The sequence below is a fragment of the Callospermophilus lateralis genome, chromosome 4 (genome assembly GCF_048772815.1).
Source record: "Callospermophilus lateralis isolate mCalLat2 chromosome 4, mCalLat2.hap1, whole genome shotgun sequence".
Lineage (NCBI taxonomy): Eukaryota > Metazoa > Chordata > Mammalia > Rodentia > Sciuridae > Callospermophilus > Callospermophilus lateralis.
Genome location: NC_135308.1, coordinates 35,436,514 through 35,497,461, shown reverse-complemented (window position 1 = coordinate 35,497,461; position 60,948 = coordinate 35,436,514). Strand labels below are relative to the sequence as shown.

At 36.6% G+C, this 60,948-nt stretch overlaps 2 protein-coding genes across 2 annotated transcripts; one reads left to right on the top strand and one right to left on the bottom strand.

Annotated features, from left to right (window-relative positions):
• Positions 1-936: 936 nt before the first annotated feature.
• On the top strand, positions 937-29,275 carry Cfap97 (cilia and flagella associated protein 97). Its single transcript, XM_076852401.1, has 5 exons — positions 937-1,040; positions 9,399-10,450; positions 17,117-17,385; positions 23,756-23,906; positions 26,044-29,275. The coding sequence occupies exons 2-5, from the start codon at positions 9,415-9,417 to the stop codon at positions 26,169-26,171; spliced, it is 1,584 nt and encodes a 527-aa protein (XP_076708516.1). The 5' UTR covers positions 937-1,040; positions 9,399-9,414; the 3' UTR covers positions 26,172-29,275.
• Positions 29,276-37,730: 8,455 nt separating this feature from the next.
• Positions 37,731-42,355, bottom strand: Slc25a4 (solute carrier family 25 member 4). The gene is made up of 4 exons (XM_076853699.1): positions 42,110-42,355; positions 40,295-40,781; positions 39,637-39,777; positions 37,731-38,200 (listed from the first exon to the last, which is right to left on the bottom strand). Exons 1-4 carry the CDS (start codon positions 42,218-42,220, stop codon positions 38,043-38,045), a joined length of 897 nt encoding a protein of 298 aa, XP_076709814.1. The 5' UTR covers positions 42,221-42,355; the 3' UTR covers positions 37,731-38,042.
• Between the last annotated feature and the right edge of the window lie 18,593 nt (positions 42,356-60,948).

Genomic DNA, 60,948 nt, shown 5'->3' with positions numbered 1-60,948 from the left:
ATGGTTAAATACGTATTTCCTTCCATTGAACTTCCATGTAAATATTTTTAAAATATCTACTGTTTAGAGTCTTCTTGTTGTAACAAATTACCCCAAACTTAGAGTAAAACAACACAAATTTATTGGATTATGGTTCTGGAAGTCAGAAGTTAAAATCAAGGTATCAGCAGGTATGCATTCCTTCTTCAGGTGGGCATCCATTTCCTCCCTTTTTTTCAGTTGGTCTGCATTCTTCAGCTCAAGGTCTCTTCCACAGCTCCTGCTGAACTTCCTGCCTCCCCTCTTGTGAGGGTCCTTGGATTTACTCTGGGCCCATTAGATAGCTAATCCAGGTTTGTAGTTCCATTTTGATCCTTAATCACATCAGCAAAATCCCCATTTACTTACAGGTTCTAGGCATTAGGAGGAGGGCATTATTCCACCATACCTATCATGTGCCTTAGAGTTCTGGCATTTCATATATTTTGCAGAGACGACTTTTCTTTTCAGATTGTTTTAACTTCCTTTACCAGGAGGAAGTGGGCTGTGTGTTACCAGCCATTGGTGCACAGAACCATTTACTGTTATACCTCAGAGAAACCGTGGTCCTCCGTTTTTATTCTGGTCTTTTTGGTACAGAATTACAAGATAACCAAAACAGCTTTTGCTGTTAATTTATCCCGGATAACCTGACCTACCCGCTCTGCATTAAAAGGTGGGTGGAGGAAGTAACACATCCAGGATCCCCTGGGCAGCAGAGGCCTGGAAGGATTTCTTTTCCCCTCGCGAGACCCGGGCGCACCGCGGACCCTCCGCCGCGTTCTGTGACGCCTCCGCGAGGTGCCGCGCGGGACAGCGCGTCGGGCTCCGCTACCTTCCGCAGAGCCGCGTCTCCCTCCCGGTCCCCCTTTCTCCTTCCGCTCCCTCCCGTTCCGGAAGCGCGCGCCGCAGGGGCCGCGGGAGCGCGCTAGCGCCTGCGTGCATGCATAAGTTCCAGTGAGCGAGTGGGGCCGCGAGCGCCCCGGCGCCGCGTGAGAGACTGTAATAGCGGCGGCTCCCAGGTGAGCATAGCGCGAGCTCCCCTTTTGTCGCTCCCCGGGGCGCGCCCGCCACCTTCCCCGCGGTTCGGGATCCGTTTCCCGTCTCCAGCGCCCAGGCGGCGGCGAGCACTCGGGTGGGTGCCTGCAAGCCTAGGCGGGAGGTTGGAAGGCGGGCCCGCCGGAGCCCCCAGGCCCTCTGCTCCGCAACCTTGGCTTGGCCAGCCCCCGCGGCGGGTGTAATCACAAAGGCTCCCAAGCCTGTGTCGGTGGGACCGTCCGCACCCCTACCCGCCCCGGTGGGAACGGCGGTCCTACCCTCAAGATGCGTTCGAGGTGGCTCGGGTCAGGGTCGTCTCTGAATTGGAATGTGGTTGCGACCGGTACTTGGGCTCTGACCGCTGCTGCCCATCTCCACGTACTTGAATCTGAACACTAAGACCTGAGACTGTCTTCGGCCACCTCTTTGACAAGGGGTCGTGACGGGGTGGTGAATGGAGCTTCAAGTACCTGGGAAACGTTTACTTTGGGCTCAGATTTTTGTGTATTGGGTATGTTCTTGGGGCCCTGTTACATAGCTACAAGAATGTAATGTCACATGAACAAAATGACATCTAAATAATACCATATTTGTGTGTGTATTTCCTGATGTGTTGTCAAAGCACCAGTATTTCTGTTGGTAGCTCCGCATGAGCTTTGCAAATTGTGAGGGTCCCAGTGACTCCCAGGCAGCTTTGGCAAAATCCTGTCTTGAGTAACAAAGGGTTATTATTATTTTGTGATAAACTATTACATAATTTTACCCTTTTCCCGATATCTTATAAAGAGAATCTAAACTACTTTATGAAGGCACCATTTGGTGCTGTACTGCAGAACTACATCCCCACCCCTTTTATTTTATTTTATCTTGAGGCAAGGCTGAGTTGCTTAGAGCTTCGCTAGGTTGCTGAGGCATTCGCTGAGTTGCTGAGGCCCCCAACTTGGCAGTCCTCCTGCCTCAGCCTCCTTATTATAGGCATGCACTACCTGCCTGACTGTGGATCCTGTTAACTGAGAAGTAAACATTAGCAAAAGAATCACTTCGTGGATCAGATTGTTGGATAAATTTTCCTATAAAGTAAGTTAAATGATGAGTGTTTAAATTCTTCCTAAAACCCTGTTAGATATTATGGATCTGAATGTAAACCAAAAAAAAAAAAAAAAAAAAATTCCCTCATGAACTGTGACCATTTAGGAAAGCAGATGACTTATAAAACTGTTGGGGACTGTGTTACTGGAAATGCAGATGGGATAGTTCTGATTTATGTATCTGGAGGGAGTGAAGGAAAGTGCAGGAAGCTAGGTTGAAAACTATTTTCTGCCTGCTATGGCTGCAAAGAGCAGAAGAATCACAGCTCAATCTTAAGTATCTTAACTCCAAACTCCTTCATGGACAAACTTTCTTTAAATGACTCATATTTGTTAGGTCCTCCTTAGACATTGGGAATGGGAATGTAAAGATGAGCAAGACATCAGAAGCTTCCAATCTGGTAAGGGAATGGATTTTTTTTTTTTTTTTTTTAATGGAGATGGTCTGTGTTTCAAGGCTGGTGTGTAACTCCAGGACTCAAGTCCAATCCTAGCCTCCTATAGTAGCTGGGACTATAAGCATGCCAGCTCTAACCAGTCTGGTAAGGGGACAAAGTAGGAGATTGGGGGGTGTGGGGGGATCTCTTCCTCTAGTCTCTTAGATTCTGCAGCTGTAGCTCTGGAAATTAAGTTGACAAGACAGATCAACAGGAGAAAAGCTACCAAATTGTATTTGACATTAATTTTTGTCATGACACAGGACTTTTCTAGAAAAGAAGTGGAGACCTGAAGAAGTGGATAGGTTTAAGAGTATATGTACCATTCTTAACAAAGAACAATACATTGTGGAAACACAATGACAAAGAAAAAGGTTTTATAGGTCTCTAGGGACTATAAGGGAGAATGAATGGAAGATAAGGACTCTATCTAGCAGGATCTATTTGTTCAGGTCCCTCTCAGTGCCATCTTTCTTTTTCATGGTCAAATACCTTTCTTGGGAGAGGGGAAATTTATGGCTGTCCTCATTATCTGAAAGTTTCTGATTTTAGTCAGATAGGGAAGTTCTGGGAGTTGTTTCTACATCTGTTAATTCTCAGTTGTCTTTACCTCAAAATGATCCTTATGCTAAAGGCATGTTTTGGGGTGGTATATTCTGAGACCCTTCACAAGCAAGATAGGAAACTGTTGGCTATGCGACGGAGATATCAAAGGTGTATCTGTAGTCGATTGGCTGTGGAGAGACTTTGGGATTTAGAACTAGTTTGAAGTTGGGAAAGATACTGTTCTTCCTACATGTTCATTGTCTTTGCAGCATCCCAGCAAGTGGTCATCCAGTCTTTTTAATGACTCAGGATTCATAATTGAAGAAAGTACTCATTCTATTTTTGAGCAGTTCTTATACTAAGCTCAGAACAGCTTCGTTGTGTATGTCATCTGTTGATTTAAATTCTACCTCTGGAACTACAAATCTTTTTTAATATCACAGTCCTGAAATGAAAGTATCAGCTTTCCCTTAATCATTCTTTTTTTTGAGGGGGCGGGGATACTGAGGTTTGAAACTAGGGGTTCTTTACCACTGAGCTACATTTCCAGCCCTTTTTATTTTGAGGTGTGATCTTGCTAGTTACTGAAGCTAGCCTCAAACTTGCTATCCTCCTACCTCAGCCTCCTGAGTCGCTGGGATTACAGGTGTATGCTGCAGTGCCATCTCCCTTCGTCATTGTTCTAATCATGATTTAGATTTTAGACTCTTTACCATTTATCATAGAATTAAATGCTTCGTTCAAGAAGTTATTTGACCAAGCAAAATATAATGCACCTGATATTAGCTGTGGGGTACAGGGGCAGGTAAAAATCTTGTCACGGTAGGGGCTTAGGAAGAATGTGAACCCCAACATTTACTACATGCCATACACCATTATAAAAACCTTTTAGGCTGTATGCTGCTTTACCTGTATGATTTAAGAACATACTTTTTTTTTTTTTTGGTTGTCAAGTCATAGTTTGCTGCTGGGTGATTTCCAGCTTTTTTTTCAATTGACCCTGAAACTTTTTAAACTGAGGTCCTCTGCACATCTTCCTTCTTCCCCTTCCTACATCATTGTATTTAAGTTATTGCAGGTTAGGCATCCCTTTTCCAAAAACCTGAAATTCAAAATGTTTTATTCTTAAGTTAAATTTAAATTACTCAAGTCACTTGTATTTGCCAAGCCTTAGTTTCTTCATTCTTAATGTAAGGGTGGTGATTAGTAGGGAGCTTTACTAGTAGTTCTCTATTCATTCCTTAATCCAGTCAAACTAATACCTAAAATTAGCCCATGGGCCCTTTGCAGGAAATGGATGAAACTAGAGACCATTATGTTAAGTGCATTATTTCATTTATGTCAAACTCAGAATGGATATTTTGTCTCATGTGGAAACTAGAGAGTAAAAAGGAAAACAAAGATGGTGGGTGGATATCCTTAAAATCAAAAGGAGATCAGTAGAGGAAAAGGAACCAAGGGAAGGAGGGGGGAAATGCTGGGGAATGATATTGACCAAATTATATTGTTATATTTTGTGCATGTAGAAATATGTAACAGTAAATTCCATCAATATATACAACTATAATACACCAGTTTTTAAAAAGAATGAAAAGTAGCCATGGAGTACAGGGGAAGGTAAAAATAGTTTCAGGACTGTTGGGGAGCTGTCAGGTAGGGGTTAGGAAGAGTATCAGTCTCAACATTTACTATGTGCCATAAACCATCATAAAAAAAAACTTTATATAGGTATCCTTTAAAGTTATCAGGGATTGGTAACAAATTCTTCTATTATTTTGTACACCCAAAAGAGGCATTCTAAGAATGTTTTAAGATTAGTGACTTCCAGAATTAGCACTCTTTGCTGGAAATATTTTTGGAATGCATTTTCTTCTCTTTGGAAAGGGGGTTTTGGTCACAGCTCAAATTGGGATGGGAGAATGACTTTAAGTTGGAAAGTCTGGGGCTTGTAATATTGCCCACTGTCACATAAAAGAAGCAAACAATGGTCCTAAGAAACAGAACAAAACAGTAGATAATAACATGATCTTGGGGGCTGAGGTTGTGGCTCAGTAGTAGAGCCTCTTGCCTCACATGTGTGAGGCCCTAGGTTCGATCCTCAACACATAAAAATAAATAAAAAGAAATAAAAGATATTTAAAAAAATAACATGATCTTTAAAAAATTCCTGCTTTTCAGTCTTGGCTATGCTCCTTACTAGCTGTGTGACTTTGGACAAATTCTTGCTCTGTTTCATTTTCCTCATTGGTAAATGGGAATAATAAAACCTCTTAAAGTTGCATTGCTTGTGTATAGTAAATACTACATATAGCTATTAGTAATAGAATATCATATAGCACTAATACAAGTGATACATGTTTATGCTTTATAATTTTATTTCTTTAAAATTTAGAAAGTTTTTCTGAGGAATATGGGTTGGAATGATCTGAACAATATGTTTTTAAAAGCAACTAGGAATGGGGGGGTGTCAATGACTAGGAAAAATTAAGCTTTTGTATCAAGCTTTTTAAATTTCCCAGTAGAGTCAAGCAGAAACATTCATTGAGATAGTCACTTGTCTGTTTTGGAAGGTTGGGTACCAGGGATTAAACTCAGGCATTCAAGCACTCAGCCACATCCCCAACCCTATTTTGTATTTTATTTAGAAACAGGGTCTCACTGAGTTGCTTAATGCCCTGCTTTTGTTGAGGCTGGCTTTGAACTTACCATCCTCCTGCGTCAGCCTCCTGAGCCAATGGAATTATAGGCCATTGTGCCCAGTGAGATAGTCACATATCTATTAATAAGTTTATCTAAACATGTACTTACCTAAGTGTAGGCAAACCATTTAGAGAAAGCTTCCCTCTTTTGTTTTGGCTTGTAGTTTATTTATTGTATTATGTACTTACAGTTGTATTATGACTTAGTAGGATTGCTCTCTCCTTATGCTTAAGATATCTCTATTCTTTTTGACCTTGGGTAGAGAGAATTAGATTGTTAATAGTCAATCATAATTGTCAGTCATATTCTTTAGGATTTGTGATAGCCAATACTGACACAGCCCTACACAAGCCTCAATCCTCCCTTCCCCTCATAAGTTTATATTCTTGGATTTTTATTGTATGTCTTTCAAGTTCGCTCTATGTAACATTTTTTTATGTCTGTGCCAATGAGAATATAGCATTGTTTGGTAAGCTTTACATACTTTTATTGTTGATCACTTTAATTCTGCTTTTTTAATCAATATTTTTGTAGGATCTCAATTTACAAATGCTTGTACAACATTTTATTTATCTTTTCCTCTTAGCAGAGACATTGACATTGATTCTAACTCTTTGCTATTACAATTGTTATGACAAATATCTTTATACATTTGCTCAAAATTATACAAAAGTGTCAGAACCAAGTTTTAAGCCTCAGTATGTCTCAGTTCATTTCTTATCAAACACCGAGCAAACTCCCACTCATCATTTATTACACAAACACTTATTTAGTGTAGTGACAGAAATATAAAAATATGCATTAGGATTGTGATTTTTATTTTAACAGATCAACTCTTGATTTGTTTTTATCTCCTAGTTTTTATTTAAATGTATAAATTGTATTATTAATCCAGTATAAATGACAAGTATTCTGTATGTATTCTGTATTTTTCCATGCTGATAGTTCATAAACTTTTTCAGTAAAGGGCCAGGTAGTAAATGTTTTGATTTTTGTGGGTTATAGGGCCTGTGTCTCAACTACTCAGCTCTGCAACTATAGTATGAAACCTGTCAGAGACAATACCAAAACACATGAATGGGGCTGTATTCCAGTAAAACTTTATTTACAAAAACAGATGTAACTAATTAAAACAAATAAAAAATTTTTAAAAATTAAATTAAAAAGGAAAATTAAAAAAAAAAACCAGATGGTAAGCCACATTTGGTCCTGGACAATAATTTGCTTACTTCGATCTTAATTATTATTTTGATGGAATCATAGTTTTTCTCTATACAAGTTTTTAAAGTATCACAAGTGATAGTTATTTTTAATATTACATTCTTAAGATAAATTTCCAGAAATGAAGTAACTGATTTCAAAGAGTATATGGATTTTTCATAGATCTGAAAATTAATTGTGACATACCCTAAAAGACAAATTTGAGTTTTTATAGAATAGACTTTGATATCTATGTGGATAAATATAATGCCTAAAACCTCACTAGATAGCTTTCTTTTGGGGGCTTGGGAGAAAGCTTCCCTCTGTTGTTTCGGCTTGTAGTTTGTTTATTTATTTTTTGCAGTGGTGGAAATTGAACCCAGGCCTGGTGAAGATTAGGCAAGCGCTCTATCATTGAGCTGTACCTTCAGAACCGGCTCTGTCCATTTGAACTTCAAAATGTCATGAGGACATTAATCTGTGGTAGAAAACAGTACATCTTGTATTTTAATGCTTATTAGAAATAAATTTTAAAATCTTATGTTTCTTAAATGTTAATATGTACTTAAACATGTTTCTGTTTAAATCTAGTTTGGGGTTAAAATTTTAAAATTCACTTATATTTTGATTATAAATAACTTTTGTATATTTTCCCTGAACATTATACACCATTTGCAAAATTGCTTACCACCATAATTTTTTATTATGTTTAATTTTCTTTAGTATCCCAAGCACACATGAAGATATACTTACAAATCTAAGTAAATCTTCCTAAGCACTGAGACTTTGTTTATAAAACTTCAAAATCCAGACTTACTAAATTGATTCAGTTAAGCATTTAAAAGTGGATTATAGTTAAATTTTTAAAGTCTAAAGGCTAGGACCCTCAACACTACGCCTATACACAAAATAATGATAATTGACAAAGTTTTATAAGTAATGAGAGTATCTTGAAGTCTTCAAACACTTAAAGACAAACAAAGTTATTCAGTGGTTAAATACTACCACACACACTTAACCTATTATTATTATTTTAGTGGTGATGGTGTTGGTGGTCCTTAGAGTTTAACCCAGGAGTGCTCTACCACTGAGCCCCATCCCCAGCCCTTTTTTATATTTTGAGACAAAATTTCATTAAATTGTTGAGACTGGTCTCAAACTTGTGATCTTCCTGCTTCAATCTCCAGAGTTACTGGGTTTACAGGTGTGCATCACCATACTTTGTCTACATTATTGTTAATAGAAGTTTGATTTCTTTCTAAATTACGTCTATACTTGTTTTTATAGCCTCTCTTATATTATAAGGTAACTTAATGAAAGACTACAGTTATAGTGATAAGTAAGTAATTGCATTATTGGCTACATATTGTTATTGAGAACACTTTTGTGCCTTTTCTTTAACATAATGAATGTTATTCCTTTTGATCATTATGAACTCATGACTTTCCACAAATTTTAAAAATTTTTTCATAATATTTTTTGTTTTATAGTTCTAAATTGTCTAGTTTATACAATTTAGAACTTTAAACTGGATTCTTTGTTTCATTGCTACTACTCAAAGGCATATTTGAATATTATGCTTTCTGGCCATGTTAAGATACTGTATAAGATGCTGTGTTTTTGGTTTTTTTTAATCTCCAACAACAAAATCAGCTGCCTTCTAGAGAATCCTGTTTATTTTTTAGTGGAGAGTAATACTAAATATCAAAATGAACTATCAGTAAAAGGTAATATGACACTGCTGCTTACACCACTGTTAATTACAGAGATAAATACTTTTTAAAGGCCATGACTTTATAATGACATTTCCAGTTTCATTTCAATTGTATAAAATAATAAGATATTTTGAATCATTGTGGTACATATATATAATATAATATAATATGTATAATATAGTTATATTATACAGTAATTTAAGATTTCTAACAAAAAACAGTGATCCCTGACCTATAGTGGAGGCAGTTATGTTGAACATTTTAATCCATTTCTTCAAATATTTAACTTCATGTGTCTAAATAATGTGCCTTGAATTTTCTCTTAGACAGTCATTGACTGTCTACTATGAAATATCTCTTATATCAAACCCTCTTTAACAGAGACAGATATGTTCTCCCCTTGTCATCTTCTACGTGTGATTATGTCATAGCTTCCAAGTTACTTGGTCAGCTTTGTATGAGTGCCTTTAATGTTTTTATTCCTCAGTAAGAAGGGACTGAGACATCAGAAATTGAGACCTTGAATAAACATTTCCTCTTTAAAATTGTTCCTTTAGTCACTGCAATGAAAAACCTGACTAAAACAACTGTATAAAATTAAATATATATATATTTGGAAGTTTAGTCTGATGTTTTACACTTTACTTTTTTTTCAGATATATTTTTGCCATCATGGATCGGTTTGAAGATATATCAGAAGGTGAAGTAGACCATTCTTTCTTTGACAGTGATTTTGAAGAAGCAGCAAAGAAATGTGAAAGTAACTTAGTTGTGGACAAGCAAAATTATGATCCTAAAGAGAGAATAGATAAAAGTACAGGAAATATAAACTTAAAATTTGGAATACAACCAAACAAATGTTATCTTACTGAGAAGGGAAATGAAAGAAAAGCAAAACTTCTTTCAGACGAACATCTTGTAAAGAATGATATTTTGCAAACCAGTTCTTCATTGACCACTTCTTCAGGATCAAAAAAATTGTATGATGCTGCAACAGGTCATAAAATACACTTGCCCATTCCAAGTAGAATTCCCAAAATTGTAAAAGAAGGTGAAGATGATTACTATACTGATGGAGAAGAAAGCAGTGATGATGGGAAAAAACATCATGTAAAGTCCAGGTCAGCTAAAGCATCTAATAACTTCAAAAAAAGCATGAGCAAAAAGTATTCCAAAGTTAGTTCCTCTTCCTCTTCTTTGTCTTCCTCATCTTCAAGTTCAGGTACAGACTATTCAGATGCAGAATCAGATATCTGTAAATCTCATTCACGTCCATCATCAAGGAAACCTATAACTGGTGTAACCCTCTTATCACCAAAACACAAATATAAGTCAAGAATAAAATCAGCAGGAACACAACCCTATTCAAGTACTAAGCCAAAAATTGATGACTCTCCAGAGGAATCTGAAGATACTGTGACAGATGTAACTCCTTTATCAACTCCAGACATTAGCCCTATTCAGTCTTTTGAATTGGGTGCATCAAATGACCAAAAAATAAAAGTTAAAAGGCAAGAAAATGTGAGTCAAGAGGTATATGAAGATGTTGAGGTTTTAAAAAATGATTCAAAACATTTGAAAACAGCCAGGAAAGGGAAAGAAAAATGTGGACCTAATCTCACCCCAAATTCACTAGATTCTGATTTAGATCATAGATATAAACAGAAAGTCTTACATGACACAATGGATCTGAATCATCTCTTAAAAGGTAATTTTCTTTGCTCTTTAAAATTTGTACATTAAATATTAATTATTATTAATATTGAATGCTGTGAATTTACACTGATTTTTTGACTAGATATCTTCTGTTGTTTGAAATGATTGATACATGAGTAACTCTACCAAATATACCATCATGAAAATATCTAGAATATTATTTGTGTTATCAGAAAAGAAACATTGGAAAGGTAATGAGCTAAGACTAGAAGCTTCATACTAACTTTATTTTAGTGCCTTACAAACTCAAAATGCCTACCATTTTCTTCCTCCAGCCCTAGTAGTATCTTCATTCTTGGGCTTTTAGGAGATAATCTGAAGCAGTTTTCAGTATTCATCTGCACACATTGACATTTTCCACAGAAAGAGAAATTATCTCTTCCTTTCACTTTCTTGGAATGGAGGAAACTTTAAAAAAATAATCTCCAGCCCACTTCCATTTAAGTCTCATCAGCTAGAATTAGCTTAATTAGCTTACACTCCTGTTCCTGAACCAGTAATTGGCAAAGGAAGTGCGATTATCCCTGGCCATTCAGACTCGCCCTGGAGTTAGAGGTGGAAGTTGTGGGGAAGCCAGCATCTATTAAGGGAAAAGTAGGAATTTATGTTAATTGGGCAATCAACTTTGTCTACACAAGCTTCCAAACTTTAATAGTATATAGGCCACCCTGGGATCTTGTTAAAATGCAGATTTTTGTTCAGTAAAACTAAGGTAGAGCCAAAGCTACATTTCTAACCAGTGCCTAATGGTAATACTAATTCTGCTGATCCGAGGACCATCCTGTGGATATCATGACACTACTGTTTGGTTCTGTTTAGAAATAAATACAGGGGGGCTGGAGGGATGGCTCAGTGTAGAGTGCTGCCTGGCATGTGTGAGGCCCTGGGTTTGATCCTCAGCACCACATATAAATGAATAAATAAAATAAAAGATCCATTGACAACTAAAATATATTAAAAGATAAAATGAAATAAGATAAATACAGCCATCTCTTAACTATTCTTTTCTAACCCATTTCTGGATATAGTGAACCTATATAATAGTTCTAAATGGAAAAAATAATGATCCCATCCTAAATTTCTGAAGTTTTCCCAATTATAATTAAATCAAAATACCATAGAAACTTTTCAACATAGAGGCTGAGCTGAAATGTAGCAGCAGGTTTTATTCATACTGCTTGCTGCACAGTAAAAATCTCCGCTCTTAACAGACTTGTCAGTTAGTGGTGCTCAGGGCTTTTTAAGGCACTGGAACAAAGGTGGCATTTTGCCAATTGGTACATTTGTTGTTGGAATTCATAATATGACAATCCACCAAGTATTCGTTATAATACAGCATTTTAAACACTAATTATGAATATCAGTCTATTGCAAGGTAAGTCTTAAGATTTTCAAAATCATTATTCATGCTCCAATTCACAGTGACACTGTAGATCCAAGAATATTTTCATAAATTTTTTTTCTTTTCCCCATGTAATTAAACCATGGTCATGGTAGATGGAGGCACGTCCAGGCTCATGACTTTTCTGCACTTATCTCACGCAATACACTTTTTATCACTTTTAAACTTCTACTAATAGGATTTTCTAGGCCTCTTTGGCTCACATAATTTTTTTACAGTGTTTTTCACTAAATCCACTTAATATGGGGAAGATGAAGTGCTAATGTATAACACATTTTAAAAAATTTTTAGCACAACATACAATCCTATCAAAATAGTTGAGCAGCATAAGCTCTACACTTTCAATTTAAACATTTTTACTGGCTTAAATACAGAGATGCATTAAAACAGTTTATTAATTCCAGTAGTGAATTTTGAGTAAAAAGTTTTACAAGTTTTTATAACAGAAATTGAGCAAGAATTAAAAAAGTGAGGAATGCCTAGCTAACATTGTTCACATGTATTAGTTTAAAATAAATTTTATTTATTAAATATAAATTCAGATTCCATAATAGTAAATAAAACAAACATTAATAAAAGGATATAAAACCAAATATCCCATAAAGACCATGGAATAATGAAACAGTGTTGAATTGGGAACTTTTATAGCAAGGTGGAGAAAATTCTGTACATAGAATCAGAAAATCAGGCTTTTTTGGGTTATCAACATGTCTATAAACAAACCAATTACTGTTCTGAACCCCAGATTCTTCATTTGTAGGATAGGGTAGTCTATGTAGTTTGGTAGGTTTCATTCTAAATTTATAGAGTTCTGGGGTTCTATGAGAAATATTAGGAGGGAAGATCAGTGTAGACTGGCATTGTTAGATATATGACTTCAAAGTAGATCTTGAAATATCAGTAGAAATTCTGAATATTCAGCTTCCTTTTTTGAAAGGCTGACTTGGGGGATTTTTCCATCTCCACCCTAAACTTACTGCCTTTGCTATGTAAGTCTCAAAAAGTTTGTGTTTGGAATGAGATTTTTTTTTTTTTCCCCAGTACTGGGGATCAACACTGAACTTTATACATGCTAGGCAAGTCCTCAACCACTGAGGTACAGTCCCAGAACTTTTTTCCTTTTTAAAATTTTGAGACAGGGTCTCCATAAGTTGCCTTGAACTTGGGGTCCTCCTGCCTGACTGCCCAAGTAGCTGGGATTACAGTTGTGTACCACCACCATTTTGCCAGGCTAGAATTAGATCTTTGACCTTGAGCTTACTTAAATCTTTTAATAGGCAGAAAGGGTCTTAAAATTTTAGAAGTAAACAAGCCCTTTTGATACCATTTCTGTTATGCTAACTCTAGTTGTTTAATAAATACCTATTGATTTGGGAGGGGAAAAATCCAACCTAAAAAGATATTTAAAATAGTTTAGGGAGAATGAAAGTAAAGGTTTGAAAAAGAGGTGCTACTTTTATCTCCTTTTAAAATGAGAAAATAGAAGTATCAATCCTATTAGTATACAAAATGGAATTCAAGATATGCAAAATACTAAAAGGGACAAAGGAGGGTGTTTTTTGTTAGTAAATACACCAAAAAGTTTGAAAAACAATAAAATCAGTGAAGTCTCAACCCCCAAGGAACACTGTTTATAATCAATTAGAACATATAAAATAATTAACTGTTTGTGGACTACACTTGTCCCACAGGCATTTTGTCACACAATTTTTTTAAAGTGATAAAAATCATCAGTTACTATTGCTACATCATAAATTCCCTGTCTCTTAAAGGATAGAGACACTTAAAACTAGAGGCAACCCAATGACTGTGGACTATAATCTGAGTGCTTATTTACTCACATATCAGATGCCTAGGCTTGGGACCAAAGAAAACTGGGACTGCTGGTAACTGAACAAGGTTCCAAGCACAAATGTACCCAGGAAACAAGACAGAAATCTCATTACTTTTTATGACCTAATCTCTGAAGTCACATAGCATCATTTCTTTGATACTCTGTTGGTTGAAATGGCCAGAAACTCTTCTAGATTTAAAGTGGACAGACATAGACCCTTCCTCTTAATGGGAGGAATGTCAAGTAATTGAGCAAATCTCTGAGATACTATTTCTAGCCACACATTTATTTATGTTCCTTCCATATGTGAAAATATATTCCTGTCCAAATATACCCCAGAGTTTCTAAATCTTTTACCTACAACAAGTCCAAGTACTACTGAGATTCCTCAGCTACAGGTCTTCGAATACTTTGAGAATCTTTCTGGGAGAGATGACAGATGAGAAGTGGTTTTATTCTGAATCCTGTAAGTCTTGGCTCTTTTATAATTTGCATGAAAACTGACCAGTTTCTTTTTTAAAGCTTATCTTTGTATATCCTATGGATTCTTATTGTGGATAAATAAACCAGAATGGGGGCTGGGGTTGTGGCTCAGTGGTAGAGCACTTGCATAGCATGTGTGAGGCCCTGGGTTCAATCTTCAGCACCACATTGAAATAAAGGTATTGTGTCCAACTACAACTAAAAAATAACATAAAAAATAAAATAAACCAGAATGTACTTTCAGCATTCTGCTTGGAGATCTGCTTAGCAAAATCCATCAGTGCAGAAGAAATTTTTTCCATTTTCCATAATACCATAGCCAACAGTATTGCCAAACAATCTGCCATTGCGTCTCTCAGACTTCAACAATTCATTCCAGGTCTTTACAGCTCTACTTGACACAAAGCTAGTGCCATGTATTTTAGGTTTTGTCGAAATAGCCCTGGCTTCCTGGTACCAGATTTTGTATTACTGTTGCTTGTTAACAAAAGCACCACAAAACTTGGTTGTGTAAAGCAGCAGCCTTGGATAACTCAGACTAGGATTACAAAGTGCCTACACGTGGCCTCTTTATGTGATTTGGCTTCCTTATACAATGGCAGCATCAAGGCAATCAGACATGTCGGATGGCCCAGGGAGCCAAGCACACATTTTAGCAAACATGTGAGGGAATGGACTGCATCTCCTTTTATCACCCAGACTTGAAAGTTGAAAATCATTTTGGCTGTACCCCTATTGATTAGAGCAGTTACAAGCCTGCCCATATTTAGAAGAAATGATGTGAAGAATGTCAAGAATTTTTCACCTATCTAGTAATTAATAAAAAAGGCAAGTTTAGTAAATTAGTTATTCCTTAAATCATGGCCTTTGTTAAACGTGTTAGATTTTTTTTAAAATAATCTTTTAGACATCAATTTTAAAAGGAAATTCTCTTTTTTTAAATAGAGAATGAATATTTTAAAAGAACTAATATATGAATAAAAACTTATTTTTAGAATAAAATGTCCAATTATAGCGTCACATATAAAATTTTAAAAAGCTGTCTGACTCAAATAGCTTAGATGAAAGTAAATCTGATACTCTAGTAAATGATGTCAGGTAATTCCAGAAGTGACTCTGGTGATGATGGTTGAAATTCATGTGAAAAGTTTAGTATTATTTTACTAAGGAAAATTAGAGAAAAACAGTATTTTTAAATATATAAGTTTAAATATACATACTTATGTAAATATATCTGTATCCCTGAAAGTTTAATCATATTAAAACATTTTTTAGATCTTAATTGGAAAAAGAGTGGATCTGTATTTGAGGTTTCAAAACATGAAAAGCATACAACATTATACTAAAATATACAGTAAAGCATATAGCTACTTTAGAAAAATATTGTAGTAATTAATACCTGCTGTCAGTATATAAGCACTTCATATAGTTTTCCATCTGGAAGAGCTAGAATGCTATTTTTTAAAAACTGAATTAGATTAAATATAAATTTTTTTTCCACTTATTGCCTTCTTTATTTTTTAAAAACTTTTTTGGTAATTAGGAAATATAGCTTTAATTTCCTTTAGAATTTGATCTTAATGAGTTCCATATGTAGCTAAATTAATCTAGAAACCTTTTGAATTCTATAAGATAGGTATTTCTTAGAAGCAAGATAATTTAAAATGTAAAGCACATTTATATCTTTCTATATGTGTTCTCATTCAGGTTTTGCCAATTGCTGTGGTTTTCAACAAATTACCAACCATTAATTTCCTTATTTTTCCTCTCAGGAAGCCACTGGGATTTTTTTGTTTGTTTTTGGAGGTATTGAGGATCCAACCCAGGGCCTCATTGCATGCCAGGCAAATGTACTACCATTGAGCTATATTACCAGCCCTAATCATTGTTTTGAAATTTTCTATAGTATTTCATGGTCTTCTCCTTTAAGATTTAAACCTAGGAATGGAGATAGAATTACTGTTTTTGTGACTTTGCCTAAGTGATTTAACTTTTCTGCATGCTCATTTTTTAATAGGGAGTAAAAATACCTTTTATCTTTTAGCACTGAACTTTAATAGTACAATGCCAATCATGAAAAAGAAATAACAAAAATAGTCAAGTAAAAACAAATAATGGTTATTTTTAAAAAATATTATAATAAAAAAGACAAATATTCCTATTAATCCAATATAGAATATTACCATTTTAATACATAGTAAACTGGAAACATTCAGCAAGCTCCATATTTTTAGCTTTTTACAAGCAGTTAATAATTGTGTCTAGTGACATTTTATTTATGGAAATTTTAAAAACTTAAGAATGTTGATAAAAGTTTTATTTGATAATCTTAGAATATATTTTCTTAGTTAAAAGCACTTTTTATATAATTAATCATTTTGGCTTATGTTTGATAATGAATGAGATGTTCTTTACATAAGTATCTATTTTAATGACAATACTAAGATCCATAAATATTTTGTAGTACAGTATTTTCAGGTTACAGTGATAGTTTCAGAATATTCTGAGTTTGTTTTTGACAATGTTTCCCTCAGTCTTTGCTCAGGACATTTTTTCAAGTATGTGCTCCAACTAACAAAAGCCACAGCTAAGAAATTGTTATATTTGTGCACTCAACCCAAAGGTTTATGAACTCAGCAACTATTAAACTGCCATAGGGAAACATAAATACGTATGAAGAAAGCACTTTCCATAAATGATCCATCCTATAAACCATTACCATGTATATGTATTTATGTTGTTTTGTGTGTAACTTTTATGGCCAAAGAACTCAGTGTAAAATTATAAGTTACCTCTAAGTTTTGTTTCTATACAGCTGCAGTCTGAGAAGTCATCTACATGTTTTCATGAATTAATGATTTATATTTTTAAAGGTCGAAGCCTATTACCATTATAGCTACTTTGTTAACTATTTTGCCTTTTTTTGCTCATTTCTGTAGCTTTTCTGCAGTTAGATAAAAAGGTACCTCAAAAACATCACTTTGATCAGCCTTCAGTAGTACCTAGAAAAAACTACTCTTTCACAAGAGAAGAGGTGCGAAAAATTGATCGGGAAAATCAGAGGCTTTTGAAAGAACTGTCAAGGCAGGCTGAGAAGCCGGGAAGCAAAAGTGCAATTCCCAGAAGATCAATTGGTCATCCCCCTAAGTTATACCATAGTGCTCTCAATAGACAGAAGGAACAACAAAGGATTGAAAGAGAAAATTTGGTAAGTAACTGAAATCTTTTTAAGCAAAGAAAATGCATTTAGACAGATTTATGAGTACAACTTACCACCTAAATATAACCAAATTTTCAAATTTAATTACATAAAAGAAGGTGTAGATATATGTGATATGAAATAAATTATGAGCTATGAATTTGGAAGCTATGGTATATATTTTTTATCCTGAAAGTTTCATTATTTGCCTAGATCACTACAGAAAAACAGGAAATAGTATTCAAAGATCAGATATAGTGTATTTTCTGTTAAGTATTCAGTCATTAACTCTATTGGTTTCACTTTATTATATCCTGGAAAGCTGAAATAAATTTATATATCATTTATTATACAGGATAAATATGCCTGGTATAAGTTAAATTTAATTATATGAAACATTGATTATTACAAATCATATAGTTACACTTTGGTATTCTAAAAGAACATAGGTGTGCATGTATATGGACTACTGAAAATACTCATATATTTATAACACTATCAGCCTGTCATTTTCTTCATATAATTCAGTTCATAGTAATTGCTGATGTTTGCTGAACTCTTACTGAACACTTAAGTATTGTTTTTACTCTTCCACTTAGCTACTTAGCTCTAAAGCCTGTCTTATTTAATATGCAGTTACATGATGCCTATTTATAAATATTAGGTCATTTAATCCTCAACCTTATGATATAGTTAACTTTTTTTTTTTTTTTACAGTTAACTCTTGTTGTGTGGGGGAAAAATAAGACACTGAGTGAGACATAGGGAATTGCTCAACATCAAACAGATAATAATACATGGTACAACCTAGATTCAAATCTGGCTTACCTAAATGGCAAACAAAATTTGCCATTTTAATTATTTTTAAGTGTACAGTTCAGTAGCATTGAAAGCATTAAGGTCTTGTCTGTTCTGAATATGTACACAATGGAAACTATCAGCAGCTTCTGCTTATAGCTTTTATTATCCTCCAAGTCCATTGTACATTTCAACTATTTTAATATCAGTGGAAAATTACCAGTATTTTACTCTTACTTATTTTATATACTTACTACTTTATATATGTGAATAATGCTTACCTCCATTTTATAGTAAGATCTTGTTATATTCTAGAGCGGTAAAAACATAATGCAAGTCACATGTGTAATTTAAAATGTTCTAGTAGTCACATGAAGAAATTCAAACAGGTTAATTTTTAAAAAATAATGTGCTTTTCCAGGTGCAGTGTGTACACCATAATTCCAATGGCTTAGGAGGCTGAAACAGGAGGATCACAAGTTCAAAGGCAGCCTTAGCAATTTAGTGAGGCCCTAATCAAATTAGCGCAAAAACCTAATAAAAAAATTTTTTTAAAGGGCTGAGGATATGGCTCAGTCATTAGGCACTCCTGGGTTTAATCCATAAAATAAAATAATGATAATATTTTATTTAACTGAGTACATCCAGTATTATCATTTCAACATGGAATCAATACAGAATATTAATGATGAGGAGGTTTTTGATACAAAGTTTTTAGATATTTTTTTAAAGCATATCTCAACTGTATAGTTACATGTAGCTTTGGACACAACAGATCTAGAATCAGAAACTAATAAAGATATGAAAAAAGTAACTTAAAGCTAAATAACATAATTTATTATTTTACAAATAATAAATTTAAAATAATTTATTATTTTTACAAACATTTATTTGGGGGCTGGAGTTGTGGCTCAGTGGTAGATTCCTTGCCTAGCATGTGTGAGGCACTGGTTCGATTCTCTGCATCATATAAAAATAAATGAAGGTCTACCAACAACTAATGAAAAATATTTTTAAAAACAAGCATTTATTTTGTTGTTATGAGGAAAACTAATCTTGTGATTTGTTTTAACTTTTCATTCTTTAAACCAAAATGGAGCTAATTTGATTTTTGTGCAAAAATTTTCTTGGCTATTCTTTTGCATTATTCTTCCTGGTGATTATTTTTATTTAAAAATTTTATTGTAAATTTTCATTGAAATTGTTAGATTTTTATTTTAATTGGGGACTTTTGATACCTTTCTGTCTGAAATATAGTCTTTCCATTGATCTAAGCCTTCTTGTAACTTTGTTAGTAAAGTTTTGCAGTTTTCTTTATTACTATATATTTTTATGCCATTGCACATGAAATTTTTTCATTATATTTTATAATTAGTTACTTCTGTTAAGCTATGTGTTTTGTGTATTTATTTTATAACTAGTCATCTTCAAAATTCTTATTTTAATAGAGCCATGTTGGCTTTAATAGTTCTTAAGTGTGAGCTGATATACTTTTTGATCTGTTGAAGAAGTGGTTTGTGTTCAGAACACACATACATACATGTGTGCACACACACACCAGATACTCCTGTCAGGTGTTACACATAAGCACATATTCATTACTTTACAGTTTTTATGATTTCTGTTTATTCATTTGTTACATTTCCACTGGTAGAGACAAATCCAAGTGGCTAATAAGCATGATTATTAAAACATTCATGTTTTAGCACAAAATGAATATAATTGGTGACAATGAAGTAGTCCTGTGCAGAAAAAGTAGAGAAGAGCAAAGATATTGCATAAAATGGATGTTATGATATGGATAGGAGGTCCCCCAAAAGCTCATGTGTGAGACAAGAATGTTCCAAATGAAATAATAGGGTTGAGAGCCTTAACCTAATTAGTGCATGAATCCCCTGATAGGGATTAACCGGGTGCTAACCATAGGCAGGTACCATGTGGCTGAAGGAGGCGGGTCACCAAGGGCATGCCTTTAGGGTTTATATTTTTTCCTGTGATTAGAGGAGCTGTCTCTGTCTCTGCTTACTGGTGCCATATCCTGATTTGCTTTCTTCCACCATGATGTTCTGCCTCATCTAGGCCCCAGAACAATGGAGTCAGCAGTCTGTGAACTGAGACCTCTGAAACCATGAGCACCAAATAAGCTTTTTCTCCTTTAGAATTGTTTGGGTCATTTGGTCACAGAGGTAAACAAGCTGACTACAACAATGGAGTCATGTGCTTTAGAGTTAAAAATGCATCCTGTTGTTAATCTGCATTTCTGGTGAAGTTCCAGATCCTCAGTATTTATTTCATTAGACAGATATTATATTCCTCTCTTTAGTCATTGCATCCCAACAAAATGAAGACAATATAGAACATGTGCATAAGGTACAGGAGTGCACATGCACACACATACACTTACCCAATTAAGGTAAAAGAAATTTTTATCTAGTTGAGGGCATGCTTACTCTATATAAACTTGGTTATAGTAGAACTTTATCTGAGCGCAGTGGCACGCACTTGTAATTCTAGTGCCTGGGGAGGCTGAGGCAGGAGGATCATGAGTTGAGAACCAGACTAAACAACTCAACGAGACTCTGTCTCTAAATAAAATATTTTTAAAAGGCTGGGGATGTGACTGAGTAGTTAAGTGCCCCTCAGTTCAATCCCTGGTAACCTCCCCTGCAAAAAAAGAGCTTTATTTCCAAAATGTCACTAATTTTTTATTTCATAAAATTTGAAATATTCTTGTTAAATCATGTCACTTTATCTTTTGAACATATGAATCCTGTTTTTCTGAAAGAGCACACAAATAATCTTAACAGAAGGAGAGGTGGTTAAATAAGGAAACTTAGTTTATTATTTCATTTACTTTCTAATAAAAAGTGAGATTATTTCACTCAAATGAAATAATCAGTTTCGTCTTACATGAAAGAAGGGAGAGGTTAGAGAGTAATTGAAGCAGGGTTACTAACAAAGTAAGATTCTTATAATGAATCAGCATTAGAGCCTAGAACTCAAATGGAGTTGAGTTTTTTGTTTGTTTCCTTGGATGCATAAAATTCATATATATTTATATATACATGTTTATATAATGTTTTCTATATCTTTTATGTAAAATAGTCATTGTCAACTTTAAATTCAGAGAAATACAAATAGACAACTATAATTTTTCTACTTATGAGTTCCTATGTTAAAATATTATTTTTAAAATAAAAGTAATGTTTCTATAAATTTACAAAATTCAAATATCAAAAACATTAAATGAAAAATGTTCTCTTCCTTCTTTGTCTCGATTTTTCAAGTATAGGGCACTTGTTCCTTTTTAATGTTCTTATAAGATCTTTGTCATTTTAGAAATAATAAAGCAAGTCTAACAGCTGCAGAAATCATTATGGTAGAAGGGAGTTGCAGAGAAAAGCTAATTATCCTATGGTAGCCCAGAAGCAAAGAGAAAGGAAGGGGTCCCAGGAACAAGACATAGTCACCAAAGGCAAACCCCCATTGATTTTCCTCCAACTAGGCCCCACCTCTTACATTTCCACCACCTCCCAATAATGCCATCAAAATGCTACCATCAAAATGCTTCCATCAGGGCTGGGGCTGTGGCTCAGTGGTAACGCACTTGCCTGGCATGTTGAGGCACTGGGTTCGATTCTCACCACCACATATAAATACATAAATAAAATAAATGTCTACCAACAACTAAAAAAAAAAATTAAAAAAAATGATTCCATCAAGGGATTAATCCACTAATGAGATTAGAATCTTCATGATCAATCATTTCTCCAATGCCCCACTTATTATTGCTTTGGAGAGGACCAAGGCTTCAAACACATGAGCCTTTGCAGGCTTATATCTACTCTATGTCCAAATTGTAACAGGCAGTTCTGAGATTTTGTAAACCATAAGTTAGAAAATTGAATGCATTTTTCAATCCATTAAATGAATATTTGTTTATTGTCTGCCATGAGCTATGTAAGAAATTACAGAGAATATAAGAAAAATAAATATTTCCCTGTTACATAATTTAACTTGTATGCATGACAAAAAACTAGAAAATAATACAAAAACTAGAAAATAATACAAAACAATATAAATGATAACATGACTATTTAATGGGTCCTTACTAGATATCAGGCACTGTTATTTCAAATGTGTTATCTCACTGATGATGAAAACTGACTCTTTGATGTTATTTTGTTGTTAATATCCCTATCGAGTAATTTGACGAAGGATACACAGTGACAGAACCAGGATATGAGCCCAGGTCTTATTGTTTTTTAAATTGGTATGTAGTAACTGTATATATTTGTAGGGTTGCAGGTATAGCTTAGTGATAGAAAATTGCCTAGCATACACAAAACTGTGGGTTCAATCGCCAGTACTAGAAGAACAGGTGAATAATTGTACATATTTGTGGGGTACAGTGTGGTATACAACGTGTTATAATTAAATCTGGGTAATTAGCATTTCTGGCACCTTAAAAATTTATCATTTTTTTTTCTTGCAAGACTTATATCCTCTAGTTTTGCTAAAATATATAATAAATTGTTGCAAATGAAAGTCATCCTATTGTGTTATAGAACAGTAGAACTTATTCCCCAATTTAACTGCATTTTGGTACCTAGTAACCAGCCTCCTCTGTTTCCCCTTCTCCTCTACCTTTCCAAGTCTTTCTGACTTTAGCACAGTAACAGAAAGAAAGAAAACATTATATAGAAAAAAAACTTGATCTGTGACTGAAAATCATGAGAATGATTTTTCAAATGTGATTCTTAGTGCAGATCTGCATACTCTTCAAATAAAGATTAATTTGCTTCATAGAAAGTTTGAATAATAAGAATCATGGATCAGTTTCCCAAGCCACTTGGTCTGCATACATAATCCTTTCTAATGATGCTTGTGAAATTTTTTAAAGGAAAAAAAATCTTACCTTTTCATTTAAGAATTATAAATAAAATTAGGAACATTATTATAGAGAAAGTTACTGAATCATATTTTTAAAATGTTATAGATACTATGTTCCCTTAACCTGTTGGTTTATATATCTTTTTAAAAGCTTTATATTCTTTAATAATTGTTTTTAAGACTTCTTAAGAGCAAATCCTTTTTTGCCAAAGTAAATTTCATGCAGATCTTTAGTATATAAAGCAGATAATACAGGAAGCAGGGCTAGGCTGGTAGAAATCAGGAATGGGACAGCTTAGAGCCTTCCTCAGTCTCCTGAGAGTCCTGAGGCACTACAGAACAGGTTGAAAGCCAGTGCTCTGTAACGTACACATATATAGAATTTGTAGTAGTTAAGATCTATTTGTTGTCATTTCTGAATTTAATTCTGGACTCTTAACATTGTAATTCCTGTTATGCCATTTGTATTCTAGTGGTTTGGTTACCTATAGGATAGGTGAAAACCCTTAGATTTTCCTGCAGGTATGTTTTGATTTTTTTTTTTTTTTTCCCACATGGCATGTCTGGATTGACTTCAAGTCTTTTCTACTTTATTTAGTAAATTTCAGATTCTAGAAAGGATTTTTCTGTTGTAAAACTACTGCTATTTCTCTAACATTGAATTTTTAATCAATTGTTTTTAATGGAGGCTTTATTGAAAAGGCTTGAAGCTGTGAAGCCAACAGTTGGTATGAAACGCTCAGAACAGCTGATGGACTATCATCGTAATATGGGTTATCTCAACGCTACACCACCTTCCAGACAAGTGAGATCTGCACTTGGCCAATACAGCCCATTAAGTAAGCATACTTAAAACTTTTTTGTATTCTTCAAAAAAATATATATATAACATAGTCTTTCTTTTTTCTTTTTTTTTTTCCTGTGGTGCTGGGGATTGAAACCAGAGCCTTGTACATGCAAGACAAGCACTCTACCAACTGAACTATAACCCCAGCGCCACCCCCCCCAAATGTTACATATTCTTATGATAGAATTTTAAAATGCTAACTTCTGAAATGCATTCTATTATTTTCTCTGGCATCTTTAGATTTTTTGGGTTTTTTTGTTTTGTTTTGTTTTGTTTTTTGGTCATGCATATTTCAAATAAGTGTTTTTCCTCAAAAAAAAAAAAAAAAAAAAAATGGAAGCCAGTACTGAAGAAAGTTGGAACCACTTAGTGCCACAATTTCTCCAGTGCTCATGTGATTCTTAAAAACAAATGACTGGTCTTAAGGTGAGGCTAAAGCAGGAGGATTATTTGTGTTCATTTGATTTCAGGTTTTATTTACAGAACATAATGGCAGCACAGGAAAGAAACAAAGAGATTAAAGAAAGAGCTGAAGATATCAGTTTCTTAGAGAATGAAGGAGGAATTTATAATTTCAATGTTTATTTATTTATTTATTGGGAATTGGGGATTGAACCCAGAGCTGCGTCACCACTGAGCAATATCCCCTGCCCTTTTTTTTACTTTATATTTTGAGACAGGATCTCACTAAGGTGCTGAGACTGGCTTTGAACTTGGGATCCTCCTGTCTCAGTGTGTGGAGCTACTAGAATTCCATGTGGCTCTGCCTGTGAGCCACCAAGCCCAGCAAAATTTCAACTTTTATTAAAAGGAAGAAAGGAGTAGATAGTTGCTGAAAGTTGCTGAAACATTCCCTCTAGCCATTTATGAAGTATTACCAGTATCTTCTAGCCCTTATATATGCCTTTTCCTCCTCACTGTATAAGTAACAAAAATTAACAAGTACTTTGTTACTTTTGTTAATAAGTAACAAAAATTAACAATAGGGTCATCAGATATAATACCTCTTAATGTTTGGTATGTGATCTGTTACATATCTAGCTAGTTGTATATCCCAGAGATTATAGGAATGGAGTCACTATTTACTGCCCTGGAGTACAACATCTAAAAAGGCAGGTACTTCCTTTATCAAAGTTTGTGCTCTTGCTTCCTGTATGATTGTAAACTATATAAACTATATTAATTTTTAATATTTTTATTCAGCATTTATTTCTTCTCTTGAGGATTGTCTGTTCATAACTTTGTCCCATTTCCCCATTAAGTTATGTTGTTTTTCCCTTATTTATTTAAAGTAACTATTTTTATGTTGAGGTCATTAAACCTTTGTCATGCATATTTCTTTTTTTTTTAGAATTTTTTAATATTTATTTTTTAGTTTTCGGTGGACAAAACATCTTCATTTTATTTTTATGTGGTGCTGAGGATCGAACCCAGCGACCCGTGCATGCCAGGCAAACACGCTACCACTTGAGCCACATCCCCAGCCCCATGCAAATTTCAAATAAGTGTTTTTCCTAAAAAAAAAAAAAAAAAAAAAAAATGGAAGCCAGTACTGAAGAAAGTTGGAACCACTTAGTGCTACAATTCCCAGTGCTCATGTGATTCTTAAAAACAAATGGCTAGTCTTAACGACTGCTGAGGCCGAGGCAGGAAGATTACAAGTTCAAAGCTAGCCTCAGCAACTTAGTGAGTCTCTGAGCAACTTAGCAAGACCCTGTTTCTAAATAAAATATTAAAAAGGTCTGGGGATGTGTCTTAGTAATTAAGCGCCCCTGTGTTCACTCCCCGGTACAAAAAAAAAAAAAAAGATTTATAATTCTATTTACTCACTACAGTGACTAAGATAATGTCATGTTCCAATAACCTGTATTTAAGTTAGTATCATATTTGTCAAATAAATGTATAAATGGTTATGCAGAGTTTTTGTTTTTACTTGAATTCCTTGAGCAGTTTTCAAGTTCCACAGAGAATCCTGAAGTGTGCTCTTGGTTGAAAATCACTGCATGAGAGTGTTAGACACATGTCAGATAAGGAAGAAAACTAGTCTGAACCTAGGGGAAGAAGCTTATCAAATGGTGATTTATGTAGTTTAAATAAATTGAAATTATTTTTTCTTTGTGTATTTTCAGGAGGAGCTTCTAGGACATCCAGTGCTACCAGTGGTCTCAGTTATAAGACTGAGCGATCAGCTTTTGACATTTCCAGCAACCCGTTGCTAAGACCTAAGCCCCCTAATGTCCGCACTGCTTGGTTATAAAAACTCTTTTTTACTTTAAACATTGTTCACCCAATTTTTGACATGATTTTGTGTATTACTATAGTTCTTTGTATGAATATCTGTTATACTTTTTCAGCAATTTATGTTATTTTGTGTTTTCCAGTGCAAAATTGTTGTCAAAAAGAAAATGTAATGTAAAACCAGTGTTTGCCCTAAGTATGTATTATATGAAATGTATACGAATTTAATAGAGAAATGCTAGGATTACATGTTCAGTATAAAAAGTGATTCAGTTGTCATGCTGATAAAACAGCAGTGATAGTATTGTTGCATGTTGGACCCAAGATGTTCGATATATAGTTCTCATTTTATTTTCATTTCTTGTACACTTTAAGCCATGAGCTTGCCTCTTATTAACTTATTTTTCAGTTTGCTTTAGAATTTATATGGCATAAGTCATAATCTGACTGTATAAGAGTTACATGTTGTTATGAAATATCCTAAAATTTGTTTTCATTGATGGAACTGATTTAGATTTGACAAGCAGATTGAGACGCTTGTACTGAGGCAGTCCTTACAATTCACTAGAGGTGCCTAGTACTTCTGTATTAAGTGCACTGAGTTTTGTCTTCAAAGTTTGATTAGCCATTCCATAAACCCTCTTACACTGAATATTAGAAAGTTCAACTTAGAAGCTCCTCTTTTATGTTTTAATACATTCAGATAAAGTACTACTAATGATTCTGACAAAGGCAGTGGACATTAGAATTACAGTCTGCTGCCTTGTGACTGACTAGTTTTTTTACAGACCAGTCATTTGTGTCATGAGCTAAAACAAGTATTTGTTAGATCAGTAAAATAGCACCGCCAGTTTGAAGAGCCAAAAGGCAATTCCCAAGGTATGTCAGAAGAGTGTTTTAAGTGATACTGTTAGCATATTGTGCAATGATTTAGTATTATTAAGGGAGAAGATTTAGAATAAGAATGCTTTAGAAATATCAGCCAGTCTTTATAGAATATGAAAAAGAAAACTAAAATGTAAATAAGAAGGATAATAAATTGTACATTTGTTGAGGTTACTGATTTAAGTATTACCTAATTTTCTTGTTTGGGTTTGATTTGGCTTATTTAGTTGAATCCCAGAATTATTTTTACCAGTCTTAAATTAAAAAGCCTAGTTACTTTGATAGAATTGTTAATTGCAGAGAGGATATAATATAGTTGTCATTTGAAATTAGAGTATTTTTCTGTCAATCTATAAGCACTTATTTCATACAACAAAGTATGATATTTTATAGTTAACCACTGTTTTTCATTACTGGCCTTTTTAGTATAGCCTAAGAATGTTTAGGAAAGTTTTCATATTAAATAACAAATCTTTTTTTAATATGAATTTTCTTGAGCCACAGTAATTTTGGTTTTTTTACTTTTCAGTGCTCAAGCTCTGTAGCATGTATGCTACAATTTTCTTAGTACTTTTAGCAGTAAGGCAAATAATATTTTACTGACCATCAATTCATAATTTCTTGGCCTTAGTTTATATTCACAGATTTTGTTTAGAATAGGGTATACCTAGTATGGGAACAGTGGGGTTAAAAAATTCATGAGAGTACAACCTGGATATGAGGGGTTTTGCTGCTTTCTTTTGTGTGCAATGTTCTTCAACATTATTCCATGCTTCGTTCAGATGAACAATTTTTTATACCTGCTATCTATATAAGCTTTAGCTGTACTAAACCAAGGGATTTTTTTGTTTGTTTGTTTTTTAACTTATTGTACTTTTACTTATTTGTAGAAAAACTTACCTTTAAGGAGACAGAATACTGAATTTAAAATTCAGCATTTGAACATTTGTCCAAAGATGGTATGTGCGTGCGTGTGTGTGTGTGTGTGTGTATACAGTCCTTAAAATTCACAAGATTTGATATTTCATATATACACACACACACATATATATATACACACATATATGTTTACATACACACACACACACAAACACATAAACATCCTTTCCTGTTCATAATTGCATTAGGCTGAGTTTACTGATATGGACTCTGCTCCCAATTGTCAGGATACAACACATAATTTCATAGATAAAGCTGTTCTTTGATTTTAGATATTAAATTAATCACTTTAGTTTTTATTCCTTTGAAACAGGAAGTTTAAGTATTACTAATAACAGGGATTTGACTTAAAAGTTGGGAAGAGCAGCAATCTTAAACACAATTTATAGTTTTGTTGTCATGGTTGCATATATATGATGAATTGGAATAGATGGATAGGAATTGGAAATGTGATATTCTCTGATTTATATCCCAGACTTTCAAGTTTTTAGGGCTGAAGGGGTATTTTTAATGAAGGAATCAGAATCATAAGTACATTAGTCTCTTCATTTTTAAGAACATAAAAGATGATCAAGCACTGTTTTTTGTATTTGGTTGACTTGTTCTTGATATACATACTTTGAAGATTTGACTTAACATCTATACTAGAAAGTATACTAATCCAAAGTCTAGTTATTAGACCAGATTCTTATTGCAAATTATTTTCAATCTCTGTTAAATATTAAACTAATGTTACCTCCTTTTAAATGAGATTCTATGAAAGATTTTGAACTATTAAAATTATTTGTTAAGGGTAGCTATTATCTCATACTTTTCTACTTCCATTTTACAATCTCCATTAAAACCTGATTTTTTTGGCTTCTACTCTAAATAAAGTTTTCTGGTTTGCTTATAAATGTTGTGTTATACAATTGTTTCAGTGCGTTAATTTATTAACCCAAGTGTCCAAAACATATAATCTGCACAGATAATCTGTGATATCGATTGCTTCTCATCCTCAGATTCAAATATTGCAACTATGAAAAGTATTAACACCAATATAAAATTGAAGATGCAAGTTTATTATATTTTAATAATTAAATACTTTGAAAGTTTAATATCTTACATGCCAAGGACTTAAATGATTGCATATCATTTTAGAAAATGTGCTTAATGGTACCTAAATATTTCCATAAATACAGATTAATAAGTAACTTAAAAGCCAATATCTTTTTAAAATTTTCTAGTTCATTGTAATGTATTTTAGGCATAAAGAACTGTCTTGACAAGTGAAAAAGGCAATAAAAGAATTAAAGTAAACTGAGTTTTAATCCTATCTCTACCTCTGAAATGCATTTCCTAATTCCTATCTTTAGAATTAGTGTAATAACCTCTATGTGCCTTTCAATACTTGGTGAGAATGAATTTGGGAGGAGGGTATCAGTTATTTATACTTTTGAAAGTATGACGTGGAAATGTTTGCTTAAAATGACATTACGGATTAGCATTTCTTTAAGCAACATTATCTAATTCATTCCCCATTTAGAAGATTTTTATGGGTGCTTAATAAGAATAATGCCATTGTAATAAATAATTGAGTAACTTTCTCCAGTACATTAGTCTCAAAGTTAAAGTATACTCAGAGCAAAGTTAAAGAATGTATTATAGCAGAAAATTTTATTTTTAAATTCTGTGAGTTTTTTAATCCACTTAAGAAATATTTCTGGAGCTAACATGATAGACTATTAGAACATTAAAATTATACATAATTGGGTTAATTTTAACCAAATTATATGTACAATGAACTTGATTTCAATCCCCATTACCCTCCTTCTTCTCCTTCCTTCCTCCCTCCCCCTATTCTCATTCCTCTACTGATCTCCTTTCACTCCTTTATTTATCCTTCATTAGTACTTTCTACATATATAGAGAGGTGAAATTCCCTCTGGTACATTTATATATGCATACAACATGATTTTGTTCATTTCATACTTCCTTCCTTCCCCCTTGTTCTCTTTCTTCTACTCCACTAATCTTTCCTATATATTTTATGATATCTAATTCCCCTCCCACACTCTTTTCCTTATTTTTCTCTAGCTTTCATATATGAGAGAAAACTTAACACCCTTGATTTTTATGAGTCTGGTTTATCTCACTTGGCGTGAGGTTTTCCATTTCTATCCATTTACCAACAAATGGTAATATTTCATTCTTCTTTGTGACTGAATCAAACTATTGTGTATGCCACATTTTCTTGACCATTCATCTATTGACAGTCATCTGGGCTGAATCCATAATTTGGCTATTGTGAACTGTGCTGCTATAAACATTGAAGTGACTATGGCTACTAGTATGCTAGTTTTAGTTCTTTTAGATAAACAGGATAGCTGGGTCATATGGTGCTTCCATCCCTAGTTTTATGAGTAATCTCCACACTGCTTTCCAGAATGTGTGTATTAATTTGCAGTCTCACTAATAATGTATCAGTGTGCCTTTTCCCCCACATCCTTGCCAGAACTTATTATTTGTGTTCTTGATGATTGCCATTCTGATTGGAGTGAGATGAAATTTACTGTAGTTTTGATTTGCATTTCCCTGATTACTAGAGATATTGAACATTTTTCCATGTATTTGTTGGCCATTTGTATTTCATCTTTTGAGAAGTTTGTTTAGTTCTTTTGCCCATTTGTTGATTGGGCTATTTGGGGGATTTTGTTATTGTTGCTGCTGTTATTGTGTTTGTTTTGGCATTAAGGTTTTTTTTTAGTTTTTTATATATTCTGTTTATTAATCCTCTGTCAGAGGAGCAGTTGGCAGAGATTTTTTTTTCTCATTCTGTAGGCTCTTTCTTCTTGCCCTTATTCCCTTTGCTATGCAGAAACTTTTTAATTTGATGGCATCTATATATTGATACTTAATTTTATTTCTTGAGCTTTAGGAATCTTGCTGAGGAAGTTAGTGCCAGTACCTGTAATGGAGTGTTGACCCTGTTTTCTTCTAGCAGGTTTCTGGCCTAATTCCTATGTCTTTTGATCCATTTTGATTTGACTTTTCTGCAGGGTGAGAGATAGGAATCTAATTTCATTATTCTACATGGGGATATACTGTTTTCCCAGTACCATTTGTTTAAAAAGGTTGTCTTTTAGCAACTTTCTTAAATATCAGATGACTGTATGTATGTGAGTTTGTCTCTTCTATTTCATGTCTATTTTGATGCCAGTTTTTTGTTGTTTTTGTTGTTACTATAGCTCTGTAATATACTTTGAGATCAGGTATTGTGATGCCTTCTTGCTCAGAATTTCTTTGGCTTTTCTGGTCTCATTCTTTCAAATGATTTGAGGACTGTTCATTTATAGTTCTGTGAAAATGTAATTGATATTTTGATGGGGATTACATTGAATCAGTATATTGTTTTGGGTAGTATAGCCATTTTGATAATATCAATTCTGCTTATCCAAGAAGATGGGAGGTCTTTTCATCTTCGGAGATCTTCAATTTCTTTCTTCAGTGTGATATAATTTTTATTGTAGAGATCTACCTCCTTAGTTAGATTAATTCCCAGGGATTTGTTTGTTTGTTTGTTTTGATGGTGCTGCTGGGGATTAAACCCAGAGCCTTGTGCATGTGAGGCAAGCACTCTACCAACTGAGCTATATCCCCAGCTCTGTTTGTTTTTGAGGTTATTGTGGAAGGGATGGTTTTTCTGATTTTCTCAACTGAATTGCTATTGGAGTAGGAAAATTATTGATTTATGAGTGTTGATCTTGTACCCTGACACTTTGCTGAATTAATTCACCAGCTCTAGAAGTCTTCCAGTGGAATTTTTGGGGTCTTTTAAATATAGGCTGATGTCATCCGCAAACAGGATAATTTGACTTCTTTTCCTATTTGTATCCTTTTAATTTTCTTCTTTTGCTTGATTACTCTGGCTAGAGTTTCAAGAACTATATTGAAAAGAAGTGGTGAGAGTGGACATCCTAGTCTTTTAGAGGAAAAGCTTTCAGTTTTTTCCATGCAGTATGATGTTGGTTTTGGGTTTGTTGTATATAGCCTTTATAATGTTGAGGTAAGTTCCTTCTATCCCTAGTTTCTCCAGCACTTTAACATGAATGTTCGTTATCAAATGCATTTTATCAAAGGCCTTTTTTGCATCTGCTGAGATGATCATATGATTCTTGTTCTAAATTCTATTTAAGTGGTGAATTATATTTATTGATTGTATGTTGAACCAGCCTTCCATTTCTGGGATGAAGCCCACTAGATCATGGTGTATTATCTTCTTCATGTGTTTTTACATGTGGTTTGCTTTTACTTTTTAAAGGATTTTTGCATCTATGTTCATCAGGGCTATTGGTCTGTAGTTTTCTTTCTTAGATGTGTCTTTGTCTGCCTTTGGTGTCAGGGTTATACTGGCTTCATAGAATGTATTTGGGAGTGTTTCCTCCCTTTTGATAATTTGACCTATTGGTGGTAAAAGTTTCTTAAAATCACCCAGTATTATTGTATTGGGGTCTAGCATTACAGATTCTTAATGTTCTGTAATTCTATTTCAAAATCTGGTGTGTTCAGGTTATTGCACTGTTTATTTGAGATGATGCTTTTGAATTTTACTGGTTTACAAAATAAAATTTAGGAGATAATGTGTCATTAGTGTACTATAATTTAACAAGACAGGTGCTTTTTTGAATATATGAATATTTATTCCTATCCACTCTAATAAAATACTTAAATAGTTACCAAAAAATTAAAAATCATGATCCTACCTTTTTGAAGAATTAATATAAGGATAATCACAAAAAATATCTTTATTTAATAAATTTTGGGATTATAACTGGTGAACTTTGGGATTTTTTTTCTTTATTTCGTTATGGGAATCTATTTCATGTAGAAAATATCTAGAATTAAGAAAATATATATTGTTAATTATATATACTATAAAATTATAATAGTATAATATATATTAATATATAATTATATTTTTAAAATTTAAGAATTGTACATATTAATGGAGTACCATGTGATGTCATGTACATGTTGAGTAATATATCAGATTAAACATGTCTATGTACTCAAACATCATTTATGTTGAGAACACTAAATCTTTTTTTTTTATATTTTTGAAATGTATAGTACATTATTGCTACCTATAGTTACTGTTACAATTTTGACCTAGAATGTCACTCAACGTCTCATGTGTACAGAGGTGAGGCTTGTAGGCAATGATTGGATTATAAAGGCTCTGACCATAGCTGAGTCTATAGCCGAGACTCCTGGGAGGTAACACCTTGTTGGCCCGTGTTTTCATTTTGTTCTTGCCACTGTTCTAGGGATGTAACCCAAGGGGTGCTCTATCACTGAACTTACATTCCAGCCATTTTTATTTTGAGATAAGGGTCTAAGCTGCCCAGGTTGGCCTTGAATTCGCTATTCTGCCTAAGCCTTCAGGCAGCTGGGAGTACAGGTGTGGGCACAGTGCACAGCTTGGTCTCATAATTTTTTGTCTAGTTACTCCTCAATGCCATGAGCCTCTGAACACCAAACCTTGTTTTATGTGTTAATATACACTCTATTTGTGAGTATATATTATTGATTTATTAACACTTAACTCATAGCCAGTAGTAGTATATAATTCATACCTGAAGGAAGCTTATTTAGCACATAAATTTTCTCTATAAGGAAATCTCTATAAGCCTTCTTGTGCGTAGGAACCCTAGACAGCCCTTTAGCAGTATGGGATCCATTTTAAGCATCAAAATGACTGCAAGAGTATAACAATGCAAAAGCTGAAGCACTTAATAAAGGGACTGTGGAAAGGGCTCTTGTTTATGAGAATTTAAATAAAAAGGCAGAGCATTGCCTTGTTCCCCTTTAGCTGGGAATGTGTGTATCCAGCAACTCAAGATTTTGTAGCTCTGTGCATGTCTGAGAATGTCAAAAAGGTTACAAATTTTAGCAGTAAGGCCAATTTGCAAATGTGGAATCTGTGAACAGTGAGAATCAGCTGGGTGCAGTGGTGCATGCACAGGCTTGTCTGTAAGCACAGTGGCTCAGGAGGCTGAGGCAGGAGCATTTTAAGTTCAAAGCCAGCCTCAGCAATGTAGTGAGGCTTAGTGAGATCCCGTCTCAAAAAAAATATCTTAAAAAGGCTGGGGATATGGTTCAGAGGTTAGCCACCCATGGGTTCAATCCCAGTAATAACAACAACAAAAAAAATCAACTATAGAATCAACTATATATTATCATGGATTGATAAAATCTGATATTCAAGGAGGAGCAGAAAATAAAGAGAAATTAATGGCATGCAATTTATACAATTTTATGTAAGGACTTGAAATTTGAACTTAAAGTAACCATAAATTTTTATCCATTACTTGACCCCAACAAGCTTATCTAGCATCCCTGGTACTCTGAAAGTTCAAGATTGCACTGGGGGGCTAGCCTATTCTCTGTGCTTTGTAGATGGCACTTTTCCTTCTCATCCATTCTTGCATTCAGCAAATACTTATTAAATATCTGTGCCTCACGTGCTGTTCTAGGCATGTGGCTATGAAGGAGAGAAGCTGCCCTCATGGAGCTTCCCCTCCTAGTCTTGCACATTGTGGGTGCTTAGTAAATATTGCCTAAACACAAGTTACACTATGTAGTTTACAAAGTAAAACAGAATGGAAGCAGTCTGACACAGTCGAAATTTCAGCACAAATTATTGAGGCAAGTTTTTTTATTTTTTCCAAAATGTCCATTTAGATTCACTCTTATATAATGCTCCATAATTTTTCTTATGCATTTAAAATATAAGGTGGCTAAAAAGATACACCTATAGGTGAGGTGTTAGGAGAGAAAATGCTCAAATGATGATGAGGAATGAGGAGGGCTGCATGTAGGGAGAGCCATGTGGGGAAAGGGGCTCATGAGAACACCCAGGGGCTGGCGTGGGGTACCTAAGAGTCTATCACTGGATTCCAACTCGTCACTTTAACTTAAACCCCTTTCATCTTTCCAGACCTCCAAGCATGACAGTTTATACGGGGATGGTATGGTGATAGGACAGGACAGTAAAGTGAAGTGCTTGCTGCCTGTCCATCAGAGGCCCAGAGTTCTAGGAATTCCTGGTAAATGAAGTTGCTGTAGGGAATGAACTTAGCAAGAGGCCTAAGACAAAGTGCAGTAGAGGTAACCTTAGCAGAAAGGAGGAAGGCCAACATCTGGGTCACATGTAGTGTAGATAATGGGCACTATTTAATACCTGTCAATTCCTTTTCTCCCTGTTACATGCCAAAGGAGGAGTCAAAGATCAGAAAACAATTTGGTCCTCAGTTTGGCTGAGAGAAACCACTGGTTTATTCATTGCTGTCAGTTCCCAATCATTTCATAACTTCCCTTCACCTTAAACCTTAGGTTTAAAAATACTGAAAGGACCTGGTATGATGGTGCATGCCTGTAATCCCAGTGCCTTGGGAGGCTGAGACGAGGATTGTGAATTAAAGCCAGCCTCAGCAAAAAAAGCAAGATGCTAAGCAACTCAGTGAGACCCTGTCTCTAAATAAAATACAAATTAGGGCTGGGGATATGTCTCAGTGGCTAAGTGCCCCTGACTTCAATCCTCAGTACCCACCCTCCAAAAAAATATTGAAAGAGCTGGCCCTACTTTTAGATACACTTCACCAAAGCACTGGCCCCACTAGCTTGCCCTACTATCTCTATCAACAGAATATGAATCATTTATAACATCCTAAGGGGAAAAGTACTGCAACCAAACTGCCTCTAACTGCACAGACTTGTTGCCTGGACTTGAGGACACTGGAGAGAGAGATACCTTCTTTTATTCCTACATTTTAGCTTTTTCCACCCATCTAGTTATCTACTAGATGAGATTAGGCTTATCTTTGGATATGGTAAAACCCAAACCTGAATTACTCTGATTTTAAAAGCAAGGCAAGCCAGGAGCAGTGTGGCACATGCCTGTAACTCCAGAGGTTCAGGAGACTGAAGCAGGAGGATCACAAATTCAAAGACAGCCTCAGCAACTTAGCGAGGCCCTGTCTCTAAATAAAATACAAAAAAGGGCTGGGAATGTGACTCAGTGGTCAAGTGTCCCTGAGCTCAATCCTTGGTACCAAAAAAAAAAAAAAAAAAACACCAGGGAAAAAAAAAGAAAAAGCAAGACAGCCTATTTTCTACTGGGAGACAGGGGTGAGTAGGTAGAGAGGCTTAAATCCTACCCACCCACACCCAAAAATCTACCTAGGACATAGGGACTCATTTCCTTCAGATCAGTCACAAACTAGTACTGTATTAACTGGTCTTTTCTTGGTTCAAAAGTACTTCATTCCCCACTTGAAATTTTATTTTTCTCTTGCTCACAAATGCTAGAAACAAATCCAAACAGACTTTTCCTCTAGGTCTTAATAAACTGTTACAAAAAAAGAACACTATCAGATACTTTCTATTCCCATGTACCTAAATCTAGTTATTTGCTGGGAGCCATCAGCCAAGTAGGTATGACAATTTTCTTGCCAGCGTACCCCCATGTTTCTTTAGTGGAAGGACTTATGGAAATAGGACATTTTGCAGTGACATTGCATGTAAGGTGACCTTGCTCAAGGACCAGGGCGGATCCGTGTTTAGGGTGTTCCTGGTTTAGCATAATAAGAGATTAGGGCGTTCCCCGGTTAGAATAGGGCGTATCCTGCTGCCTGAGTTCCCCTTGAGTTCTCACGGGATTCAGAATATATTTGGGAGACAGAAGCCCATGAGGTGTGGATTTGGGCAGAGAATGTGAATTTCCCCAGAACGTGTTTGTAGAAGGCCGGTGTGAGATCGGGAATAAAGAATTGCTGTTTGAATCTACAAAGCTGTGAGTGGCTCGTGATTTGTGCCCAGCCAGACTGCAGCAGTTATTGAAGGCCCCTCTCCTCTCCTTCCCCACCCCATTGAACGCGTCCCATTCTATTTCTTCTCAACCAAGATTTATTGTATCAACCATTACATTATTTAACAAGGTCATGCTACTCTTTCCCCACTTGAGCTTCTTTCAGGGCAGGTTCCTGATTTTTGTCTCTTCCCCATAACTGATTTTATGGACTGAATGGTTGTGCAGTGCCCATCCCCCACTACATTCATGTGTTGAAAATCCTAAACTCCTAGGTGATGGTATTAGGAGCTGATGCCTTTGGGAGGTGATTAGATCAAGAGGGTAGAGTCCTCATCAATGGAATTGGGGCCCTTAAACAAAGGAACCCATCAACTCTCTTGCTTTCTTTCCTCCATGAAGATAGCAGAAGTCAAAAGAAGGCCCTCACCAGAACCTAAGCAGACTGATCTTAAGCTTCTGATCTTCAAAATTGTGAGAAATAAGTTTCTGTTTATAAGCCATCCAGTGTGTGGTACTTGGTTATACCAGCTCAAATTGTTTTCAATGAGTACTGTCTACTTGTCATTAAATATGAGTTACCATAATTCTCTAAAGGGATTAAAATGCACTTCCAAACAAAATTCTTAAAACTTCGATACAAAGCTATTTAGCAAAATCTCAGAGTTCCTAAAGCCTGCATGAAAGTGCATAAAATAAGGTGGTCCTATGGAAAAGCCAATTTAAACCTATAGCAACTCTTAAAGCAAAGATAAAGATAGTGCATAACATTATCTGTGCTTGTGGAACTCATATAATATATAGTCAGCATAATATCTGACACAGAGAGCCTTGGCCACTGATAAGTGAGTCATACCAGAACATACACATGTATGGTCTTATTTTTGTTAATAAGAGTTCAATAAATTAGAGAACATGCATTAAGTGGTCTTTATTGATGTTTCACATTCAGTTATTCATTATCAGTTCAGTTAATCATACAAGTATGATAAGTTATTTTCTATTTGCTGTGGAAATTTAAATGTAAAATAAATACAAAATACATTTGTGGTTTAATGAACACTCAGTGAAGCATTTTTTTCCTGAGGTATTCCTTTCAGTCTGGTGTTATCCCAGATCTTTTTATTTCCCCAGAAATAGTCTATTAAACCACATAATGGATCTGTGAACTTGTGAATCAAGTTCACTGGCTCACAGTGAACTTGAGTTCTAATTGCATTAGACATATTTTTTGATCTCATCATACAATACCAATACAAAAGCACCACCCATGCCTCTCAATACATTGGACCAGGCACCTTTGAAGAAAGCCTTGCCTCCTTCATCTTTGGCAATCTTCTTCCAGCAGTCAACTGTCCCCGTGTACATAATATCAGCTGTGGAGACAAACAAGGGTAAGGGCTCCATAAGGAAGAGACTTTCTCTGCCAGGATTTCAACATGCAGTATTCCCAGTTTTACAAAACTGAGGTCACCTGAACATGAAGCCCAGCCCTATGGGACATTCTCCTTCCTTATATAACTGCTAGACTGGGTTTCCTATCATTCCTACTCCTCTAACTCTAGGCCACTGAAGAATCAGGAAAATTCACACACTATTGAACAAGAAGGTGGTAGGGTGGAGTGGGAGTATTATGCTGTGTAGTTACCTTTTTATGGAGAGAAAACTGGACCTAATAGATTATACTGCCTAAAATTATATGATTAAAATAAAAAGATATAAATATTAGGTTGAACCATATGAAACTACTATTTTTTTAAGAAATGACAATTTCATACACTTTAACCTATAGAAGTGAAAACTTTTTCTATCAAAACAGATTGCTGGGCTGGGGATAATATAGCTCAGTTGGTAGAGTGCCTGCCTCACATGCACAAGTTCCTGGGTTCAATCCCCAGCACCACAAAAACAAACAACAAAAAAGATTGCTTTGCCAGGTGTGGTAGCATGCACACTTGTAATCTCAGCAGCTTGGGAGGATGAGGCAGGAGGATCACAAGTTCAAAAGAAAAAGGCTAACCTCAGCATCTTAGCAAGGCCCTAAGAAATTCAATGAGACCCTGTCTCTAAATAAAATATAAAAGAAAAAAAGGGGTAGGAATTGATGTTATGGCTCAGTGGTTAAGTGCTCCTGAATTCAATCCCCCACACCAAAAAAAAAAAAAAGAAAGAAAGAAAGAAAGCAAGATTGTTTCAGACCACCTCTCCTTCAGTTAAAATGTTCTCTCTCCCACTAATACTTGAAATAATAACTTCCAGGTATGGTGGACCGTGCCTGTGATCCCATCAACAAGAAAGACTAAGGCATTAAGATCACAAGTTTAAGGTCCATCTGGGCAACTTACCAAGACCCTGTTCTCAAAATATACAAAGGGTTGGGAATGTAGATCAGTGGTAGAGTACCTCTGGGTTCCACCCCCAGTATCCACTCCTCAACTCCCCACACAATACTAAATAAGGAAACCATCTCCTTTTCAATAAACTAACCAATTACTTCTTTTTCCTTGTTTCTGCAACAAGCTCTAAGGAAGGAGGGCATAAGGTCTCTTTAATAATGCTAGAGACCTGGTTAAGTTCTCTGAGTATCTCATTTTTATGTTCTTATCATCTCTTTAATAAAAAGAAAAAATTATTTTCCCTAAAGGAATAGTTGAGAATGTTAGGGGGAATTAATTATAGTTTTTCTTCCCTAAGTCCTTATCAAATAATTTTACCATTTAATTTATAATAATGAGAATTAAAGGAAGCATCAAAGAGTGTCCTCCACAGGTAAAAAGCAAGGAAGATTCAGGTCAGTAGTGCTCATACTTACCCCCTTTCCGGCCAGACTGCATCATCATCCTACGACGAACAGTGTCAAAGGGGTAGGACACCAGCCCGGCGACTGCTGTCACAGTCTGGGCAATCATCCAGCTCACAATAATGTGCACGTTCTTAGGATCAGGCAACATCCCTATGGGCAGAGTCAAGAAGCCAAATCACCATGAATGGATTCCTCTCTGCAATTCAGCAAAACACCAGTTGTAGGGGAAGACAGGCTATTGCACCCCCAACTCCAGGAGTTCTGGAAGAACCTGCCCTTTGTGAAGATATCTCACATACAATGGGGAAGCCAACAGAAGTTGGTTGTTGCCCTTTATAGATCCTGGGAAGCTAGAGTTCTTTATGATGAAGTTAAAAGTTCTGCATGTTGAGGTTAAACTAGGTAACTGATACAACTGTGTCAGAAGGGAGTTAGGCGACTTGGCTAAGTCTCTGAATAACTCAAACCCAGAGTTTACTCCAGTAGAGGATATAGAGAATCCTTTAGCTATTAATTTATCCAAACCACATAATCTCCCAATGCAGAAGCACCAGTCTAACTCAGACACTAGAAAAGAACAGGATCCATACATATAAAGCCCTTTGTGAGTTATAGGTCCCCAAGTTTCCTTTCCGCACACCCTCCTTCCCTGATACCCTTCTCTCACCCTTGGCAGTATCATAGACTCCGAAGTAGGCAGCTCTGTAGATAATGATGCCCTGGACAGAGACATTGAAGCCTTGATAGAGACCCTTCAGGCCATCAGACTTGAAGATCTTGGTAAGGCAGTTGCCCAGGCCACTGAACTCACGCTGGTCGGCACCCTTGCCAACATCAGCAGCCAACCTGGTCCTAGCAAAGTCCAGCGGGTAGACAAAGCAGAGGGAGGTGGCCCCAGCTGCCCCACCAGAAGCCAGGTTACCAGCAAAATAGCGCCAGAACTGCTTATGCCGATCGACACCCCCCAGGAAGATCTGCTTGTACTTGTCCTTGAACGCGAAGTTGAGGGCTTGGGTGGGGAAGTAACGGATGACGTTGGCCAGGTTACCCCTCCAGAATGAGAGAAAGCCCTGCTCCTTGGGGATTCTCACCACGCAATCAATGATCCCTTTGTACTGTTTCTCAGCACTGATCTGTTTGCTGGCATGCTGGACCTGGGGGGAGGATGGGGGTGGGTGACAGAGGACAGGCAAGATAGAGGGAAGGGAAGGACAGAAGAAAAAGACGTTTTGCACTTTCTTGACAACTCCCTCCTTTTTTCCCCATTAATTCCCCCTCAAGAGGCATGCATGAGAGAATTCCAATTTCCTTTTGAAAAGAATATCAGGAAATCAGATGAGGGAAACATTGATGAATATGTTAGTTACTTAGATAAGAAGCCAAAAAAAATTCAATTTTGCTTCACTTATTCAGAACATTTGAGGGAAAAGGTTCACCCCAAAACTAAAAAAGTGATTTAATTGTGCAAAGATAGTCATTTATTTATTACATTTCCCCTCAGGGTTTATTGGGAAATAGAAATGAATAAAGATCCCTGCCCACAAAGGGCTCCTGACTTAATGGACACAGTGAGCAGAAGGTGACAATTTTTCAATGCCATGCTGGTCTCCCTGGAGACAAGGATCTGAGTAGTACTCTAACAGGAAGGAGAATAAACCCACTAGGAAATAGAGACTGAAAATTTTCAAGCAGATTATACAAGTAATCAATTATTAGGGGGTTTGTTGCTGTGGTAGGCAATTTGTCAGGGTTTTGGTTTTTGCTAATTTTGACTCCCAGATTGGACTATTCCCCCACTGAGAAGCCCTTGCCTTTTGGGCAGATGGAGAAAAACAGGTTAGATGGTCCGATGACTATAAGCCATTCAATAACCAGGTAGGGGAGATAAAAATTCGGGGATAAAGTGCTCTGAATTTATTCCGAAAATCATTCCTTAAACTCTAAAAACCTGTTTTTTCTTCATCTATAAAATGGGGGGGGGATAATTTTTATCTTAAAAAGATTGAAGATGAATGAAATAATATGTCGATAGCACAGTGCCAGGGACATTAAGTTCTTGAGTAATCATGATTAATTCGATGTTTTTGTTGTAAAAGGTGGATGCAGATAAAAAGGTTCAAGGGATGTTGAAAATCAAAAGGTAAGGCTGGGCTGAGAGACCTTGAGAGGAGTGTCTCTGCTGCCCCAGGCGCAGAATCTGGCTCGCTGCAAACCGACTCCGGGTGGGTTTCCATATATAGACACCCGAACCTTGGGCGCCACCCGACACCAGGAATCTGCTACTGACGCCGGACCTGTCTCTACGCAGAGGGCACCTTCCTCTTCGCATAGGCCGGGCCCGTGGCCTAGCACTGATTTTCTGCGGTGCTCGCGTCCCCGCGTCCCCACGTCGCAGCGGCTCGCGCCGCATCCCGTCACCCAGCCCGGCCCGGCCCGCCCCTGGTTCGCTGCGCCCGCGCCCGCGCCAGCTCGCCGTCCTTACCTGCAGCAGCAGTTTGACCCTCTCGATGGGGGCCACCGCGGTCTTGGAGACGGCAGCGGCGACGCCACCTGCCAGGAAGTCTTTTAGGAAGCTCAGTGCCTGATCACTCATGATGACAGTCGGGCGCACCCAATCTGCAAGGAGTCGCGCTCGCGCTCGGGCTCTCGCCTACGCCCGCGCCAGGCACCGCGGCCCCGTCTCCGTCCCTGCGCGATGCGAAGGGGCCGGTCGCTTAGCCCGCAGCCCTCCTTATATCCCCCGCCCGGTCTCTCGCGAGAAGAGGAGGGCCCTGGACCAGCGCGCGCATTGCGCATTGGCTGAGCAGGTGCTTGGACACCCCCCTACTTGTCCCCCTCCTATGCAGAGGGCATTGGGGGCGAAGGCGCTTCCGGGAGGCAGGATTGGGCCGGGGGCTGTACCTTCAGGTTGGGACATTTAAAGGGCAAATTCATGTTATCTGTCCCAGCTAGCAACGGGAACACCATGTCACTGCAACATGTGGGCAGCTATATTTATAGCACAAGCGGGCTTAGCCTGGGGCCGACCTGGGTACAGACACGGGACCCGCAGCCTCCAGCAGGGCTTTCTTTAACCTCGGGGCTCCCTGGGACGCGCTGCGGGCCAAGAGATTTCAGCTTATTTTCTGCTTTGCCAAGGCCGCCCTCACCAGAGTCAATGCCTGGATTTGGGCCTCATCAGAGCTGTGCGCTCTGGCAAATAAATTACAATCTTCCCAAATAAATACTAAGTCACTTGATGCCGTGATTGCTTCATATAATTTGGCAATCTACTGTGTCTGAGTTCTTTTCATTCAGTCGTTCAATCATTCATTCTGTGACCAAATATTTAAGTGCCCTGCATTCAGCCTGGTAGGAAAGACCCGATGCCAGGGCGACTCTGTGAATGCTTGTTTTAGCAAAGTGTGTGTGTGTGTGTGTGTGTGTGTGTGTGTGAGAGAGAGAGAGAGAGAGAGAGAGAGAGAGAGGGAGGGAGGGAGGGAGGGAGGGAGGGAGGGGGGAGACTGACTCTGCGTTAGTAAATCCATAAAGGGTTTATTGTGTACATCAGTTCTCAATGGAATCTCAGCCCATATTCTGAGCAGGATATTCTCAATTAGCTGGCGCCTTCTTGAGGGTCAGAACTGTCAATCTTTTTTAAGAGAAGGTCAAATCCTTGGCTGTATTAACCTCCTTGTATAAAGTAGCCATGGTTGAAGAGACCTATCTAGTCCCAGAAAATGGTTTACAATTAATTTTTTAGAAGTATGTTGATGAAGGCTTTGGTTTTCCTTACCTTTTTTGTTTGCTTGCTTTTGTTTTTCTTCCTTAATGCAGCTCAAATAACCCCTTAGATGTTCAAATACTGCAATTCCTCCTCCTGAAATGATTACAATTAATTTTTATCTCTAAACTCATTACTCAGTTCTTTTCCCCATGTTTACTAATGTTATCTTGTACATTTGACAGTTTGTTCTCTTTTTTTTTTTTTCACAAAAATTTGTTACGCTTGCTGATACATGCAGACATGATGTTAGGTGCTTATTGAGCTGCAGCTGTGTGTCACTCTGGGCCTAAAGACTTCAGTAGAGCAGAGGTCAACAGCTGGGTGCCAGGACCGTGGAGGGTATGCTTTCATGCAAGGTCAGGGCAAGCGAGGGTTTGGAAATCAAGGTGAGCCTCATGAAGGCAAGGTACTATTGCAAAATTGCCAGAGTTCAGAGCAGACAGAAAGATAGACAAGCAGAAAAGGCCCTTATAAATCCACTCAACAAATACTTATTGAGCATTGATTGTGTACCAGCGATTAAGTTTGGCCCTGTGGATTCAACAAAGTAAAACATGGCTCATCTCCTAGGTCCTAACAGTTCAGCTTTCTTTATCACAGCTTTGTAAGCAGATTTTCATGAATCAACATAATCCACATGTTAGTCATTTTTGGTTATAATAGTGCTCTACATTCCATCCTGTTAATAGTGAACATTTGGGGCTGGGGATGTGGCTCAAGCGATAGCACGCTCACCTGGCATGTGTGCGGCCTGGGTTCGATCCTCAGCACCACATACAAAGATGTTGTGTCCACCGAAAACTAAAAAAAAAAAAATTTAAAAAATTTAAAAAATTATCTCATTCTCTCTCTCTTTCTCTCTCTTTAAAAAAAAATTGAACATTTTACTTTTGGTTGTGCTTTCCAGATGTTTATTATTTTTTTTATTATTTTTTTTAATATTTTCTTTTTTAGTTGTAGTTGGATGCAATACCTTTATTTCACTTATTTATTTTTATATGGTGCCAAGGATCGAACCCAGGGTCTCCCATGTTTGAGGCGAGCGCTCTACCGCTGAGCCACAATCCCAGCCCCTGTTTCTTATTTTTTATTGTGAAAAATAATGCTAAAATCACTTTTGCACAAATTTCAACTTCTCCTTCAAGGTTTTTTCTTCTTATATGTTTGCAAAAATGGAATGGATAAGCTGAAGATTTTTTAAAGTATTGTAGCTTCTTCTACATATTGGCAAATTGCCCTTCAAAAATATGGACCCACCATGCCTGTTACAATGGCAAAATCCTTTAATCTCAGCAACTTGGGAGGCTGAGACAGGAGGATCTCAAGTTTGAGACCATCCTTGGCAATTCAGCAGGACCTTCAGCAACTTAGGGAGAACCTGTCTCAAAGTAAAAAATAAAAAAGGACTGGGGATGTAGCTCAGTGGCAAAGCTCCCCTCAGGTTCAATCTCCAGTATTAAAAGAAAAGAAAAGAAATATGAAGATGGGCTCTGGTTTCTCCAACACTGGCTTACTTTTTTTTTTAAAGCATCTTTTTGTTACTTATTCCATTTTATGAATTCTAATCTGCATCTCTTTAATCACTATAAAATTGTACCTATTCTATATGATCCAATTTAATTTGAGAGGAGTTAAATTTTGTGTAAACTTTTAATCTTTATTGACCACTGCTAGAGAGTGAAAATAGTGTTTATCTATATTAACAATAGTTCTTTATATATTTGGGGCAGTAAATATGTGTTCAGTATTTTTCATTTTGTTGTTCTCCTTTTGACATTTGTTTTATCATATTGGTTTATCAGTGTTATTTATTTATTAGAATTTTTAATATTTATTTTTTAGTTTTCAGTGGACACAACATCTTTATTTTATTTTTATGTGGTGCTGAGGTTCGAACCTAGCGCCTTGCACATGCCAGCGAGTGCGCTACCGCTTGAGCCACATCCCCAGCCCAATCAGTGTTATTTATTTAAACATGAACAAATCTTTATGTTTTGATGTAAATATATCTTTCTTAGAGATATATTGGTTTATTTGCCTTCCTAGGTATATTAGTCTATTTTCTTCTGCTTTGGGAAGAAAAATACTTTTCGGTTATTTTTTAAAAGTCTAAAACTACATTATAGATAGTAAGGAGATATTGATGCAATTTTTTCTCCGTACCAGTCTGAACTAAATCCTAAGTAGACATTCCTTCTATTATTTGTCTTATTTTACTAATTCTAATTTGCCACAAATTAAGTTCTAATAATAGCTTTAATTTATAAAATCCCCATACTATGACACACGTTCTTGATCACAGTTCTTTAAAAAAAAAAAAAAAAAAGATATGTGAGTCTACAAATACTTCAAAAAATAGAAAGTTTTGTCTGCTTATGTATCTGGATTTATTTTTACTGTGAAGTTGTTCAAGTATTAAACAACCATGACAAGACTTTTAATGATGTTTAAATTAAATATTAACTTAATATATTCATTCATTCAGAAAGTATTATCATCTTTATTATGTCTAATTTTATCCATCATAATATCTGATATTTTCTGAGTAGGAGATATTTTATTTCTCCTTGGCTGTTCTGCAATTCTCCTATTACACAGGGGAAGCTATAGCTGGAATTATTGACAGAAGGTTTTCCAAAGAATTCCATGCACTGTCCTCTCCCTCTGTAGACTTTCTCAGAAAAAAGACCTCAGATGCCCTCGGGAGCATGAGCTGCCTGTGATCACAAGATGTAAGTATCATTTACACAGGGCCAAGAGAGAATGGTGCTCTGCAGAACATGTGTTCCCGCCAGCCCAGTGCTCAGTGACTTTCTGCCAGCATGAGAATGAGCAAGGCAGCTAAAAGATAAGGGGAAAAACTCTGCTTTCCAATGTGACATGGCATCCTGGAGGCCAGAGGACTGGGGCTCCCTTGAAATAAGAACAGTATAGTGAGCTCATTTCTTGGATTTTCAGGGAAAACTTTTACACAATCAGTCTCTTTTACCAAATTGGGAATATAGAATGGGAGCTGTTAATGAGTAAAACTCATAAGAAAATAGAAGGATTTGCTGATGATGGTAATGATGTAATAATACCCATGTGCAGATATGCATCTAAAACTTATAAGAATTAGAACACACTACATGGCAAATTTCAGTATTAAGCAAAGAGTATCAAAATTTTATGCTTTGATTGTATAAGACTACATGGCGGGGCTGGGGTTGTGGCTTAGTGGTAGAGTGCTCGCCTAGCATGCATGAGGCATTGGGTTTGATCCTCAGCACCTCAGCACCACATAAATGTAAGATAAAGATACTAAAAAAAAAAAAAAAAAAAAAAAAAAAAGACTACATGGGAATTGCTGAATATCAATCAAAGGTACTTAGTAGACACCTTCACCTTGACCTACTGCTCTGAAAGGACAGAACAAAACAAATGAGTATTTCCCCACAATTCTTGCCCAGGTGAGATTAATGACTTAGAACAATACCTCAATGAATACACTCTTTATAATCTCTCTCTCTCTCTCTCTCTCTTTCACACACACACACACTATCTCTTCTGAAATCATGAATATTCATGCAAAATGCTCCAAACATTAGCAGTTAGCTAATGCAAAGCAAAAGTATGAAATCACAACACTTGTCTTTTCTTTTATAACCTAGTTATTTATTCTAGAACTTTTTTACTCTTTCATGGTCAATTAATTCCCTCGAGTATCCATTTCCTTCCTACTCTTTCCCATAAGAATTAAGATGATCTAAACCATTTATACCCAAGTCATTCATTCATTTTTTTCCCTTTCCATCTCTCTAAGAGCATCAAGGAGTGTCTGCTTAGACCCCAAACATTCTAGTGACCTGGAGATACAGAGCTAAAAGAGTGAGGTGCCACCGTGAAGAAGTATACCTGCAAGGAATAGAGGCACTGCCATTCCAATGGGAAGGGTCTCCCTAGAGGCCCTGCTTGTATTTCTGGATGAATGACCCTTAATGTGCTACCTTGGTTAGAACTTGTATTTTAACATTTTATAAATGTTTAAGAAATAAAAAGTTTTGTTAGGAGAATTCTGGGTCTTATTAAAGGAGATCGAGTGTGGGGGAGGGCTGGGAATTCACTGATTCACAGAAAAGACAGTTAAAGGGACTCTCCCAGAAGGCCCTATGCTTCTTGGAGAAACTGAGTCAGTCTGGCCCTGTGGTTGCTGGAGGCCCTGGGGCTACTGGAGCATGCTCAGATGTGCAGCTGACTCTCGCCAACACAGGCAGATCCTGTACTTCCGCAAGACAGATTCAGAACTTCCCTTCTCCCACCCCCCAGTCTTAGCATCCCCTTACTTTATCTGAGACTCCAACATGCATATTTAGTATTTTATGGTATAATTCCCACTGCAATGATCTACCTTCCTTGTTGACATCTTCTGGTTTCATTGACAATCAACCTCTGTGAATGAAGTCATCACTCACTGGAATCAAATTAATTGATTTTCTAAGTATATTTTGAAAATGTACATTCCCTAGTGTTTAATGTTTCATACCCCCTACCAATAATATTTTTAAAAAATTTTTAGTTGTTGATGGACCTTTATTTTATTTATTTATTTATATATGGTACTGAGAATCAAACCCAGTGCTTTATGCATGCTAGGCAAGCGCTGTACCAATAAGCTACAACCCCAACTCCCTATCAATCATTTTTTAAAAACACTTCAAGCCTGTTATTAAAACCAGCATTAAATAATTTTTACTGTCTGTACTATCAAAGAACAGTATGTGTAAGGTTTTTTTCATATTTTTATATGCTTTCTTTTGCCCCAGGACACTTTCCTCAAACAATCAACTAGACATTCTGTGTTATTGCCACAAGAAGAAGAGAACACTCAAAAAGTTAAGAAAAGAGAGGCTGTTCTTGGCATTGTAATTTCCAAAGGAAGAGAAAAATTCAAATATCCATAGTCGATTGAGCAGAATACCAAAGGGAAGGAAAAACTTTCTGCCCTCCCATCCTTTCAAAGATTACATGAAGTTTTCCCTAACCAGGGGAGAAAGGAAGAAGGTGAGAGGGAAAACAAAGAACTAGATGCCAGTCTGGATCCCCAAGAAACAAAGGCTCTATATTGTGTCCCAGCCCACGGAAGCTGCAAGATGCTAGGAAAGAAATTGCTGGGTGGTGTTTTAGTACACAGGGCAGAAGCAGCCCCACAGCTAGTCCAGTGATGGTAAAAGAGCAGAAGAACAAAGCCCAGCACATGGAGCTTAGCCTGCTGGTGGAAGGGACCCGACATAACCCATTAAGTTCTTCCTGACCCTGTGTGTTTTCAGGAGCTGCAGAATGACACCAAAGTCAGCTGGGAGCAAGTCAGACCTGGCTGGAAGTGAGGAACGTGTCAGAAGTGACATTTATGGAGCCATGACTGAGGACCAGAGGGAAAAGGACTTGGCAGTTGATGTCAGCATGGGCAGATGGAGAGCCAGACCAAATGCCCCTCCCTTTCCCATCCTTAGCCCTGCAGAAACTGCTGAATTTAGATGTCATTCGCAGAAAAGAACAAGAGAGAAAAGGAGATGCAAATTGTTTCTATCACTTGGTAGAAGGAGCCCTTTAGTAAAAATTAAGTTGTCTTGCGCTGTTGAGTTTGCCGACCCATATTTGTTCTTGCTATCATGTTTGCCTATTTTAAAAAGGCAACTCATACTAAAGACATCAGAATTTTAGAAACTCTGCACTGTTCCTCATTCCATCAGCACATTTCTTTAAAGAGGAGATTCAGATTTAAATAAAAGAGCAGAGAGAGAAAAGAGAGAGAGAGACAATGGGAGAGGGAACTGCCATAAAGGGCAGTTTTCCCTATAAAGCTCTATGAAACTCTAACCTACACATTTTTATTAAATGGCTACATTAAATGAATAGGACCCATGAGTGGCTATTTTAATGTATAAATTCATGAAACATTAAACAATAGTTATTCAATTAATGTTCACTGAATGAATAGAGAAATACTATACTTCAACACACACACGCACGCACATACCACCCATGGGAATTGAACCCATGGCCTTTCTACCAATAAGTTGTATCTCCAGTCTTATTTTGAGACGGGGTCTCCACTAAGTTGCATCCCTGGTAGCTGGGATTGCAGACATGTGCCACTGTGCCCAATTCTGTATTTCAACTTCTAAAGCAATGACCCTCAAATTCTTCTAGTGATGGAACACCCAGGAGTCAGTGCAATTTTTTTTGTGTGTGTAGGTAGCTATATGAAATATACAGAATTTTATCATATAAACTAAGAGTAATTATATTAGCAGAAACATGATTTTCTATTATCTGTGTCTGCCATATAAAATCATAGACATTTTTAATAGTGGGTTAATTAATTTCTCCTCAGAGGTCTGTCAAATTCTCCTTTATATGTTTCAAGGTTTTGGATCTAAAAACATGAAAGATATGAGCTGTTTTTTTGTGTAAATTAAATTTTTTCTCATTAAGTTGTCGCCCTTTTTATTTGTAGCAGTGCTTTCCCCTAAATTAATAGAGCAACATCTGTTTCCCTTTAGTATAGGTCTGGTTTCTTTTTTTCTATTCCATTCTGTATGCTTTAGGATTGACTTCTGAAGACCATTATATTGTATTTTCCCTTTAAAAAAAATCCAAGTTGAAGCTTGGCATGGTGGTGCACACCTGTAATCCCAGGGACTTGAGAGACCAAGGCAGGAGGATCGAAAGTTCAAGGCCAGTCTCAACAACGTTGTGAGATTCTCAGCAACTTAGCCAAACCCTATCTCAAAATAAAAAGGGCTGGGGGTATTATCTTGGTGGTAAAGTGCCCCTGTCTTCAACCTCCCAAATCTAAGTTGATAGTTCTATTTTTTAATTTTTTAAATATTTATTTTTTTTAGTTGTAAACAATACCTTTATTTGTTTCTTTCATGTGGTGCTGAGGATCAAATTCAGGGCCTCACACATGATAGGCGAGTGCTCTACTGCTGAGCCACAAACCCAGCCCTATACTCTTTTAAATATAGAGAATACAGAGTCTGGATCCATTTGCATTTGTCATGACCACTAATATTTTTTAAGCTTTATTTTGAAATAGTTGTGGATTCAAAGGATATTGTGAGGAAATGACTGCACATATTTTAAGTTTTTTCCCCCTACTATCTTATGCTTTCAATTTGTCCTTCTTTTGGATATAATGAAAATTTCCACTACTTACTTACCATGACTAGCCTATGCAAATCACTATATGTGTTTCTGAATTACACATCAAGGAGCTAATAACTCCAAAACTGTGAGTATTTTAGGCAGCTACTAATTTGCTGAGTTCTGAGAGTACCAGGTTCCTCCTCTTGGCCTAAGTACGCACTCACTGTCTCTCAGGACTATGACACCATTTTATTCATCTCTATGGAAAACACTTAAGTCAAGTTAATAATAAACTGTCAAATATTTGTAGCTTGAAAAAGTTCTGCTCAGGAATTGTTAGATTTCAACACATTATTCATTGTGACCACTAGAGGGAGACCACATACAACCATTCACAAAATAATACTCAAAATTTCTAATCTTAAAACCCTGTCAATAGGCCACAAAACTGTGGAAGCAACCTAGATGCTTTTCAATACATGAATGGATAAAGAAACTGTGCTATCTATACACAATGGATTATTACTCAGCATTAAAAGAGAATAAAATTATGGCATTTTCAGGTAAATGGATGGAATTGGAGAATAACATGCTAAGTGAAGTACGCTAACCCCCCAAAACCCAAGGCCAAATGTTTTCTCTGATAAGTGGATGCTGATCCATAATGGGGGGCATGGGAAAATGGAGGAGGGGAGGGGAGGGTGCATGGGGGCAGGAAAAATGATGGAATGAGATGGACATTATTACCCTAGGTACAAGTATAACTGCACATATGGTGTGATGCTACTTCGTGTACAACCAGAGAAAAGTTGTGCTGCAATTGTGTATAATGACTCAAAATGAATCCTGCTGTCATATATACCTAGTTAAAATAAATAAACAAAATTTTTAAAAGGACACAAAACTAAAGGGGGAAAATCCCTCCATATACTTAAGACATAAAGAACTGACCTCAAAATAGTGGACAAAAAAAAAATTTAAGTAAAAGCAAAAAATCATTAAGTAGGATAAGAATGCAAGACTCAAGCATATGCTACCATAAGCAATGCACTTCCAATGGGGAGATGTAAATAAGTTAAAGGTGAAAAGATAGACAAAGACATAATAGGAAGAAAGAATACAAAGGGATAAAGAGAGCTATTTTATTTATTTATTTTTATATGATAGTAGAATGCATTTTCACATTATACATAGATGGAGTATAATTTCCCATTCTTCTGGTTGTACATGATGTAATTCTACATTATATATCATAATCATGCATGGGACAGCAATGTCCAATTCATTCTATCTTTCCTATCCCCAAATTCCCTCTCTTTCCTTTATTCCTCTTTGTCTAATCCAAAATACTCTCCACCCCAATCCCTCATATGCCAAATGCCCCATCCATGACTTTGACAAGACCAAACACAGCTCTGAGCCACTCTCTCTGTGCCCACCCTCCTTAAGGGGCCATCTTGGTTCTTCTGGTGGCACTGGGGAGCGGAGACCATGCAGGACCACTATAGCTAATCCAGCGTCTTGAAAATCCTTTTAACTGGGATATCTCAGCTGGGATAGCCATATCTACACTCGAGTAAGTCCTCTCTGCCCTTTCCCTTCATATCAAACCTCCCACCCAGAAAGACTCAGTTGGACAAACTGCTTCTTCCCTACCCACCCCCTTTTTGTGAGTTACCATCTGCATATCAGAGAAGTCATTCAGCCTTTGGTTTTTTACGATTGGTTTATTTCACATAGCATGATAGTCTCCAGTTTCACCCACTTACTGGCAAATGCCATAATTTCATTCTTCTATATGGCTGAGTAATATTCCATTGTGTATATATACCATATTTTCTTTATCAGTTCATTTGTTAAAGGGCACCTAGGTTGGTTCGATAGTTTAGCTATTGTGAATTGAGCTGCTATAAACATTGATGTGGCTACATCATTGTAGTATGCTGATTTAATTCCTTTGGGTATATACCTAGGAGTGGGATAGCTGGGTCAAATGGTGATTCCATTCCAAGTTTTCTGAGGAATCTCCATACTGCTTTCCAGGGTGATTGCATCAATTTGCAATCTCACCAGCAATGTATGAGTGTACATTTTCCCCCACATCCTCACTAGTATTTATTGTTACTTGTATTCTTGCCATTCTGACTGGATGGAGATGAAATCTCAGTGTATTTTTAATTTGCATTTCTCTAACTAGTAGAGATGTTGAACATTTTTTCATATATTCATTGACCAATTGTATTTCTTCTTATGTTAAGTGCTTGTTCAGTTCCTTTGCCCATTTATTAATTGAGCCTTTTTTTTTTTTTTTTTTGGTGTTAAGTTCTTTGAGTTCTTTATAAACCCTGGAGGTTAATGCAGGTGGCAAAGATTCAGAAAAAGATTTTATAGAAGGCATCACAATCATAAATAGCTGTGCATATAATACAAAGCTTCAAGATGAGGGGCTGGGATTGTGGCTCAGTGGTAAATCGCTCACCTAGAATGTGTGAGGCACTGGGTTTGATCCTCAGCACCACATAAAAAAATAAACAAATAAAATAAAGGTATTAAAAAAAGCTTCAAGATGAATGAAATAAAAATTTATATAATAGCAAGGAGAAATAGACAAATCCCAGAGATTTAATAGTTTAGCTTTGTATTCCCTTCCTAGAGCTGAAATTATGGGTCTGGGCCACCCCACCCAACTAAACAACTGACTGAACTAAACTAAACTATTGAATATTGATATTTAAATCAACAAACAATACAGAACTGAGCTCCTTACTCCATATTATATACAAAAATTAACACACATGAAGCATAGATCTAAATGTAAAGCCAAATTATAAAATGTTGGGAAGAAAACATGGAAGAAAATCTTTGTGACTTTGTGTTAGGCAAAGACTTCAGAGATATATAACATCAAAAGCATCCTCCATAAGCAGGCACAGTGGCACATACCAGTAATCCCAGAGACTCAGGAGGGTAAGGCAGGAGGATTGCAAATTAGAGGCCAGCCTTAGCAACTTAGGGAGACCCTGAAAAATAAAAAGGAATTGAGGGTGTAGCTCAGTGGTAAAGCACCCCTGGGGTTCAATTCCCAGGACCAAAACAAACAAAAAACATCCTTCATAATAGCTTGATAATAGGCCTTTATCAAAATTTAAAACTACTTGTTTGAAAGACACTGTCAAGGGAATAAAAAGTTGAACCACAGATGAGAGAAAATATTGTCAAATTATACATCTGAGAAAGGACTTGTATCCAGAACATGAATGTGTGTGTGTGTGTGTGTGTGTGTGTGTGTGTGTAATTCTATAAGAAAACTTTCCAGCTAAAAAAGGGAGGTCCCTTTTTTAACAAAAGATTTGAACACATTGCTAAAATAGGCATACAGATGGCAATTAACATATAAAAAGGTCATCTTCATTTGTCATTAGAGAAATGCAAATTAAAATCACAATGAGATAAACTGCACATCTATTAGAATGGTTGAAATATTAAAAACTGACTATCCAAACCAGCACTAAAATAATAAATCAAAACCTGTCCATAACAAGGGATAAGAAGAATGTCCACCAACTGGATCTCTCATTCATTGTGGTAGGAAACATGTCAGAAAACTGGCAGCTTTTTTTTTTTTTTAAGTTAAGCATAACTACCATATGATCTAGCCTTCTATTTCTAGGAATTAAGAGAATTGAAAACATGTTCCCACAAAGATTAGTACATACATATGAATTGCAACATTGTTTACAATAGAACAAACTGGAAAAGACCTAATGTCTACTAACAGATGAAAACAATGTGATATGTCAATAAAATGAAATACTACTCATTGATAACAAGGAATGATCATGCAATAATCATGTACTAGTGCCACAATAGTTTTAATTACATTTGTTCCCTGATATTTTATTAGTTTGTAAAATAACACCTCCATATGACTCTTTTTCAGATTTGGCTGCGTATTTCTGTATTTTTGCACTATCTAGTATCTATGTCTATACATACATATATATTGGCATTATTTTGTCTAAAGTAAAAATAGTTTTAATGGAAATTGTATTTAATTACAGGATTTTTAAGAACACTTTATGCTTTTCAATGTTTCTTTCCAAGAATACTGACTGTATTTGTTACTTTTTTCATAGATTTTTGGGTGGATTCAATTTTCTATTATAATCCTCAAAGTATTTTTGCACATAGAAAGATTATTAATATTTGTTTAGAATTATTTTAAAAGAAGTCTCATGTTTTTGTTTCTAACAGTTTTTAAGATTGCCTTCAGTTTTCTGGATCACAATAAATCAATTTTACTTCTTTCCAATTATCATACCTCTTGTTTTTTCCTCTTGTTAAATTGCATTGTCTAGCGTCACCAGAAAAATTTTAATAGTGGAGATAACAGATAAGCTGTGTTTTTTTTTTTTTTCAGTTTTCATGGTAATATTTACATTTCTTCAAGCATGATACTGTTTTTTTTTTTTAGCCACATAGTGTTTCACCATATTTTTAGAAAACTACCCATTTTAGTCTTATTCCTTTTTTTTTTTAAATCAGGAGTGTATCTTACACAAAAATGTAAGGAAATAATAAAATTAACAATTAGACATTGATAAATTAAACCTCTTTGAACTTTCATAATCAGTTACATCATTTTTCAGTTTACTAGGACATAATAAAATGCCACATACTGGATGGCTTAAACAACTAATTGATTTTCTCATAATTCTGGAGGCTTCAAGACCATGATCAAGACACTGGCAGTTAGTATTTTCCAAGGCCTCTCTCCTTGGTTTGTGTCCTCACATGGTCATCCCTCTGTGTTTCTGTCCTAATCTCTTTTTACAAAAATACCAAGTATATTGCATTAGGACCCATCCTAAATACTCTTATTTTAATTTAGCCCCTTTAAATATCTTAATTTCAAAAAGAGTCATCCTGAGATACTGGAGGATAAGACTTCACCTTATGGCTTTTGAGAAGGTCAGGGATCAGAGCAAAAAGGCAAACCGCAGATCAGAGAAGAAAAACACATATGACCTAATGTAAAAATGGGCAAAGTCTTTTAAATAGAAATTTAGACTTTACAAAAGAGTTTATAACTCGTAGATAATAAAGATATCAAACGGTGTTCAACATTTATTATTCACAAGCAAATACAAATTAAGTTGAATCATAAAAATTCTCATTTCTATAAGCCTCAAAATGATTGCTTAAGATTCAAAACTGCACATTTAACTTTGTAGCATACAAAAACAACACAGGGACACGCTGACTGATGGTTTAGTAAATAAATCCTCAGTTTGTATTTTGAGGAAGTGGAGGCGGGTAGGGTAGCAATGGAAAGCAACCTTCGCATCACTTGGCCAGCCTTTGCTATGTACCCAGATGGGAATGAGGAGAAAAACTGGGCTACCTTCAGATTAACTCTTTCCTTGCCTTTTCCTTCCTCTACCAGGCCCATTTCTGGAATTCAGAAAATCCTGATATCTGCGTTGGAGGTGAGGGGCATAACAGTGTCACTCTCCTACCCAAGCCACCAAGTACTGCTGCCCAAGCGCGCCGAGAAGCCGGCTCCAGGAGGCCAACGTTGGCTCCCCCACTCCACTTGCTCCTGGCGACTCGCGTGGGAAACTCGGGCCTTGTCTGGTGGCGGACCCCGCGGAGAAAGGTGGAAATCGATCTCCTCAACTCATCTCTCCTCTTCACCTTTGTTTGTCTCTTCCTAGGGTTTCCGGGCGAAGTGCTGGGCGCGGGTTCCATTGGCAATGGCAACCTCCACCTGGGGCCGAGCTCAAATCCAGAGCACCCAGCCCCACGTCCTAGAGAAAAGTAAAGGGAATTCCGGGGACAGCAACCGAAGTTGCGCTCTGTCGGTCAGACAACGAGGGGTCTAAACTCAGGGTGAGGTGGGGACGAAGGGGAGGCTGGAAGGAAACTGGTTCTGTTTATAGCACTGGGGCACGTCACTCTAAATCTTAGTGCGCCCTTCTCAACCTGAAACCCCAGCTGGGCCCCCTGTGGGTAGGACGTCCGGACCTGCCTCTGGGTCCTCAGCCAATGGGTGAGACGCTATTAGCCAGGAACTCGGAATCCTGGAGTGAGCGCATCCCAACTCCGATCAGTCCGTGCCATGCCTCACCCGCGATCTCTAGCACCTGCAGTCCAGCTTCGGGAGCAGCTCTGGGTGCGCAGTGCTTCCCTCGACCCAGAATCGCCGCCGCCGCGGTTCTGGGAGAAACCCCAGCAGGGCCGCCGTTGCGCCCTAGGCTGCGCCCAACGGAGCCCTCAGGCAGCAAGTGAGTGCTCAGCGTTGGGCTGCGGCCAGGAGCGCTGTCGGGACTGTGGGGCACAGCTTCTGCGCTTAGTAAAAGGGGCCCCTGGAACTTTCTATAAGGTTTGTGAGCCTGTCATCCTGCTGTGCACCGGTTCTCACCAAGACTAAATTGAACTACTACTTCTACTTCGTGCTGAGCACCGGTCTAAGTCCTGTCTATTACCCTCTCTTTCTGCAAAACTGTGAGAGGCGGAAACTCCTTGTCTCTCTTTGGAAGTAAGTAACTAGCACAGGCTCCTAAGAGGCCCTTGTGGAAAAGAAACTTCTAATTTTTGTTGGTATGTAAGAAAGTTGTTGGTCATTAGGTTTTAGTTTGCCAACTTTGTTTTTCAATTAATTCTTTAAAAAAATTTTATGTATTTATTTGGTACCAGGGTTTGAACCAAGAGGTGCTTAACCACTGAGCCTCATATCAAGTACTTTTTATTTTTTATTTTGAGACAAGTCTTGCTATGTTGCTTAGGGCCTCACTAAATTGCTGAGGCAGGCCTTGATCCTCCGGCCTCAGCCTCTTGAGCTACTGAGATTAAAGGTGATGCCACCGTACCTGGATTCTTTTTAACCATATTTATTGGTGCATTATATTTATGCATAATAGTATAATTTATTTTGACATGCATATACACATTAATTCATACTATATAATTTGATCCATTTCATTTTTTAATATTTATTTTTTAGTTATAGTTGGACACAATACCTTTATTCCACTTATTTATTTTTATGTGGTGCTGAGGATCGAACCCAGGGTTGCGCATGTGTGAGGCGAGCCCTCTACCGCTGAGCCACAATCCCAGCCCCCATTTCATTTTTTTATACCTCTGCTTTCCCTTCTCTCTTTCCTCCTATGATTCCCTTCCTCTACTCCACTGGTCTCCCTTCTATTTTCATGAGATCTCCCTGCTCATTTTTCTTTGTTCCCCCTAGTTTCCACATATGAGAGAATACAGGATCCTTGACTTCTGAGTCTCTTATTTCACTTAACATGCTGCTCTCAAGTTGCACCCATTTTCCTGCAAATGACATAATTTCATTCTTTGTGGCTGAATAAAACTTCATTGTGTATAAATGCCAAAAAAAAAAAAAAAAAAAAAAAAAAGCCCTCTTGTATTTTCTCCATACCTAGGCAGAACCTTGGGTCACCTCTAGTAGTGGTCTGGTCTCAGTCTCCACAAAAGTACTACCTTTATTTTTTTAATTTTTTTTTTTTTTGAGAGAGAGAGAGAGAGAGAGAGAGAGAGAGAGAGAATTTTAATATTTATTTTTTAGTTATTGGCAGACACAACATCTTTGTTTGTATGTGGTGCTGAGGATCAAACCCAGGCTGCATGCATGCCAGGCAAGTGCGCTACCGCTTGAGCTACATCCCCAGCCCAAAAAGTACTACCTTTAAAAGCCCCACCATACATACTTCAGTGTGAGTGGGTTAAATTTATCAAATCTTTATTTTCTTAAAAACAAATCATCAGGTATTATTGGACTTGGCACCAAGGAAGGAAAAAAATGACTTTAGATTCTAATGCTACCTCGAAGGAATTTACAGCTTAGGTTAATGTGTTTCCTGGACACGCACATTCCAAACCTTCTGTATTCCTGGAAAAGGAGAGGCTCCTTAATACCTGCACCTACCCTCAAGTTGGTCCTCAAGGTGGTCCTCTTTTATTCTAATGATGAGGAATTGACCTTCTTCTTGCTTGGTGTTACTTTGAAGTATACTTCCCTGCTTGAAGGCCTATAGGATGTCTCCCTACTTCCTACAGAATAAAGTCCTAAACCCTCAATGCTCCTGCCCCACCTTCAAAGCTAGAATTAATCTTTTCCTCTGATATTTTTCTAAGGCCTTTTTAACTTTTGCTCTGTCATCTACCACAATTGAGGTAAGTCACCTACTTGGCTTCCAGACCCAGGTGCGAGACTCTGGAGGACAGTAACCATATCCTTGTCACAGTACTGCCTCCCCCCCCACCCCAGCCGGTAGATCACCTAAGAATGTTTGCTACTTACTGAGGTGATGTGATCAAAATCAATGGAAACAGCTGATTTTACCTATGTCTCTGCCCGACTGGAATAAGGAACTGGGCATTTAGTAATTCCCAGATCTCATCCATGTATAAAGATCATTTGAATGGTGTAAGCCCATGAGAGGGGTCTATCTATATTGACCACATTACCTGGTTAACAGCTCAGCACACGTTGCCCTTGGTGTGTTATGATCAAGCAGAATCCAGTCATTGCAGATGGCTTTCTTCTTACCTGCAAGAAGGAGCTAAAAACAATCTACTTCAGTTCCTTCCAAACCAAAGATATCATTCTCAGTGATCAATAGCATCACTGCTTATTAAAATATAGTCAATATTTCATAACACTTTTATTGTAAAGGTCTCTACTTCACTTTATTTTCCTTACAGGTTATTCAGATTACTCCTTGGGGTGAGCTATTTGTTTTATACAGATACAAACTGAAGTGCAGATATAGTGAATTGTTTTGTCCAAAGCCACACAGCTAGTAGGCCACAGGGCTTCACCTTTTTCCTTTAATGCCATAAATAAAGGGCTTCTGATTCTTTATTACCCCTCTCCTATATGGAGTAACATGTGTATTTCTTTGAAGTATTATCCATTTAACAGCAACATACACACAAATATTACTGTACATGGTATGCATATGATTTTTCTTTTTTTTTCAGAAAAATTCAAGACCTTTAATTGAGAAAATGATTCTGAAACAAATGAGGTAATATAAGTAAGCACAGAGAAACACAAACTACATATTACAAGAGAATCAACCTAAGACAATATGTGCCCACATACTCTGCACAGGTCTTGCATGGAGGCCAGATTTTTCAAGTGCAGAAATTGAAGTGTATGACTCAAAAATTAAGAAGTTCTGGTATAATTTATTATTTTTCTGTTGTGTAGTTTAAGAGCTCTCAAAATATTTCATAGTCCCATTTTATCTTATTTTATTTTTTAGATAGGGTTTGGCTATATTGCTCAGGCTGGCCTCAAACTTGCCTCAATGATTCTCTTGCCTTAGCCTCCCAAGCTGCTGGGACAAGAGGGGAGCATCCAGCTCATACTTCCATTTTAAAAGTGATAATATAATTCAGAAGTGATGCCTCATCAGAACACTAATTATCATGTGTCACTTTTGGCATTAGCTCCCAGAAACAGCTTTTGATTTGTGTAGCAATTTCTTATGTATAGATTGAACCTGTACATGAAACTACATATGATAATGCATTTGACTGACTTTGGCCTACAACAATGCAATTTCTTCTAGTTTAATGTAACAGAGATGTTAGTTATTTTGGTTTATAGTCTTTGACCAGTTTTTGCTTCATCTTTGTTCCATTTTAAGGGTGGAATAGGGATATCACTCTGGTCTTAAAATGGTCTTTGTGGAAGGAGCAAGCCCTGTGTAAGGTAAGAAGCCTTTATCTTCTCGGCCTCTTTCCTTTCCAAGAAGAGTTCATGACTGTCAGATAAATGCTGATGGCAGCCACACCTGGTTATAGACACAGGGTGTCTGCACAGATGATGCTCAGTATTGATCATATTAATGGAGCTATCTTTCAGATGGAGTTTGTTAATATATTTTATAACCTGAAACCAAAGACAACTTCGGAATTATGAAATTTCTCCCTTTCTCTCTACCCTTGGCCCCCCACACACCATAGTCTCCCCTCTTTGGTAATGACTTATCATAGTTACCAATGCAGTTTTCTTTCAAGTGATTCTTTGACCAGAACTAATAAAATACATTTCTCAGATGAATTTTCCTTGTTGTGTTTTTCTCTCTAAGCAACAAAATAAAAGTTAATAAAACCATTTAATTATTCAGTCCCACAATGGTGTTAATAATGAAGTCAATAGAGTATAACCTCCCCCCTTTTTTTTTATACCAGGGTTTGAACCCAGGGGAGCTAAACCTCTGAGTCATATCCCCATGCCTTTTAAATTATTTATTTATCTAGACAGGGCTTGCTAAGTTGCTGAAACTGGCTTTGAAATTGCCATCCTCCTGCCTCAGCCTCCCTGGTTGTTGGGATTACAAGCATGTGCCACCATGCTCGGCCTAAAAATCCTTTCTGTTTTT

What these genes read in the sequence shown, in the direction of transcription:
- Cfap97 (XM_076852401.1), top strand. Translation starts at nt 9,415, where the DNA reads ATGGATCGGTTTGAAGATATATCAGAAGGTGAAGTAGACCATTCTTTC. An exon ending in TCTGAATCATCTCTTAAAAG is followed by an intron (nt 10,451 to 17,116) that starts GTAATTTTCTTT and finishes TCATTTCTGTAG; the next exon opens with CTTTTCTGCAGTTAGATAAA. An exon ending in GGATTGAAAGAGAAAATTTG is followed by an intron (nt 17,386 to 23,755) that starts GTAAGTAACTGA and finishes TTTTTAATGGAG; the next exon opens with GCTTTATTGAAAAGGCTTGA.
- Slc25a4 (XM_076853699.1), bottom strand. Translation starts at nt 42,220, where the DNA reads ATGAGTGATCAGGCACTGAGCTTCCTAAAAGACTTCCTGGCAGGTGGC. An exon ending in GGGTCAAACTGCTGCTGCAG is followed by an intron (nt 40,782 to 42,109) that starts GTAAGGACGGCG and finishes TCCTCCCCCCAG; the next exon opens with GTCCAGCATGCCAGCAAACA. An exon ending in AGTCTATGATACTGCCAAGG is followed by an intron (nt 39,778 to 40,294) that starts GTGAGAGAAGGG and finishes CTCTGCCCATAG; the next exon opens with GGATGTTGCCTGATCCTAAG.